Raw genomic sequence first — 68,766 nt, forward strand, 5'->3', positions numbered from 1 at the left:
TAGTTAAACATTCATGGCACAGCAATGGAGCCATCTGGAAGAAGCCAATTAGAAATCCACCCTTGTAACTTCCCTGGCACCCACTGATGTGGTTTTAGATTACCTAACACTTGCTAGAATTTGCCTAGTTTCCTATTTAAAAAAAAAAAAAAAAAAAAAAAAAAAAAAAAAAAAAAAGCCTGCACACCTTTGTCTAGGGCCACCATTTTGTAAAATGGTTTGACCCCTGCATACAGGTTTTTGTGAAATAAAATACTCTTGGAAATTGCATAGGTGAGTGGTGGTCTCCGTGCAGTGATTTAGGACTCAACAGTCTCTCATTGTCTTGGTACTCATCACCTAGGCTAGGCTGGCTGGCCTGCTAGCCATTAATATGCCTATTTCCACCTCTCCAGAGCTAGACTTACAAGTGCCTGGCTGCTTTTTATGTGGGCTCTGAGGATCAGACTCAGCTCTTCATGCTTTTCAGGCAAGCACCTTACCAAATGAGCTAGCTCTCCAGCTTTTGTATTTATCTTTATTATGGAGTATTAAAAAACAACCACTTCTTGGCCTGTTCTCTTTCTCTTCCTAAATTCTTCTCCTATCTTCTGCTTATCTTCCTTTTCTTCAACTTAGATTCTTCATTCTTTTTCCCCTTTCCATTCTGTCTTCTTTTACTTTATTCAGCTGTAATTTCTACTTCTACTAATACATTTTGACTATAGTTATCCATTTTATTTTGTATGTTTTGCTTGCATGTATGTATGTGTGAACTACATGTGTGCTTGGTGCCTATGGAGGTCAGAGGAGGGTGTCAGATCCCCTGGAACTTGAGTTACGCATGGTTATGAACCACCATGTGGGTGCTGGAAAGTGAATCTGGGTCGTCAGCTAGAGCAACAGTGCTCTTAATTGCTGAACCATCTTTCCAGTCCCCTTAATACAGCTTTAACCTGTTAGCGTACTTTACATGTTATTATTTTTACCACCTTTTCCCTATTGTCATTCATGATATACTAATTGGCTTTATCTAAAGTCTGTTTCTATAACTGCTTTAGTTTGTCATCATTGTTCTATTGTTGTCATCATTGTTCTATCAATGTTGTCATCATTGTTCTATGTCTCGCCTCTCCAAATGGAGTGAGGACTGAGCCTTCAAGTGGGAAGTTTTTACTCACTAAAAACTTTTCCAAATAAAACCACGACAGGCATTCATGCGAACAGTGCACATTCTTCTCAGCAGCCCATAGAACCATCTCTAAAATGGAGCACATTTAGCAGCCAGGCTCTTGTGTCTCCTTCTCCCCCCCAAAAAAATATCTCTGGACCATTCCTACCAGTTATATGTGACAACACCTCTGCGCCAACAATTGACAGCCTTGATCTTCTCAAATTCAAAAGGTCTTGATGTTTCCAGGTGGCCAGAGAGCCAAAACATATTTTCTGGACCTATTCCTGGACGTTTATATGTTCCGTTCAATGATTGCTTCTCAGGATCCTTTCCCTCTATTTTCCTATGGGGTTAGTGTTGTGTAACTGTTTCCTCCTATATTGAAACATTCTATCCTTCAGGGAAGCTCCTTAAACAAAAAGGTAAACAACTCAGGATAGCTTCAGAAAGTCACTGCAGCTGACCAGATTCACTGGGTTCCTTCCTGACACAGTAAGCAATAAAAGCTCAGCGTCCACCTCAGATGGAAGCTAGCCGAGCTGTGAAGAAGACTCTCAGAGAAGCCAAGCAGCAGAGACTTTTGACACCAGAGCAGCTGCCTAGAAGCAGCAGAAAACAACTAGGCTTCCTCGGAGAGGTTTAGTTCAACAGAGGCACCTGGGAAGGACGGTCTCCAACCTGCTGAGCTGCCTGAAGGCTGCGCTCCAAGTTCACAGCTTTGGGAGCTCTTAACCATGCTGGGGCGGACCTGGGTGATGCAGATGTCTTTGCGTCATTTCTGCTCCTATAACTAACCCCTCACCCATATTTCTGAAAGTAACCCCAATAAAACTCATTGGTTCATCAACTTGGACTTTGGTGGTATCTGTACTTTGGTCTGTTGTGGGTTCACCATCTTGGGTGAGTAGATGTGTTTGTTGTGTCTCCGCAGGAAAAGTTTCGTCAAGCAACAGTTAGTTACTGCAAAGTACTAGTGAAGAATCTGAGGCCTGGGGATATTGACTGGCGTGCTACCCCACAACCATTACAGGAATGAGCAGGGACATTTGCTTTGCCCTGTGCATCTTCAAAGTGTGCACTCATTGGTTCTGCCGGTTCTGCCTTCTTAGGTCTGGTCAGCATTGCCTAGTGGACAGGAATCTAAAGGCTGTGGAATGAGTGAAACCAGGCTCACTGCCCTGACAGAGGGACAACCATTATTGCTGTGGCTGGACTATCTAGCTCCCTGGAATAATTCAGGTGCAGCTGGCCAGGCCCTGACAGTCTAGGGTTGGCTAGAGAAAAGCCAGCCCATCAGGTCACATGACCAATCTGGTCCCTATTCCCCATTCTACCCCCTTTACCAATTACATTGGCTCTAAATATACAATCAGCCAGAGCTATGTCCTAGGCGTGACCATTACCCACAGAGACAACCACAGCCTTTTGCTGTTCATTTTCCCTAATTTAAACACAAAACTCCAGACTGCTGCCTGTATTTGGCAGCACCCAAAAGGAGACGGAACACTCAGGCATCTGCTGCTCTCGGCTCATCTGACACTATGCCAAAGCCACCTCCGTTGTTTGTGACAGACAGTGCCCTTGTTTGCCAGAGACTGCAATCGCACCCGTTGGCATCTGCCAGGAACTCAGCTGAGTGAGCTCTCCTCAGGGAAGAACTGTATGAGCCCGAGGATGCCTTCCCCATAAATAGAAGTTGCTGGCAGGTTCACCCTCTGAAAAGCAACACTACCTAACTATACATTTCTCACAAGGCTAGCTTTGGGTCTATGGTAAAAGACAGTCCCAGAGGGGGCTGGTACGGCAGCAAGGTGGATGCTTATGTCCAGGGGCTTGTAGCCACTATAGACCAGTACCCTGTGGCTATGCTCACTGGCAGGTCAAAGGTTTTGTTGACTGACAAGAAAATGAATTGATTTTCTTTATCACTCTAGGTCAAGTGCCATGTTGGACGCTAGTTCCAGGTGTGTCTTTACAGCACATTACCCTGAATCAAGGCTCCCTGTGGTCGACTCCGAAGGCAGGATGATGTCTACAAATAGAACTAGGCCATGGTTAGCAGCTGCTCCTGCACAGAGTGGGGAAGGTGTTCCGTGCTCTGCGCCAGTCTTCTCAACTCCAAATTCCTATTCTCATCTCGGAAACAGCCTGGGAAGACCATTGTGTCCTTTGTGGTGTCTGTGCGGTCAAATGTACAGCTGGAGGTGACTGTTCCGAGGAAGCTCAGCCTCCTGAGCACTCAGTCACCGGGAGAGAACAGGCCTGTTACTTAGCAATGAGAAGGTGCATCTGGGTGGCGCTGCTAAGGGAAGGAGGAAACTAGATGGTGGAAAGGAGTTAGAATTAAGAAAGCACAGAGAAGGCAGACAGCCATGAGAAACATATGGTTCTGGGGAGAGAAGTTTCCAAAGCCAGCGGTGGGGATGGCCCTGGGAGCTCTTGAGGAATCCGGAATAACCCTTGACGATCATGAAGTTGTGGGGCCAGATGGAAGGTGGTGATGCTCCTTCAAGAACTCTGCGAAAGAAGGAGAATTTGGAAAGAGGGCTGGGGTCTCATAGTTTTTGTGAATCAGGAGGCAGGTGACTGCAAGGCTGGATATGATCACAAAAACATAGGCAACTTCATTTAAGTGGTGGGTGGCACCTCCTGCCTTGTCCTACTGCCTGGAAGGCACAAGGAGCATTTTCCAGACCCCCAGCCACAATGGAAGCTTCTGAATCTTCACTGAGCGTATATGCACATGCATTGGCAGCTTTTCAACTGTTACAAGCAGCTCCAGCCAGCAGGTGTTTTCGTTCCTGCTTGGCCTCTCCTCTGAGGGGCCAAGGAGGAGCCCCACAGCCGGTGCTCTTGCCTGCTGGCCAGGATGAGTGGAAGGCTCCTCAGCTTCTGGATGCTCCTGTCTGCTGACATCCTGTCCTGGATGATCACACAGTGGTCTGGGGGGCGGGGCACTCCAGTCTGCACCACTGGCTCCTGTTCCCTGACGTTCTTGAGAATCTGCGAGGCCGAACTACTCTCCTGGAGACACAGAGCGGAAGGGTAGAGGTGTGGGAGTTGGTGGCTGGGGTGACTGAATGAATATGAGCAGGGCAAGTTCCACATATCCCCAGGGAGACAGAAAGCATGGAGATTCCATTCATTCGTTCATTCATTCATTCCACAAAAGTTTCTTAAAAGCTAGTACTGTGCTAAGCCCTGGTGATAACTAGAATAGAATAGGATAAAATAGAATGGAATGGAATAGAATGAAATACTTGCTTCATGCAGCACATTCTCCAGTGGGGCAGATGTACGACACACAGACGAAAATCTGAATGCCCTGGGACTCACTTGGGTGATGCCCTCTGCTTCTAGTTGTATAGTCATCTCACCGACAGTGTGTGAAGCTTTGGGAGTCCTCTGTCACTTTAAAAAAAAAATCACCTTACATCCCAATCATAGCCCCCTTCCTCCTCTCCTCCCAGTCCCACCTCCCTTTCTTTCCCCCCATTCTCCCTCCCCTACTCCTCAGAAAAGGGAGCTCCCCAACCATCTCACAGCACATCAAGTCGCATCAGTACTGAGTGTATCCTCTTTCAAATGATGGGAGCCTAGCATACTGTCCTCTGAGAGACTCCACCCAGCAGTGGATTGAAACAGATGCTGAGACCCAGAGCCAGACATTAGGCAGAGGTCAGGAGCCTTGTGGAAGAGTGGGGGGAATGATGGAAGGACCCAGAGGGGACAAAGAACTCCCTTACAATACTTTAAAAAAATGTTTCCCATTGCCAAAGAAATGTGGTCTTATGTAGTGCTCGTTTTTAAACTATTTTATTTGTGGTGTTTAGGCCTCTACCTTTTTTCCAAACTCTCAACCCTACATAGGAGGGAGAAGGGTAGTGAGGAGAGGTGGCACAGACCCCTTTACTTCTCCCAGCTGTTTAAGGCTATACCAATCTCTGTCAACAGCAACGCAGGCAGCAGTCTCCTCCAAGCCGCTGCTCCCCAAAACATTTCTCTCCATCTGTCTGCTCTGCTCCCTTCAAACTGCCACTCGCCACACACCACCACCACATGCCACACTTTTTCTGGGCTCTCATATTTCTATCCTCAGAGCCCTAGACCGTGGCCCTCTCCATGCCACACAAGGCAGGCTGTTACCAGCTGTCAAAGGCCATGCCCTGCACAAGACAATTATCTGCTGTGGACAAACTAAAGGCCAACCTAAAATCTCACACGTGGGATTAAAACAAAAACATATTTACACACTATAGCTGAATTTTTAAAGAAACCAAAACTTCCATTACAGTCATATTGTTCCCTACATCTTACAAAAGCGGCATCCTGGGACCAGAGCCAGGCCCTGGAGTCAGGCAGACCTGGCTTCCCTCAGTTCCACCACTGTGTAGAAAAGCTTAGAGGGGTGCCTGTTACCCCAAGCCTGCAGATGTCATTGAAGTCAATTGTATCCTTTTAAAGACTTTCTTTCCCTTTGTGAAATAAGAAATGTTCGAGTGGGGAGGGTGTTTTGCCCAGACCTGCACCCAGTGTCCTCTTGTTGAACTTGGCTCCTTGCTAGTGTAATGCATGGCACAGTATCTCTGGAGACTGGCCTAGTTTCTCAAAATATGCTCTATGGACCGCTAGTATGGTGACCACTTAGGGTATGTGGAAATGTGCAGGACCATGAATGATTTCCCCAAACCTAGATAACTTCTATATTTTCCAAGTGGGTCTAAAGAGCCTTAATGCTTGTGAGTTGCTGGTGGTCCATAGTACTGCATAGTGGCCTTTGTCCTGGCTAAGGTTTCAACTCAGCACCTTGAGGTCTATGCTCGTTGGGTTTTGTCAACTTGACACTAATGTAGACATATCTGGGAGGAGAGAATCTTTACTGATAAAATGCCTCCATAAGACTGGTCTGTGGGCAAGTCTATGGGATATCACTTTGATTAATGACAGATGTAGGAGGGCCTACCTCCCTGTGGAAGGTGGTCCTACAGGCCATAAAAATGCAGGCTGAGCAAGCCAGTGAGCAACACTCCTCTGAGACCTCTGCATTATCTCCCGCCTCCAGGATCCTGCCTTGAGTTTCTGCCCTGACATCCTTGGATGATGAACTATAAGCTATAAGATAAAATAAACCCTTTCCACCCTGTGTCACTTTTGGTCATGCTGTTTTATAGCATCAATTGAAAATCTAACTCAGCCAGGGTCCAAACGCATAGTCAACCATGCTTCAGGAAGACTGAAGCCTCCATTTATCCCATTTCTGAGCAGGGAGCATGGTACATTTTATTTTTGTAGTGCTTGGAATTAAACCTATGGCCTTTTTTCATTCCAGCAAGGTAGGTCAGACTGGCCAAGGGCTTTTCCACAGAAGAGGCTGGCCAGGGGCCGGGCAGGCACACTGGGCTTGCCTACTAGATGAATGGTCCCAGTGACGTGGCTGGAAAGGAAGGTGATTCTGGCCAGGTGCGGTGGCACGGTCCTGTAATCTCCGTACTCAGAGCGACAGAGCCAAGTGAATCTCTGTGAGTTCGAGGCCAGCTTTGTCTGCCGGGAGCCAAAGCTATCTACGGAAGCCAAAGCCAAAGCTATCTAGTGAAGACAAAGGTATCTATGGAAGCCAAAGTCAATTAGTGAGCCAACGCTATCTATGGAAACCAAAGTCAAAGCTATTTAGTGGAGACAAAGGTAGTTACTGAAGCCAAAGCCAAGTAGAGAGCAAAGGTCATTTAGTGGAGACCTAAAGCTGTGTAGTGAAAGAGTTATCTAGACCCTAAATCAGGGTGATAGATTGTGAGGACATCCTTTGTTAGAGCAACCGTAAGATATCTTAAGAGAACATCCTTATAGTATCTTACAGGTACAATAGTTAACCCATGAAAGCACTCTTCCTATTTCCTGCAGCAGTAGATTAACCTTCCCCTTTTCCTGCCTTCTCCCTATATAAGTTGGGTAAAAATTTCTAATAAACGGAATCCTTGATCAGACAAACAGACTTGGCTTTCATTCCTGCATCTTTTGTCCCTCCCCTCCCCATTCCTTCCTATCTCTCCATCTCAGGAACCCCGTTGAAGGCCCGCGGGATGGGGCATTTGTCTACAAGGCAAGTCCAGGACAGCCATAGCTACACAGAGAAACCCTGTCTCAAAAAACAAAACAAAACGAAAAACAAAAACAAAACATTAAAAAACCAATCAATTAATTAATTAACTAATTAAAAGACGGTGAGTCCGCCTATCCCATAGCAATACCTGGCTCACTCATGTCCCTTTAAGAGAGCTTAACTGAAAGAGCTATCACCAGGATTTCACCTTCCCTGACATTGACTCTCTGGTCACTGCCAAGAGCATCCTGGATCTTACATCAAGGTCCACTGCCCCACACTGCCTTGCCTCAAGCAAACACACTGTCTTTGCTTGTGCTTTTCTGTAGATGCTGTTGACCTCGATGTCATCGGGGGTCCTGCACCACTAGTAGAGATGTAGGGGGCCAGGTGGCCCGAAATAAGAGCCTGTGAAACATGTCCAAATTGGTGCCCGAGGATCAACCCCCAGAATATCTGAGAAGCACTTGAAACAGAAATCTCCAAGCCAAGAGTCAAAGAGGTGTGATTCTGTGCCTGGCTCTGGCCCACTCTTCCCACTAGGCTGGGCCTAGGATTGGGTGGGGAAAGGGGTGGCATCCGTCAGTGCGCAGGTCTGGAAGACAGAATGAGCCACTGCCTCAGAGAATGCTTTCCTAGTCCCTACCTTTTTCTGATGTCACTACTCTAAGTTATGATGTTCAGTAAGAAGCTCTATTTTCAGAAGATCCACAGAAGTGCTGTTACTGAGATAACAGATCCTAGATTAGGGCTGTGGTATGCCCAGTAGCCACTCAGTACAACTCATTAGTCACAGTCTTTCCCAGCAGTGCCTGAGAAGGCGGGCTGCATTCCTAACTGACCATTTATTTGCTCTTGTCAAAAATTTGTTCTTAGCCTGGCAGTGGTGTGCACACCTTTAATCCCAGTCCTCAGGAAGCAGAGGCAGATGCATCTCTGAATTCAGGGCCAGCTAGTTCCAGGGCCACCAGGCTTACAGGAAGAAACCATCTCAGGAAAAAAAAAATCTTTGTTTTACTATTTGTTTGCTTTATTTTATATGGCTGTGTTTTGCCCACATGTGTGTCTATATACCCTATGCTTGCATTGTCATTCTCTGTGTGTGGGGGGGGCTAGATCTCACCTGGGGTCCTAGGGGGGTTCTGTTCCTCTCAGGGACAGCTAGAGTGCCTTAGGGTGAGGCCTGAGTGCTCTAAGCTAGGGTGTGGGAAAGGTTTTCCACAGAGTGTTACTTTTAGCATGAGATGGCTCTTTTAGCATGAGATTGACAGTAGTAGTGGAAGCTCTGGTGTTCCAAAGCCTATGGTGATACGAGTGTTAGAACTCTTAGTCAGGCTGCTGTGCTGAGCACGGCAAAAGTGGGGGCCAAGGCCCATGCCTGGTTGGCTTGAAGCCTAGACACAGGCCTAGTGGGGCCCGGGCCCAGTGGGCCAGAGGGCAAGCCTGGTGAGACCTGGGATGATAAGTGAGGAAATCAGTTGGTCTTAACCTGTGTACCTTTAATCATGTGAAATCAAGGGCAATATAAACCTGGGCAGAGGGAGGGATTTCAAGGGTGAACGTGTTTGATTCACTGGAGTCAGAGAGTCAGGGATAGTTAATGGTCCTATCACAAGAAGAAAATTTCAGTACTTAATTATCCTGGTGTGTGTGTGTGTCCGGATCTCCAAGCATAGTTGAAGGTCACTGCTGGACTACGATCCTTAACAGGGTGGGGTATTTCTAGGCATTCCTTAGATTCTTGCCAGAGCAATTATCAGGGGAAGGGTCTGGCCTGTAATCTGCCCTAAGGGCCATGTGACCTCCTTACAAGACCTGGAATTACCCACCTCAGGGGAGAAGTCAGAACCCTGCTGAGAAAAAGGAGCCTCTCGCTATAGACCAGGCACAAAGGATCGGCTATCCAGAGATGACGGACTTCAACCTTATCTAGCAGAGTCCCCACAGTTCATGGTGCTCACAGAGGAGAGAAGAGGGTGTTGGGTCCCCCGGAACTGGAGTTATGGATTATTGCGAGCCACCAAGTTGATGCTGGGACCTGAAACTGGGTCCTCTGCATGAGCAACAAGTGCTCTAAACCACTGAGCTGTCTCCAGTCCCAAAGCCTTTCTTTTTCTAATTAAAAAATTTTATTATGGTGTGTTTAGGGGGGAATGTGCATATGTATATGTGGTGCGTGTGTTTGTGTGTATGTGTGTGTGCGCTCTTATCTGACGGCCCACATGAGGGAGTGTTCCTTGGGCCTGGCAGCCATTACTTTTATCCTCTGAGCATCTCCCCAGCCTGCTTTTCTCAAAATTTTATCTGCAGTTGCCAACACCAGCTTCCAACTACAAGTTTTCAAGAGCACGTGGCCAATTTGTTTTGCTCTTCCAAAGTTTCAGAGCATAGGGTTAGGGCAAGATTTCAAATGAGAAATATTCTTTTCCTGTGCTAAGCGAGGGGTTGCCGGAGTTCTGAATAGCCACAACTTTGCAGATAGCTGGGTTAGATGTGCTCTTTGGCAGCTAGTGAGGTGGTGTTTGGGCTTGCTTCTAGATAACAGCCTTTAAAAAAAAAAGGCTGTGGGATGCATGCAGAAAGGCTCCATACCTATCAGAGAAAAGGGTGTCACTTTGGTTTCCAGAGTTGACTCACTTATTTTCTCTTCTAGCCCCTTTTAATAATCAATTGCAGAAACTATTTAAGAGGTCAGCAATGGCATCTTTGAAGAAGGGGGAATTAATAAATCAGTTCTGCCACCAAGAGACCCACCCCTCAGCACAGAACAGGTTTAAACTAGGGTTGAAGGAGAGCAGGAAGTAGGAGTGTGGGTAGGTGGAAAGAGGTAGCAGTGTAGGAGAAAGCAAAACTGATTGCAGTTGTCAGGAGGGCTATTGGGGAATCCTGTTTACAAATGCCCAGAAGTCAGAGCTGCAAAGGATACTTGGGAGCCTTCCTCTATCCATCCAGAACACCTGGTCCCAGGTGCTCCACAACCTTCCCCCCAATTAGATTGCTTGGCGCACAGCTCTGGTGCTAAAACGCCACACAACAACAAAGACACAGTGTCCTTGATATGTGACTTCACCCATCCTTGCTCTCTCACACATTTCCATTGCAGAGCACAGGAAAAGACTGATAATGTGGCTGTCCTGGGAGCCTCCGAACTCTGCTAGACACTGCTATGTACAAGCCAGCTGACAGACAGCATGGGTCTAGAATCTTTTTTGTTTTTCTCCCTCCCCACCTACTCCTGCTTCTTTTCCCTAACCCCTCTATCTTCTGTATCTCACCACACAGTCCAGGCTGGTTTTATGTTCTTTAAATAATCTAGGCTGGCCTCACAGCCTTTCTGATTCAACAACCTGCATGCAGGAATTTCAAGCATGTGTGGGTGAAAGAAAGAGAAAGAAAAAGAAAGAGAGAGAGAGAGAGAGAATAAAAGAAAGAGAAAGTAAAAGAGAAAGAAAAAGAAAGAGAGAAAGAAAGTAAAAGAAAGGAAGTAAAAGAGAGAAAGAGAAAGTAAAAAGAAAGAAAGAGAAAGAAAAAGAGAGAAAGAGAGAAAGTTGACACTAGACAATAGGTTCATTTTAGCATCTCACAAATAGATGTTACCATACTTTGTTCTTATTTGTCCTTTGTCCCTTCTTGTTGGTCCTCTTCATCCCTCCAAATAGTCTTCCCGTCTGTTTTCATGTCACATGTATTATCTCCTACCCCCATCTTCTTTCTCATAAGATCTCTTCTTTCCCATAAGCCCCTTTCAATTTTTACACACACACACACACACACACACACACACACACACATACACACACACCCTAGATCCTGCATACACAGGTGTTTTTTTTTGTTTTGTTTTTTGTTTTTCTGAGTCTGGCTTATTTTGTTTAATGATTTCCACATGTTTTGTTGATGAATATCTAGGCTGGTTCATTTTTTAGCTATTGTTGATGAACGTGAATGCGCATGTACCTTTATTATCTGCTTACTTAGAGTCCTGAGAATGATACAACTGGAGCATACAGGTGCCCTTCTATTTTTTAGTACTTTAGGAACCTCTACAGTGACAGCATCATTTTATTTTCCTACCACTAGTGAATACAGGCTCTCCTTTCCCATATTCCACTAGCATTTGCTGTTCTTGGTTGCTGTGACTGGGCTAAGATTTTCATTTTCCTGCTGGCTAAAGATGGTGAATGCTTTCTTCATATATTTACTGGCCATTTGGGTTTCTGCTTTTGAGAACTGTCTTATTGATTGAGATTTTGGCATTCAAAATTTTAAATATTATTTATTTTAATTTTGAGGGATTATAATTACATTATTTCCTTTCCTTTTCTCCCTCCAAACCTTCTCACATACCATTCTTTTCTCTTACAAATTCATTCTTGCTGGAGAGATGGCTCAGTGGTTAAGAGCATTGGCTACTCTTCCAAAGGACTCTGGTTCAATTCCCAGCACCCACATGGCAGCTCACAACTGTCTGTAATGCCAATTCTAAGGAATTTGAAACCTCCACACTACTGCACATAAAATAAAATTAAATAAATTTAAAAAAAAAGAAACCAAAACAAATTCATTCTTTTCCCTAGTTGTTGCTACATACATATATGTATTTGTGCATATGTATACACATACATTTATGTGTTGTTACATACATATATGTATACATACATGCACATATATATTCCTAGGTATATAAACATCCTCTGCTCAGTCTGTACCGTGTTACTTGTATGTATTTTCCAGGACTGACCATTTGATATTGGATGACCAGTTAGCATGCTCTTTCCTGGGGAAGACTGTTTCTCCTACTCCTGGCATTCCTTTGTTGCTTGCAGCTCTTTGTGGAGAGTTGAGGGATATTTAATTTTTTATAGTTCTTTATATATTCTAAATATGATTCCTGTGTCTGATGTATCATTAGCAAAGGTTTTTTTTTTTCTCCCATTTCATCATCTGTCTCTTCATTTTGCTGAATATTTCTCGAGAGTTTACTGTACAAGAACTTTTTAACTTCATGTAATCCTATCTGTCAATTTTGGGGATTATTTCCTGTGCTACTTGGGGTCCCTTTCAGAAAATCTTTGCCCATGCCACTATCTTGAAGTATTTTCTCCATTTTCCTCTACCAGACTTAAACATTTCAGGTCTTACATCAATGTCTGTGATCACTCTGAACTGATCATGTTCTGGATCGGAGCGAGGCATCCAGTTTCATTCTTCTTGCTCTGACCTTCAGTTTGCTTAGCACAATGTGTTGCAGTGAGGCTGTCTTTCCCCCAGTGTGTGCTTTGGAAATCTTGATAGAAAATTAGGTATTTGATTTATTGTATGTATTGTAATTTATCTCTGAGTCACCTATTCAATCCACCAGTGTGTGTTCTCATGACAAGTTTAGGTCTATTCTTTGTATTGTGGTTAATTTCTGAGTCCTCTATTTTGTTCTATTCTACTTCTGTGTCAGGAGTGCTACTCTTGTTCCTATGGCTCTGTAGTGTAGTTTGGGATCAAGTATTGTATGTTTCCAGCATTGCTTAGGATGCTTTCAGCTATTTGGGGTCCTGTCACCTGCATATGGGGACACACTGGTTTTCTTGTTTCTATCTCTTTTATTTCTTCCTCTTGTGTTCTTGCTCCAGTTAAGGCTTTGAGAACTACATTGAATATGAGCAGTGAGAGTGGCACACCTGTCTAATTTTAAAAGAAATCTTTCCAGCTTTTCCCATTTGGTGTAATGTCAACTAAAGGTTTGTCAGAGAACTTTTTATTAAGATCCCTTTCTTATATTCCTGATCATGACTATGCTCAACTTTGTCAAAGGTCTTTTCTGCATTTATTAAGTTGATCATGTGACTACGGCTTCAAGTCCGTTTATTGATTTGTTGATGTTGAGCCTTCACATTCTTTAGATAAAACCAACCTGCTCATGACATATGATCCTTTTAATGTCTTCATGTACACAGAAACAATAAAACAGAAAGGTCTGTTTGACTGATTGATTTTTCCAACTATTGTGGGGCTCTGCTGGTGTAGGTAGAAGTCTGACATTTCAGGATATCCTCTAAGCTCAGTCCATAACGGCGGACCCCCTTTCTCTTTCACTCTTTGCCTGATCTTGGGAACCCAAGATCTTAAAAGGAGCACTACATAATTCTCAGGCAAGATTACAGGCCCTACCTTTTCCTGATAAGAAACCTGCTCAGCAAGCACTTGGAGATTCCCCAAAATGCCCCACCCTATGCTAAGTAGATCTTAGCTTTCAGCAAATGACCTTCAGTTGTACCTGGAGATTTCCCCCACCCCACTGTGTTCTCCTTCTTTGTGATAGGACCATGCTACCGCATGTAAATGAGGTTCTGAACCACTATATGTAAATCAAGTATCTCTAGTACCTCTAGTCTCAGTGAATCAAACACATTCACCCTTGAAACCTCTCCCATGGCCCAGTGTTTATACAGCTCTGATTTCACACGAAATAAACTTGCTTATGATGCTATCAGCATCATGGCCACCAGAGATTCGTCATTTATTCTGGGGAAGGAAGGGCTCCCCTCTTCCCTGAAATTCTCTACTGAACTCCTGGGGCTTGGCTGCTGGCCAGGCCTGCTGCAGCCTGACTGACCACCATGAGCTCACTGGCGACCTGGAAAAGCACCTTCCTGGACCTACCTTCAGGCCCTCCTGGCCTGCACCTCACCAGACCTGCCTCTGGCCTGCTGGGTCTGGGCCTCACCAGGCCTGTGTTTGGGCTGCAAGCTGACCAGGCAAGGGCTTTCACCCATATCCATGCCATCAATGCAGAAGCTTAGCCAAAACACTAACACTTCTATATCATCACAGGTTTCTGGAACTTCTGAGTTTCCACACTCTCTGAAACCAACAATCTATTTTAAAAGACCTTACTGTAACACCCAGTGCAAAACCCATTTCCATCCCACCCTCCACCTTCTGAGACCAGGAGCCTTGCCTAGCACACTCCATTAAAGCCTTCTAGCCATTCCTGAAGCCAACAGCCATGTCCCAGACTATAACCAGATGAAGAACGACAAACTATCTTACTTAAAAAAAAAAAAGAAAAATTTACATCTGTGTTCACCAGGGAAATCTTCATGTAATGTATCCTTATCCTGTATTGGGAAAAGGGTAGTTTTTACTTCACAGAATTATTTTGGCAGTGTTCTTTCACCTTTTACTTCATGGAGCATTGGTGTTAAGTATTCCTTAAAGGTTTGGTAGAATTCAGAAGTAGCTATCTAGTCCTGGCTTTTCTTTGTGGGTGCTTTTCATTTCTGCTACAGTCTCGTTGCTTATACGGAGCTGTTTAAGTTTTATTTATTTTTCATAAGTTATATAGTCCAGGACTTAATCCATTTCTTAAATATTTTATAACTTGCATGCGGGTTGATGCCCCAGGTCCGGCCTCTGAGAAAAAGGTATTGGTCGGGTCTGATGCTCTTTGGGTGGATGACACCTAAATGAACATCGGTACAAAGTCCCAATTTATTTCTAATATCAGAGATCAGACCTCTACTCTTGCCTGATGCGTCTAAAACAAAAAGGGGGAACTGTAGAGAGCTGCGGAATGCTATGCCTTAAAGATGGAGCTGGTTTCCGCCTTCCACCTTCCCGATGGTGAGTGCTCTCTGTCACGAACAATTCCACATTTGGCTAAGGCTGAGGATCTGGCTTGCTTCCATGTATGTGGACCTATCTGCATTGCCCACTTGGCACGCCTGGGGTGGCTACCCAGAGGCTATTTAAGCTGTAGGCTGGCTTTCCCCAGGGTCCGAGGATTGTTCAACGTTCCTGAATAAACTGCATTGAAAAAAAAATATTAAAAAAAAATATTCCATAATTATTCAATACATTTCACTGGATTTGGTTGTAACATCCCCTTTCCATCCCCAATTTTATTAATTTGGGTCAGCCATTTCTTTTGGCTGGTTTACCTATGAACTTTCTATCTTATTTACCTTTCCAAAGAACCATCATTTTGTTTGATTGTTTCTGTTTAGTCTTCTTATAGTATCAATTTCATTTATTTTTGCTCTGCTTATCACTATTTCCTGAAGCCTGTTGCTTTTGGGTTTTACATGTTCTCTCTCTTTTTTTCTCTCTCTCTAAGAACCTGAAGCTACTTATTTGAGATGTGTGGTATTTTTTAATGTCAGCTCTTATAGCCATGAATTTTCCTCTTGGAATGTAACAACTATACCTCAAAGATTCTAGCAAGCTGTGCTTTCATTTTCAGTAGGTTATGTAGGTATTTTAAAATCTCTCCCCTGATTTCTTCACTGATCTGTTTATTTAAAAGTGTATTGTTTGGTCTCCAAATATTTGTGAAGTTTCTATAGTTTCTCCTGTTATTGCTTTGTAGTTTGTCCTATTATAATCTTGTAGGATATAAGAAATTATTTTGATGGTTTTGTCTTGTTAAGTCTAGTTTTGTGACACATAATGTGATCCATTTTAGAGAATCTTCTCTAGGCTGCTGAGAAGAATGTGTGTTCTGTATCTGTCAGACAGAATATTTGATATCTGTTCAGTGAATTTGATCCATAATTTAGTTTAACTCTGAGGTGGATTCCAGTTTAGATGACCTATATAAAGATAGGAGTAGGGCATGGAAGTTATTGTTGTACCAAGACCTATCTGTCTCTTTTGCCTATTAGTGTTTGTGCATTTTGTTTGTTTGTATTTGTAAAACTGGCAGCTCCAACATTCAGGTGCATATATTTATAATATGTAGCACCCTTATTTATCTCTTGTGAGCAGTTTTTATTTGAAGTCAAATCTGTAAGACACTAGAATAGCTACTACAGCTCATTTCAGCTTCCATTTTCTTGCTAGATGGACTGCCACACTTTGTGGGCATTTTGAGGTGTGTTTCTTGGTGAAAACACAGTTGAATCTAGTTTTTTTTTTTTTTTTTTTAACCAAGGCAGCCATCATAAGTTGTGGTAATTACAAGACTATTATTGAGAGATACCATCTTGTTTTTCTAGTTGATTGGATTGTTGTTTTTCAACTTCTTTCTTCCCTACTAGTAACAGGGGTTTGCTGGTTTCTTCCTGTCTTAGTTAGGGTTACTATTGCTGTGATGAAACACCATGACAAATGCAATCAGAGAGGAAAGGGTTTATCACTCCCAGTTCCGTGTAACATTTCATATTAAAAGCTGTGAGGGCAAGAACTCAAGCAGGGCAGGAACCTGAAGGCAGGAGCTATATAGAAGCCATGGAGGGGTGCTGCTTACTGGCTTGCTTCTCATGGCTTGCTCAGCCTGCTTTCCTATAGCACCCAGGACCACCAGACCAGGGACGGCACTACCCACAATGGGCTGGGCCTTCCTTCATCAATCACTACTTAAGAAATGCCATACAGGCTTTCCTACAAACCAGTCCTAAGGAGGCATTTTCTTAATTGAAGTTCCCTCTTCTTCAGTGAGTTTAGCTTGTTTCAAGATGATATAATACTAACCAACACACTTCTGATGCCTCCTTTCTTCATCTTTCCTCTCATGGCTTTCATGGCTCATATTTCCTTTCCTCTTACTCTATGTATAGTATTATTTATTTATCACCCGAATTACCTCAGCTTATACTTGTCTTCAAATGCCTTTATTTCTCCATTGATTTTAAAAGATAACTTTGCTGGGTAATAAATCTTGGTTAGGAGTTACTTTTTCTCATGGTTAGAAATAGACCATGATTTCCTCTCTTCTAGGGTTGTTGATAAGAAACCTGGAGCTTTCTTGGAAAGTTTCCCTTTGTAGGCATGTCAGCATTTCCCTTTTATCCTTTAATAGTGTTTCTTTGCTTTACATTTTTTTTCAATTACCTGACAATAATGTATTGTGGAGAGGTTCTAGTCTTACCATGTCTAGTTGCCTCTACGTTTGCCTCTTCTGTCTAGATGTCCACCATTTCTTTCCCTAGATTTGGGTTTCTAGCTTCATCTCTTGATTGTTTTCTAGAGTTCTTGGAACTATTGTGGTTATGCTTGTTCAGTTTTAGTTTTTTGATGTTTGAGTATAGTTTTTCATTGAGTGTAGCCATCATCCTTGGCATCTCCCCCCCCCCCCCGCCCATTGCCTGAGTCTATTGTGGAAGCTCTCTGCTGTATTTTTTTATTTGGTTCATTAAATTTCTTATTTCCAATATTTGCATTTGCTTTGCTTTGTTTTTAAATCTCCATTTACTTGCTCAGATTTTCTTTCATGTTGCTTTTTCATCCATTTTACCGATTTTCTCATTTTGCCAACTTTTCCCTTAATTTTGCTGCCTTTCTTCTGTGTGTCCTGAATTTAATTATTGCTTGTTTATAATCTCCATGGAGTCAGTGATCATTTTTTTCTAGTAAACTTTCAAAATCATCACCTTCTACTTTACCTATTTCAGTATCTTTGAAACACAGAGTCAATACATTTAGAGAGCTGTGGTACCTTGCTTTTCATGTTCCTTGTATTTCTGTGTTGTGTATCTGTTGGAGTGTATAGTCTTCCAATTTTATTTGTGGAAATTTTTTGCTCTTGGGGACTCAAACCCCATTGCTGCTCAGAGAAAAGAAAACTTATCTCTATGACAGCAAAAACATCAAACCATGCAGTATATGGAAATATTCTTGTAGTGAGGTGGGTCAGCTGGTAAAAGTGCTTTCCGAGCAGCCTTGAAGACCTGAGATATGATCACAAACCCCACAAAAACCTGAATGCAGTGCTTGCATCTGTAATCCCAGGACCCCTGCATAGAAATGGGAGGTAGAGACAGACTCTGGTGGTTTGAATAAAAATGGCCCCCATACATCCATGAGGAGTGGCACTATTAGGAGGTGTGGCCTTGTTGGAGTAGGTATGGCTTTGTGAGAGGAGGTGCATCACTAGGGGGTGGGCTTTGAGCTCTCAGAAGCTCATACCCAGACTCAGTGACTCACTGTCACTTCCTGCTGCCCGTGGATTCAGATGGTGAACCCTCAGCTCTCCAGCACCATGTCTGACTGCATGATGCCATGCTTCCCGCCATGAGGACAGTGGACTAAACCTTTGAACTGTAAGCCAACCTCAATTCAATGTTTTCCTTTTTAAAAGCTGCCTTGGTCATGGTGTCTCTTCACAGCAACAGAAACACAGCAGACATAGGAGAATCATCTAGAAGTGTGGGCAGGGGGCAGCTAGCCTGGAGCATGCAGCAGAGCAGAAACAAGAAGGACTTTGTCTTAGCAAGGTGGAAGGAGAACAGACTCCTGAAAGTTGTCCTCTTATCTCCACGCATATGTGCTTGCACCTACCCACACACTAACAGTAAATAAAGCTGAATTAAAAATTAGATCATATATGAAAGGGAGAGAACATCAACATCTTTAAAAATATTAGGTAAAAATACTGCTAGACACGTAGTTAGAAGAGAAAGGGGAAGTTAAGAAACAAGGAGGAAGGCTACTGGCAGGGGATGGGAAGGAGAAGGAAGTGCTAAAAGCAAGCTTCTCTCTAAGTTCTCAAAACTTGGAGCCTACCACAGAGGGACTCTGAAAAACTCTACCCTGCAGGGTATCGAAGCAGAGGCTGAGACTCATAGCCAGATTTTCGGCAGAGTGCACCACTGGAGCTATCTTTACTTGAATAGCTTCCCTTCTTTGTGTACCAGGGCTCACTGCTAGCTACACTCAACTTTGCAGTCTGTGGACTGGGCAAATTTTCTCACTCTTAAGACTTCCCGGATCATGCCTGCTGGGGTGTCTGATGCCGAGCTTGGAGTGTCTCCTAAATGTGTTTGGAGTTCAGTAAGAAAGCACAATGCTGAGATCTGTACGGGCAGAGGACCTGAATTCATGCTTTCATGATCTCTTAAGTAATAGTCATCCTGCTGGGGGTTGCACTTACATTTCTGGCTTTGGAGCTGTGAAAGGCAGACAGTCCCAGCTACCGACCACCTACTGATAGAAGCTCAGCACTATCAGACCTTAGGCCGCCATTGGAACCAGGGCTGTGCACACCACTGTCTGAGGAAGGCCTCCTGCTGCCTGCACATTTCAGCTTGTCAGCTTCCTGCCATTCTCCACAACTGTTGCCAGAGCTGTCTTACTCTGGGGCTGAGGCAGAATAAATTCAGGCATGCTGGTTTGTGGCTGTTTCCCATTTTAAACAACAGGTTCCCTCTCAAGTTGGTACCCAGGCACCATCCTCCACTTCATAGGGTGTGGCAGAACAGGATTCCTCCCCGCTCCTGACTCTCTGTGGAGGAATCAGTCTCAACTACACCTGCAACTGGATTTGAGACTTCAAGGGTGTGGATTTGTCCTGAGGATGAGACTGCTTGGGTTATCTTCTGGTGAGCAGCTCCTGTCACCTGCCCCATCCCGTGTGACAGATAGTAGTTGGCTGGAGCTGTGTTCTGTTTGTCCACTACCTTTTTCTCAGCTATTAAGAGCCATTTTCACCATGCTTGATGGCAGACGCTTTTAATCCCAGTCCTCAGGAGGCAGATGCAGTCGGATCTCTGAGTTTGAGGCCAACCTGGTCTACACAGAGAAACGTTGTCTCAAAAAAATATATAATTAATAAGTAAACAAATAAAGAAAGGTTTTCCTGTAGGAATTTTTCTTTGTCCAAGTACAATGTAAAAACTAAGGGCACTTAGAGATAAGAAATGCATTTATGGTAGGTATTGGCCTGCACTAAAAACAATGGACTTGAATTACAGTTGTCCCTTGGGGCTTGGGGTACATTGTTCAGAATACCTGGCAAATAACAAGTCACCAGATGCCCATTTGCTCACAGTCTGTGAGCTTGCTCCATACATCCATACATCTTAAAACATCTTTACCTACAACCGTCTGCAGAGCAAATATTATATTTGACATATTGTTCCCTTTAGGGAATCATGACAAGAAACAGTCTTGTTACATATTCAGCCAAGATGCCAGCATATTTCTCCCTGATTATTTGACTGATAGGACAGATGTATGTAATGGAACTTTTGGTTTCTTTAAAAACTCAGTTATGTTATGTAAATATGTTTTTGTTTTAATCCCAAGTGTGGGGTTTTAGATTGGGCTTTAGTTTGTCCACAGCTGATAGTTGCTTCCTGCAGGGTGTGATCTTTGCCAGCTGATAACGGCCTGCCTCATACAGCACGGAGAGGACTCTGAAAGATATAAATACAAGAGCCCAGAAAGAGAAGGTATGGCAGCCTGGGGAGAGCAGAGACAGGCGGTATGGTGGCTTGGAGAGACATGGAAGAGATGCTTCGTGGCACAGCAGCTTGGAGGAGATAGACAGAGGAGACTGCTTGCTGTGTTTGCGGTTGACAGGGATTTGTATAGCCCAAACCCATCGACCCTAAACAGCTGGGAGAAGTAAACAGGCCTGTGGCCCTTTTCTCCACTCACCTTCTCTCTCTTACCTAGGGTTAAAGGGTTGGTGGAAAGAAGGCAGAGGCATAAACACCCTAAATAAAACTGTTTAAAAACAAGCAGAAAAGATGTAGGCCTCCCAGGCATGGGACCCACTGTCTGGAGTCTCTGTCTGGAAAGGTTGGCGAGAAGGGAATGGAGAGAGGGTGACTCTGGTGTGAAAGTCAGACCCAGGCTGATGTTGCCAGGGATGTACCTGATCAGGATATCGCTGTCTCCCAGTGTTGCTGCAGAGCCAGAGCTGAGGGTCATATGAATGTCATGTCATTTCCAGTTAGAGTTCCACTGCTGATCCCAGCAAGTACTCTATTCACCCATCTTAAAATTTGGATGACTCATGCTTAAGTTGATTCTTAATGATTTTTTTTTTTTTAACAAAAACTATTCATTCCTAGGTACTGAACTTGGGGCCTATGTGCTAGGTAACTGTTCTACCAACGAGTTACATACACACCAGCCTTTAACATGTATGTATATACATGTGTGTGTATCTTTGAGTTAGGGTTTCACTAAGCTGTCCATGTTGGTTCTGAATTCATTTTGGAGCCCAGGGTGGCCTTGAACTTGTGATCCTCCTGCCACAGCCTACTAAACAGCCAAGCTTTATAGGCATGTCCACCATGCCTCATACATGTTTCTGTTTTAGGGTCTTGTTATAGTCCCGGTCAAACGGCCCTGAAACCTTTTTGAGCAGAAGAAACCAAAGATCTAAGACCAAATTTCTGCGAGAATTAAGAGTCAGACCCAGAGAACAAACCCTTTTTTGTAACTTCATGACACAGTCCCCTCTCGGAAGCTGGGCCGCTTTGTGGCACTCAGAATATTCCTGTCTCCATGGGTTCCTCATTAGGTACACCTTCTTGATTCCACTCCGTTTCAGAAGCCAGAGAAACACTGCTGGGGGCTTAGCACATTCTCCACAACCATCACCAGGAAGCCCAAGGCCTGTGTCCTTAGAGAGAAAAGCAGATCTGAGCCCTAGCAGTCTTTGGGCGGCATCAGAGGCAGTGAAGCTCCCCCACCCCTGGCTCAAAGGTGAAAAGAATGTGGCTTGAAAAGGTGTCCTTCCTACTGCCTCTGTAGGAGGCTGAAAACAAGTGTCTCTCCTGTCATGGCAGGTCAGGGGAAGCAGGGGGTTAGGAGGACTGCTGGACAGCAGCTGGGTGAGGCTGCACACAGGCGGCTGTGTGCTAAACTCCACTGAACCTGACCAGGGAGAGACGCCAGAGGAGTTTTCTTCATGCTCCTGTACGTGACTGGGGGATGCATTTCTGCCGCTCGGATTTTCTGGGGATTTGGGGTAAAGGCCCTTCATCAGAGGAAAGGTGCATAGAAGCACCTGTAATATCCGCGTGAAGGACCACACTGAGCACAGGGAGGAAGGCAAGCGGGCTGCTGCGTCAGACTCACCAGGTCTGGGCACCCTCTTCAAAGCTGTTTCTTCCATCCACTTGCCTGTCTGTGCCAGGGCCAGACTACTGGACACTGTATTCATTTTCATGGTGTCCAGCAGCAGGCTAATTTGGTCAAGGGTGGGGCAAGAAGTTTGAAACATTGTCAACATTCCATTCTGTGCTCAGGCCACAAGACTGCAGATTACAGCACACCAAAAAACAAGCAAGAAAGTATCCCTGGAGCTGTGTGGAGCTGATGGAGGCTTAGAATCAAGGTAGGCCCCACCACACTGGGCAGAGTGAATGGAGCTTAGGGCCAGGTTACCTGGATTTGAATGTCAGTCCCTGCACTACCTAGCTGTGAGATATTGTGAACATTAGTTAGCTGCTTCCTGCCTCAGTTTCCTCATCCTAAAAAGGACAGCACACACACACACACACACACACACACACACACACACATCTACCTATCTCTTATAGAAGTAGTGAGAAAAGAAAAAAGTTAAAAGGAACTTAAGGTGTAACAATTCCAGCAACTGGCAGGCTGACAGGATCTAGAGTTCAAGGTCCTTGGCTACAAGACTAGCTGAAGGTCAGGCTGGGCTACGCGAGACTGTTTAAAAAAAACAAAACAAAACAGGTTTAGTATGCAATAGGCACATACAGCTTGAGCATATTCCCTCGGCACTGTTTAATTCATGAGAAAAAGGACTGGAAAGTCAGCAGGCTGTTCCGGAACTATAAATAACACGTAGTCTACACTCGTTGGGATCAAAAAGCCAACATTTTGAAATTCAATGGTTCTAGCCAAACAGCTAAGTTATGAAGTGCTAACATAGGTATTCTTCTTTTAGGGAGCGGGGGAGAAGTCTGGGCGGTATTTCGACATTTCCGTCGACATCTTTTCTCCGTGCTGGTGTCTCAGGTGCATTCCAGTCCCTGCCAAAAGGGCCATATACAGTAACATGTCACTGTGGTGTGTGGGTTAGGCTTCCCTGGGAGGCAGGAGCAAGAAAAGCCCTGAGCAGAACAGGCAACAGAAAAAGGGAGGAAACCTTATCATTTCACCTTCCAGTGGAAGCTTCTGGAGGTCTCCAGACTCTGCCCACCCCTCTTTGGGACTGGAGCTGTATCCTGTGAAACCTGGGGCGCCCCTGTCCAGAGCTCTGCACCCCGTGCTTGGAGTCCTGGTGTCTAGCAGTTTGTAGTCACCCGTTCCCCATCCGATCCTTCCGCATCTGTGATGTCTGCAGGCTCTATAGGACCTGACTTGGGTTCTCCCCTCAAGCCCGTTGACAGCGGCAGTGTAGGGACATTAGCAGTCCTGCGTGCCAGCCGGCAGCAGAAGGGCCTGAGCTGAGTCTGCTCGGCACAAGATATAGCCCAGCGGTTACTTCTGCTGTCCATCTGTCAATCAGCGGACAGTTTGATACTTAGGTGTGGGAGCTGTAGAGACAGAACGACAGGGCAGAAAATACCTGGAGTTTTCACAGATTAGCAGATGTGAAGAACCACATCTTCCCCTCTTGTGCCCTGGTGCTGACTCCCTTCCTGCCTCACCCTGCACCGGCATCAGGATTAGGAAGTGCTTCCTTCATTTATGCTGTGCTGACCTCTAAAGGCTTCCAATTAAAAGGCATCCCCGAGGACCCACTTCACTTGGGGCCTGGCCTTGCCTTACACTTTGGGGGCTGTCTCCCTAGAAAACAAAATGCTCTTTCAACACTTGTTCCTTGGCGGCCTAATTACAGCTTCCCCAGGTTTTTAAAAGCATCATTGTTTTCCATTGGTGGTGGGTGGGGAAGATGGGTCGGAGATTCAGAAGGGGTTTGTGTCTATTATGGGTATAAAAAGGGAAGTGTCAGCTGACTGGGGAGGCATTTCAAACTGCCACACGGCTAAGCCTGACAAACAGAGGAATATTTTGGTCGCCTGATTCGGCAGGACACTGGGCCAGACACCCAGCTCTGGTGCTTCCAAATGCTGGGGTGTGGGGTTTGTCTCTTCTCCTGTGTTGTGAATCCACCCATGTGCTCTCTGGAAGCCCCAGGGTGGGGGGAGACTGTAGTACCCACCCCACCTGCCCGGCTTCACCATGGAAACAAGACTGTTTATCACATCCCCGAGCAGGGAACCCTGCCCTCAGCCTTTGTTGTCTGTTAGAACCCTGCGATCTACTACAGAGAGGAAGGATGCATGGTGAGGCAAGGGAAACCTCTGAGCCATGGCACTGGGGCTACCCAGGTGTGGGCCTTCACTTGGTACAGGAATCCTTGGCTAGGTGGGGGTAAATCAGAGAAGAGCATGGCCTTGGCAGTTCAGCATCGTGGCTTCATGGGACCTGTGGCACTCCCTCCTCCTGAGTGCGGACAGGTGCCAGGTGTTCTACTGATGCTCCTCTCCCAAGGAAAATCAGAAATGAAGTCACCCGTGCTTGCTCCTATCCATGAGACATAACAGGATTGGGGTAGGTGCTATGAGTGGAGCCGCACAGACTGTCAGGGACCTGCCTAGGCCAGACCTTCCTCCTGCCAAATGATTTCCGAGATTAATACGGCAAGAGGAGATGTGAGTAATGCTCTATCTGTCCCTGCATGCACAGGGGCCGAGCCTGTACGATCAAGTCATGGAAACAGGAATTTTCCCATGATAAAAATCTGTCTACACGGCCCTTCTGGAGCCAGTCTTTGACCAGGGAGGTTTAGAATGTTCACACACAACTTTCCTCTGGATTTGGACCCTTTGGCCAACGCCAAGGACACTCAGTAACATTACAGAACACACAGAGCCACAAGCTGGGCCTGCTCAGCCATTCTCAAGGTTAGACAGCGTCATCCAGAGTGAGAAACCTGATCCTTAACCAGAGAATGAAACTTTCAGAGCCCCTATCGAAAGGCCTTTGTCTAGTGAGTAACAGGCACTAGGGGCAAGGCGTTGAGAAAATGTCATCATGCTGTTACTGGATTGTCACAGGATAGAGATTTCTAATTGTACCACAGAGGATTCTTAACTAGGTTTACAAAAAAGGAATTCTCACCCACAAAACTAGTACTAGTTTAAAGGGAGATGGCAAATTGCTGAACACCATCCAGGGCATCAGTTCGATGCACACTCCCAAGAACATGATTAACTTTACCAACCTCCACATAAATTTACCTTTGATGCAACTGCTCCCCACCCGCCCCATGCCTACGGTCCAGTGTTCGGCAATGAAAATCTGTGGAAAGAGTAAAAACGCAAATACCACCAGGGCTGAAAGGCTCTTTAATAGCAAGTGCATGGTAATTACATCCTTGGATGTGGTCCTTGCTCTCATGGGAGGGAAGAGGAAGCAAATGGAACAGGGTGCAGAGAGAATTTACACAGTTCTGTCTGAAGCATCTAACAAAGCGCACAGTTTTTGGCAACCCATTTCACAGTCTGTCATCTACAAGAGAGCTCTCTGAAAGGAAATACAAACTCAAAAGAAAATACACACATCACACAGAAAAAAAAAAAAACGGCCTGAAAAAACAGAAATAAACAACAAAGTGCCTCGCTTTTGTTTCTTCCGATTTACTTCTCTGGAGATGGCGGAAATCTTGCTTGCTCACAAATGAGTACAGGATTATAGCTGGGTTCAGACTTGCCCAGCACTGACTATTTTATTTTAGTGCCTTTTGGAAAGCTGGCATTTCTATAGAGCATTGGTCTATGCCAGTTCACAAGGCTCCTGCTAAAACAGAAACTTGGGGGGGGGGGGGAAACCAAAAGGAAAGCCTAGGGAAAGGTAGTTCATGGAAAGCATACTGCCAGCTTTCTCCCTGCTCCCAAACAACCTGAACACAGTCCTAAGAAAACCGAATGTTAATTCCTGTGTAGCTTGGTGCACACTTTAAGCTTCCTGGAACTATTCAGCCTTACAGTGTGGCAAATGGGGTTTCTAACATGAAATGCTCAAGGTCATTGTCATAGACCACAGGTTGCTAGGATCCCGGCAACTTTACACCTACTCTGTATGAAATCTAAAAGGCCTCGGCTTCTCAAGTCATACTAGTTCATTAAACCAAGGCAGCGTGATGAGTGTGTATGAAAGAGGAATGTTTCTAATGCAGAAACGTTTGTTTTATGCATCTCCGGAGATGAGGCCACAAGCCAGAGCGTGGCATCTCCCTCAAGATTGTTGTAGGGACAAGGGCCTCCCCCTTAGTCTCACTGACACCTGAAGCATCAGTGGAGGAGAGGGCAGGTATGGCCCACCTCCCGCCAGCTGCCAGTGCAGGCCCTCTTGGGTCAGCACTCTTGAAGGCATACTTTTCTGGCTATCAGCTGATTCTATTTCTGAGGGAAGGAATTCTGCTAGGTATGCAGGACACCTGCTGTGCCTTTGGCTAGGCAGGGGCCACTGTGAAAGCCACAAAGCCATTACCAGCATCCTCCAAGCACCCACCTTTCTAAGAGAGAGCCTACATGCTGCCCTGTTCCCCAGGAGGTGAAGCAGAGACTATGTGCTTGCTTCCAACTAAGACGCACCGAGACCTAACTCTCTCACTGTCCCTGTTTACTTCCTTCCTCTCAACCCACAATAAGTCCAGCCACCCCTACATTCCTCTCACTGTAGAAAAACAGATTTGATTAAACTGTTTCCAAACTGGCGAGTTTTTTTTTTTTTTTAACATGCAATAACTAAAAACACCGCTCTGGAAATTGCAACACTCGGGACACACTCTTTGTGCTCTGAGAAAACCGAAACAATACTCAGAGCCATGCATTGTGCTAGGGAACAGTTTCTGTCTGTACTGAGCACTAGCCTCACTCCCAGAGGCAGCCAGCCTGACTTAAGCACACTGCACACTTAGTTCTGGTGCCATCGTGCAAGGACAGTCTCCTCGCGTAGCTCTGGTGCTCTGGTCAGGGAGGCACAGAACGTACCATGTGCGGCGGTGGGCCTGGGAGTCTCCAGTGGACACTGCAGTGCGGCTGAGCCCTCATGAGGCCAGGCATTGTATGTACTCCACCACCCTCCCTGGCTCTGTACTTCAATCCCTGAAGCCTGCTCGGCTCAGTGCCACCACCGAAAGCAACCAGGCAGATGTGAGAAAAATGTCTCCACAGGTCACCTGACGCCGGGGCCAGGCTTTGTAATGTTGTCACTGGCGTCATCGACCAGCGAGTAATCAGTCCACCCCTGAATATGTTTATTCTCACTCTGTCTCTGCCCACTGCCTAGAGTCTGTCACTTTCTCTTTCCTGAGTGACAGGGCCAGCAGAGGGCCGTTGCTCCTTCTCTCCCAGCTAGTCTCCATGCCAATCTCCCCTCTTGGGTTTCCTGCTTACCACCTCCAAAGCCATCCGTGTAGTGGGCAGAGAGTGGCTCTGCCTGCCACCAGCAGCACTGGTTCAGCAGAGACAAATGGTCCTCTGAGGCCTCGGCTTACTTACTTCTCAGAGCAACAGAATTTCATCAGTTGCCTGGGATCGAGCCCACCCCAGGCTCCAGGGATGTGGACACTCATTGGCCACCGGAGTCTAAGGTATGCACAGCCATCTGCAAGGCCAGCATCTTAAGGACACCATCTTTGGCAAAGTTACAAGGTATTTCCTTCCTGTGTCCCCCAGCATCCTCGGCTGTTGCTCTTCTGCGCACTTCCTTCTTATAGCAGCCACATTAGGACGGTGTTTAAAGCTAGAAGAGCAAATACCCCTGTTTCATAGAGAAGTCACGTGACTTATCAATGTCCCGTAGTCCAGGGCCGAGTCAAAACTAGAAGCAAGTGTCTCTCCTAATTTCACAAGACCTTTCTCCCACGCTACGGCTGCCACTGGAATGCCACTGTAGGCTTGGGGGAGGGGTCACACTTATCTCACTATGGAGCCGCGGGCTGTTTGACTGCAGCCCCAGCTGGGATGCGAGCAGCCATGGAATGGATAGGGGTGGGTGTGTGCATACTTGTGCGCACAGGTGCACACTGGGAGGGATGAGAAGGAGGGTTTCGAGGACAGTGGATTTGCTGATGCCCCTGGGTTTTGCTGTGGATACCAGCCACACCCAGGGATGTTCCCTCCTCCTGACCCCTGGGCAGAAGAAAGACGAGAGTTTCCCGGCAGCCCACTGTGCTGCTAAGGGGTCTGAGCTCAACTTGTACAAATAGAGAACACTAATATGATGCCACCAAGTGTCTCTGGTCCAGGTTTAAATGCGCTTTTGATAGAAATTCATCTTATATTAATGTTCAAACACATGTAAATTTAGATTTGAAGCCTCTGTGTATAAAATTCCAGGTTACCTCAGAATGGAGCAAACTGCTCAGGTGCCTTTGTTTTACCCACAAAAGACATTTATTTGTGCGGCCTGCCTTACTTGAAAGGAAGTTACCTACCCTGGACCATGTATCTACAAGACAGAGAGCTCCGTCTCCCTGCTGTGAGCGGGTATGATGGGACCAGGGACAGGACTGCGAAGGCTGGACCTCGCGCCCAGAAGGACCATTCTGTCTGACTCTGCTGATGGACCACTTCTAGGGAAGCCACTTGGCCTGAAATTAACCATTAATACCTTTCTCTCAGGAAATAAGACACATAGGTATAAATGCACAGGTGGAAACAGGAATTTGGCTTCACCCAGCCACTGCACTCTCCTCACACTGCCACTGGGTTAAACAGAAAATGCCCAGACATGCCAGCCGAACAAGCTTCTGCCGCTGCAGATTTTTCTTTTCTTCTTCTAATTTTTTCTTTTTTTAATTTAAAATACTGGTAACATATCCAGCGTGCGTGTGTACATGTGTGCATGTGTGTGTGTGAAACATCCCCAAATTGGGTGCGCAGAGGAATCGAGTGCTGCAAAGGGGCGCGTGATATCCTCAGTTCTGAGAACCCGAGACGCGGAAGGGTCCCACGATGGCATGAGAGAACATCCTAAAGATGATGGCAGTTACTTCTGGGAAGTGTCTGTGCGCCCTGATCATTAAGAGCATCCTCTTTCAACCAACCAATCCTGTAATTAAGATTCCTACTTTCATGTCACTTTAAAATTTCTCTGCAAGTAGGTTTCCTGGAGTATTTAATTACAATTTTAAATAAATTAATTCAGTGGGAGCCTTTCTTGACATCTTAGAGGATAAAAGATTAGGAAAGTAAAAGATTTCATTATATTAATTTATTTTTAATCCTGATTTATTTTCACGTTAGGTTTATCTATGGCTTCAAAGCTTAAGGGGCACTTGCTTGGATCCTGGTTGTTTTCATGATTACTAAGTTGCCATCTCCTCGTAAAGATAAAAGGTAAAGGTTTCGTTTCATATGCAGGCTTATAAACGGCTTAAAGAAATCAATAATTTATATCTTTCACCCCCATCTGTAGTTTCCACTATTAGAATTTAAAAGTGGCTTTGGAATCAGCAAGTTTTTAAAATGATCGAACAACCACAAAACATTTAAACCAAGCAGCATCTGGCTGCTACATGCCCAGGGAACCAGTTCAGCGGAGGTGAGACTCGCCAAGGAGCCTAGGCCACCCTTACCCTCTGCATTCGCACTTGGGCAGTTCACGACTAGATAGTAAAACTCATGCTTTCTAAGCAAAACCTTTCACTTACGGACACTTAGAAGGTACACAAAGAGTGCAGGCTGCATTTCTCCTCTGTCATGCTTTTCCTCAGCAAGGTCGCCCGTGAGGACTCAAAACACATCCTTAATACATTCAGAGTTCTCGACATTCCAGTCAGGAAACATTAATTCTCCAACATAAACTCAAGAGGGAGCAGGCAGCCACAACATGGACTCTAACTTCAAAGTGGCAAAGGCTACCAAGACATCTCCATAGAGATCCCGCCGAAGTGAGGCCGGAATTCTGGTCACTTCTAAGCGAAGCCCATCACAGATACTGTGTGGTCATTTAAAAGGTATTTCATTTTCACTTGGATGCCAGGGGCCAGACGTCCTGTTTTGAAGAGCTAATGAAAAGGCTACCCCAGGGGCACAGGAGGAGTTTACTGCTGACTGACCCCCATCTGGGGGTGGTCCGCCTCTGGCTCCTCCTCCTCCACGTCGGCGCTGTATTCTTCAAAGGCGTCGTCATCCGCATCCGGAAGGCCCAGCAGCTACGGGGAAGAAATTGGACAAGAGAAGCAACAGCTGTAAGTATCACAGGTCAACCAAAGGCGTCACGCATCAAGATTCATCTGCAGCTCAAGGATCGAGGGGCGTGACCCAGCCAGTGCATCCCTGGACCCGACTGCCTGCCATGCCCCACAGCTTTTTACAAAGGTAACAGACGACATTGATTTCACTGGCTACCTTGGAGAGGCGCAGCCCACAAACTACTTAGGTGGTGGATGTGCATGCCATGCCCGCGGTGTCGGTGAATCACACCATGAACAGTGCCGATGTCCCTTCAAGATGTCTGAAAATTAATCCTCTGCCTTATTTATTAACACACGTGGTTATCTAGTAAGGGTAGCACATAGCTAAAAAATGTCAAGACGGCTAGGATGTGCAGTAGCAGAGGGTTAAACTGCATGGCATCCTAGTAAGACAGAATCTTACATACGCTTAAAATTGGAACTTTAAGTTATCTAATGATATAAAATGAATATACATGTAAGAACATGATAAAGTTATATTTTAATTACCATATAGATTTTCTTAAAATTCATATGGATACACAGAAAAATGATGGCAATTAAATGTATTCAAATATTGAGTTTTACTTTTAAAACTTTACATTTATTTACCTTGTGTATTTATTTACTTTGTGTATGTACAGCATGTGTTTGGGCACAGAACAACGTACAGGAGATGGCTGTCTTCTTCAACCATGTGAAGCCCAGGGATTGATGACTCACGTTATCAAACTTGGCAGTAACTGCTGTAACTTACTGAGCCATCTCAATGGTCCTTTTTATTTTTGTGAAACATTTTGTGTTTCTATAAGACTGGGATTATGGACAACTTTTTTCCATGTCATCTTTAATTTTTTACATTATTTTATGTATATGAATTTTTTGTCAGTACGTGTGACAGAGGTCAGAAGAGGGCACTGGATCCCCTGAAACTGGAGTTAAGGATGTTTGTGAGCCATCTGTGATCTCTGGGAGTCAAACCTGGGTCCCCTGAAGGAGCACCAAGTGCTCTAAACCATGTCCCAGCTTCATTTTCATCTGTGTTCCACAAACATTCTATGATTAGTATCAGGGAAACATAACAAATTCAAGATAAATGTATTTCAATTATGCATAGGTGTGCACATCTGTGTTTTTGGTATGTGCAGGTGAGTACTGGTACCTTTGGCAATTAGAGGTGTTGAACCCATGGAGCTAGCATTACAGTTGTAAGCTGCCCAGAGTGAGTGCTAGGGATCGAACTCAGGTCCTCTAGAAGAACAAGCACTCTTAACTGCTGAGCCATCTCTCCAGCCCCATGATAACAGTTTTTAATGACAATGGTCTTTCATTAGATACTCAACAGTACTAATGACTCATAATCAATAAGAACAAAAACTTGTGTGCTGGCAGGAAGCCATGGCCTTTGGTATTCCTGGGCTTCTGCATGTGATGACTGAGCGAAGAATGACCAAGACTTTTCACACAGAGCTCCAGACATGTCACCTTCAGGCCACTTAACATGGCGCTACCTAAACTTTAACTTAAGGCATGCAAGGTTGCCCTGCTCATTCCTAATATGGCTTCTCTATCGCCCCGCCACCCTTCCTCCACTCTCCCCGTGGCTCCATCGGGGGAACAGTAAGCCAGAAATTCCAACTAAGACAATGCCTACACTCTTAGGTTCTAGAACTGTCTGTCTCAGAGAGCCAGGAAAGCATGCAGGGCAAAACCATCTATGAGGCATTACAGGTCACAAGCCGGGATGCCCACAGCCATCCACAGATGTGCGCTGTCTCTATAAAGCTCACGGTGGCCAACGTCTCAGATAGTGACTGCTCACATGAGGAGAAGGGCATTGAGAGCACATCTGGGCTTGTCCAGCCCTGGCACACCAAGCTCATGTGTCCTTGTGAAAAGGAACATGCTGGCATTCTCAGACCTTGCCCCGGTGACCACAAAGCATGGCCCACAGTCACATAGACCGCTAGGCCCACCTGACCGCATGGGCCTCTACTGCAAAGGAAGAGCTGCCAACACTTGAGAATTAATGTTCTCTAGGCCCTGGTCACCTGTGGGACTAATTTCAGATCGTGTGGACAAAGGTGTGAATTACGTGAGGCTGCCTGGCATATGGCACCCTGAACGGGCACACACCAGGCACCTTGGGCTGGTGTCTTTCTGCTGGGAGAAGAGGTAAACGTGGCCTCTCGGGTCTAGAGCATTCCAGATCCACTAGAACGCTGTTGTATACAGCGTATCCTTGCAGCGTCAGGCATCCCTGCACACTTCTAAGGGAGAAGAAGCAGCATCGCTCACACTTGCCTGTGTCTCTGAGTCGGTGAGAACACTACCTACAAAGCAGATCCTGGCTCTGTGGGCCTGAGGGAGGACCTGTCTCTGCATTTCTAACCTGCTCTGAAAGGGACCATAAGCCCCATTCCTGGCAGCAAGACTAGTTAGAGCATTTGGAGGATTTGAAGCTGTCTGTCCTAAAACTTGTGATGAGTTCAGTCCAGCTCCTCTATATTAGCAGGGAGAGGTAGATGAAAGACGGCAGCAGGAGTCAAGGGGGCAAGGGTGGCAGATGCAGGGCACTATCCTTCCTAAAAATGTTTTTTTTTTTTTTTTTTTTTTTGAAACAGGGTTTCTCTGTGTAGCCCTGGCTGCCCTAAAATTTGTTTTGTAAACCAGGCTGGCCTCAAACCCAGAGATCTGCCTGCCTCTGCCTCCCAAGGGATAGGATTAAAGGTGTGTACTACCACCACCGGGCTAAAAAAGACAAGGTTTGAATGTTCCTAACATAAACAGAAAACAGGAGATATTGGAAAAGTTAAATTTCTAACATTTAATGCCATTCATACAAGTCTACACGGTCAAGAAAAAAAAAATATTCCACCCTCTCCCCCTTGGGCTTCCTGTCCCACTTAGGCAGCTTGGCACCCATGGATCTTTTTTCATATGGTCAAGGCTTCTGACCAGATGGTAGGAACAGAAGCTAGAATTTCACTGTTCTGGGCTGTGAAGATTTTCTTGTATGGAGTCCTCCCTGCTTCCCCAGCCATTACATGCAACCTGAAAACACTCTGCCTGAAAACCTCAGTGTCTAGAATCGGGGGGTAGGGAGGGAGGAGGTTCTGGTAGAACTACTTCTTGGGAAAGGAAACAGTGCCACACAGCATCCTCAGAGGTTAAGACAGGGCCACTCAGAGGATGAATCCACGGGAGCCACCAGAACTAATGGCAAGCTGGGCCGTCACAGTAACACTAGCAAAAACAGCATCCAGCACTGCCACAGGCACAGGAGTAGGAGCCAACCTCCGTGAGGAGGGAGTGAGGCACCTCTCTGAGAGCCGAAACCCCTCCATGCTCGTGTAACTTATGGGAGAACCTGGCACCAGACAACCTCTTCTCTCCTGCTTTGCTTGCTTGCCAGCAGTCAAGTCTGCCATTCATCATCAAGTAAGAGATGAAAACGAGAAAAATGACCGGCGTGGTCGCCATTAGTAAGAGCTGGTATTGCTGGTCCATTATATCAATCATTCGATGGTCAGCAAGTCACCGAGAGTTACTTAAGTGAGGAAAATGACTGTTTCTCCTGTCCACACCTCCCAGTGATCCCTGAAGTGGTTACCAGAGCACTGGGTGGCAACAGTGAGTGACAACGTCATTTGCATTCATGAACCAATGAGCTCTGACATCCTTCTGAGGGAAGGAGGCAAGAACCAGGGCTCTCGGAGAGCCTCCTTCATGAGGTGGGAGGCTCCTCTAGAGGAGAGAAATGGGAGCCACTCTAGGTGGAAAGATGGACAGTTGCATGCAGTGACCACATCCTGACACCAGGGCAGCTGTACTTTGGCAGCCATTCCCTGTGAATTCACAGGACAGTGAACAGGAGCTGGTCCCATTTTAAAGATGGAGTTCTAGAGGCTAAGAAAACTTCAAGAAGCCACACAGCAAGAGCCAGGGCCATCTATCCTACCTGGGGTATTTCTACGGACTCTGAGGCAGGCAGCCGAGATGGGCTCTGCGTGGGTCAGCTCTCCTCCTGCCCACTGTGTCTAGTCAAATCTCTGCAGAACGCTGGGGCCTGGTACTTGCATCCTCACGGAGCTCCTCCCTAACTTCCAGCACTTCTAACATGCGTAAACAAGATAGCTTTTTTTCTTAAGTGTGTTTTCTGATTATGTGAGTATGATAGAAAACTTAGAGAACAGAAAAAGAGAAAAATAAAAACACCCACGATGTGGAAGCTCTTCAGTAAATGCCTCTGAGCGGACACCTGTTTATCTTCCTTATAGCCTGTCACCAAACACCATATGCAGATTTGGTCTTCGGTGAGTTTAGTGCTTTGCAAAAACCAGTGTTGATAACCTTTTCTTGACCCCTCTGATACCTTTGAAAAGTCCATCATTCAGTCAGATATTTCAGTTAAAAATGTGTTGATCTCACTTAGCAAATTTTCTTTTACTATCAAAACCCTACGATTGGCCATGTACTGCTTCTCTGGGCCCTACGGACACCTGGCACCAGTGTTTTGTCTGGTGTCTTCATCCTGTACACAACGCTAGGGGCATCTTTGGGATGTACTATGCACAAAGGTCACCTGCAGCCAAACTGTGCTGCTTAATCTCCACAGCACAAGGTTAACTACCCTCATTAGTTTCCTCAACCTACAAATGGAGAACCTGAGAAACAGGTGAAACTGTTAAGGCACTCAGCCAGCAGGTGCCAGAACTGGGGCTGGAACCTGAGACGCCTGTATGAACAGGCCTTGTGGTCTGTGCTCACAAACATCCTCTCAGAGAGATTTTCCCCAAGAACCCAGAATGGAATGAGCCGACCAATGGGTGGCACGTCCAGCTGCACAGCGTCATGCTGGATGCCAGGTTCAATACGGGCTCGGCCCTGACCCTGGCCTCACCCTGTTCTGTGGCCAGCACTCCTCCTAATCAGCCAAGTATGCTACTCTACCCTCTGGAACAGGGCTCTGGCGATAGATGATTAGAACAGTTTATGGGAAGTCTGATAAAGTAGGAGAAAAAAAAAAAGGGGTAGGATGTCTGGAAGAAAAAAAAAAACAGAAGAGAATAACTTGTTCTTCAAAGATCCAATCAGATTTCAGTGTGTGGACTGAGGCCTTGTGATATTGATCATTTTGGTGTAGGAAGTACAGGGGGCAGGGCGTTGAGGTAATACCACTTTTCAGGAACTACTGCCATGTGCCCAGTTTTTAGCAAGGTCAAGCAAACAGAGCAGCTGGACGCTACCTAGAGATAAGTCCTAATCTCTATGGCGAGAATGCACAGTGGCCAGTGACCGGCTGGCGACCTTGTGAAAACAATCAGGACTGCAACGGGCACACTGGCATTTTGAAGTTCCACACCGGCAAAGCCAGCGTGCAGCTGTCTCAAGGCACAGGTGAACGCATTTTTGGGGATGCCGCCATGCAGCTACTGCCATGCAGAAGAAAACAGCACTGGTTTCCTGGCTCGTGATCTTCCTGACTGGGGAAGGTTTTCTCCAACAGACACTCTCAACTAGGACTGCAGCAGCCAATCGTGCCTGGGTTTTCTGTCTAAGCCCAAAGCTCCACATTGCGGCGAATGCAACAAGGGAGCTGAGAGGCACAGCTTTTTCAGACTCCTCAGTCCCACCAGATGAATTTCTGACGACACCAGGCCCAAGCTTTCCCTCCAGCAGGCCCTCCAAAGCCTCAGTCTACCACTGAGAAGTTCCTTCACCACGCTGCCAAGAAAGCCAGGTTCCATCTTTTTCTCGGTTTCTTACACTCTACTTCAACCCAGCAGTGAGGCCAGCTGGGTCTACTTTCCAGGTATCTCAGCAGCCAAGTCACTCTTTCCACTTCCGCTATTTTTGAGCTGGCCTCACATCTGCCTGGAAGATGGCACTGGTTTCTGCTGTGGTCCTCCTCTTCCTGCTGAAGCCAACCTGCACACTTTTAGTCTGCAAGAAGGCACCTCTCAAAATAGGTCAACATCATGGCCCTCCTATTCCGTTTCTTCAGGCTTTCCATGGCTGGCAAAACTAAGCACCTCCACAGCCATGAGACCCTATATCCTTCCAGACTCCCCTCTCACTGTGCCTAGATCCCCAACTCTAAACCCTGCAGCTAGAGGACCATAGCCTGTCCCTAGGCTTTCAGAACTGCTAGTCTGTGTCTGGCTCTCCTGGCTGCCCCTGGCTCTCCTCACGGTCATTACTGACTCCAAAATATCTTTCTCAAGACTCCCAGACAAAACCCACTGAAGTTCCATTTCTCATGATGGTGGACTGAATGATTAGGTCAACACTTTCACAGAGAACGGCTAAGATATTTTCAAGCATTTGACACAGGAGTAGTGCAGCGTTTGGAAGCCAGAAAGGTTGGCCTGACCTGGCAGGGAAAGTGAGAAAGTATATGGTTCTTTCAGACTGGCCTAAGAATAAGGTCAAAGCCCAAGGTTCTCTAAGGAAACAGACTACAGAGGGCTCCCCACTTTCACAGGGAGGCCCCCCAAAGGCCCACATTCCTGGAACACAGATGAGCTAAAAGAGATAGGATCTGAAGCCTGTTCTTATCATCATCTTGAGTGCCTGGGAAATGCAAATCAAATACTGGAAGCCACCTCAGGCTGACAGGACTCTCAAGTCCTGGTAGGGCCAACAAAAGTCCTCTCTGGAATGTGCTGTCACCTTGGGCCTCCATTTATTCCTGTCCCCGAACGGGCAAGCACACTAACCTGCATTTAGACAGCGCCGCACACAAACTCGGCATACCAGAAGTGCAAGCCAGGAGACACAGGGATGCCAAACAGACTTCCTAACCTTGAAACGTTAGAATGTCAGACAAACTGTTATGCAACCAACCTCCCTGCACTCAGAGGACTATAAAACAAGCTTGAAATCCTTAGTAGAGAAGTATAAAACATTGCTGAAAATCATTTGAGAAATAAACAGAGATTCCACAGCATACCACTGAATGCATGAAACATAAGCACAGTGGGCAGAGAAGCAAACTGGAGCGGGGACCTGGCAGATTCTAGACCCTGGAAGACAGAGTGAAGTAAGGAATCATCAAAGCAGGACTGAGTACTCTCTTGACGTGTTCATCAGCTAGTGTGAAAGCAGATCAACTTGCCAGGCAAATATACAGTCAGAAATTCCAAGAGGGGAGGCAAGCTTTATGTAAGTGTTTTTGGGAATTGAGAGAAGAGAACAGGAGTCCAAAGCCACCCTTCCGCACAGGCACAAAAATGGACAACCTTTATCCAGCCATGTCCCCCAATGTAAACACCAGTATGATAAAAACAAGCAAACAAAAACACCCCCAAACAAAACATGCTTCCAGGTGGATTTGGAGTCTCCTGGGTGAGAACTTGTCTCCGTACTCCATTGTCTCACAAAGGCTCTGTTTGCTTCCACCTGTCAGTCCTTCTCAACTCAAAGGAGGCTAGAAACGGCCATCCACCCCGCACCAAAGAATCATGCTGCATTCAGCACCCGCCCACCCCACCCCACAGGGCTGACAAGCAGACAGGATCTGGGTCTGCCCACTTTCCCCAGCAGCCCTGCCATGGAGGTGCAGTTACGGAGGGGTACAGGGTGGCTTTGGAAGCCGTGCAGCACCTACAGGTCTGAAGGACTTGAAGACTTTTTCCAAGACTTCATGGAGCGTCTTCTTGCCGCAAGAAGAGATGTAATCCTGTGCCAGCTGCAGGAAGGGCAGGCAGTCCTCGCTCTCGCTCCACACGTGCTGCGGCCCGTGAGGGCAAGGAGAAAACAGAGAGCACAAGTCATTGATCTGAGAGTCTTAAAGAATCCCGCATTCAAAGTCAGCCTCCACTACAGAGTGAAATCATCCACTCATTCTTCATCAGAAAATGTCAAATCCACAGAATTTGACATCTGAGTTCTATGTTAGATCCACAGAGCATCCCCAAGCTCTGTGCTCCCAGTCTCACCTGTGAGGCCCATAGGTCTCACACCTGCCCACCTTCCGCAGCAGGTGTGTGGGGTGTCTTTAAAAGAGAAGGGAGGAGAAGCCAGAGCCTTTGCCTTTCCGATTCCATAACTTCGCCTGCAGCTACAGCTGAAGAATTAATTAACTAGTTTGTAATCATAAACTTGGAACAAGGTGTTCCCTCTGCAGACTGGCCCATGAATGGGGGTGTTGCTAAATGTCTTCAGAATGAAATGAACTTAGGAGAGTATGCAAAGCCCTAAGGAAGGCTGGTCTTGCTCAGGGTTCTTGCGCCCTCGGCACATTAGGTGGGCGTCCTGCCCAAGCATCACTAATCAGCTTGGCACATGTGCAGAGCAGCGTGGGGTCTAGGTCTGTTGTTGCCACTGAGTCTGGGAACGTTTATGTGAGGAAATCCACATTATCCTGTCTTTAAAATTAAAGCAAGCTTTTCCCATAATGATCAGAGATCTAGAATAAGCCAGAGTCACAGATTTCTGAGGTCTGGATGAGGAAGCTCTAATTCTGCAGAACCAACCCAATCAGCCAGGAACATGAAGTACCCCATTGAGTATCAAGGGTCTGTCTCTAGAGTTTCAACTGATGAGAGAGTGCTGAGGCCTGGAAAAGGGGAAGGAGTTTAATGGATGGGAGGAGTCAGGGGCTAGGTAGGAGACAAGACCTAGTCAGAGATGGGCCAAAGGGGCCTAAGAGGTCCATCCCCTGCCTGCTGCTATTCATGTACGTGAGCAGGATATCATTCTAGAAAGTCAGTTTGCCACGCAATGAGCACATCTCATCACTTTCCTTCTCACTGCAGGATGTCTAAGAAGAGCTGTGCAGACTTCCGACACAGCTGGGGTCTAAGTGAGGATAAGTAGGTGCTGACGCGTCATCTCCATACTCCAGTTGTCTGTGTCACAGATGTGCTAGCGCCTTTCCGATCCACCCAGATGCTCTAATTCCAGCAGGCTCCTCCCCCCACCTCACTAAGCCATAGGAGAGCTTCTCAGACCCTTCCCCACCACTGACCCAGCACAGTGGAGCCGCTGAGATCCCACTCCTGTAACCACTCCTTCGTAGTGCAGAAGGCTAGCAATACAGAGCACTCCTCCATTCACTGTCTTCCCTATTCTCAGCCAATAGAGACGCAGCAAGAACATCAAGACACTTGCTTAAGAAACTGCACAGTGCTTGCCTTCACACTCATGTTTGCAAAGTTCCAGACTGTTTCAAATTTGAATCCAAGGTAGAAATGAGGTGAACACCTAGGCCCCCACTTAACTGTCTCTCTGCCTTCGCTGGACAGTGTGGGTAGAGAGTGAAAAGCTAAAGGCCTATCTGTTTGTGGGCAGTGCTGGCTGGCAGCCCATGCCTTGTCTGTAAGCAATGGGCACAGGGCATCTTTTCTCCCCTTCTGCACCTGCAGAAAGAGTGTGACAAGCTGGGCTTTCTGCCTGCCACAGACAGTAGTCACAAGATGAACAAATCAGACTTTGCTCTGATTGCTCTCCTAGGCCATTTGGGTTGAAATCAATTCCTAAGCAAGCAGATCCAAAATTAAATAAATAAAACCATATAGACTTCTTTTTAAAACCATATAGAGTTCTTCATTTAAAGGGTACTTGGACTTTAAATTACAAAGTAAATTGAAGTGTGTCATTTAGGCAATAGCAGGATGGCAGTGTGCCCAACCCCTGGTGGTAGAGTGCGCTCAATTAAGTGTTTTGTGGCTTCTTTAGCCTCAGGAATACACTCTTCTCCCACCATCTCCCAACTCCACTTCTAGAGCTAGTTATTGCTATATGTTGGAAAAGGAAGACTCGAACCCCATGAAGGAGCCTTTTGCCTAACCAGCCTTCATCTAATGTTCTACCTGTACCTGGTGGCTCACTCTTATTGGTTTTGTGCACTTAAGAAAAAAAAAAGTAAGAAACCTGCGAAGGTGGCTAAGGGATTAAGAGCACTTGCTTCTCTTAAGGAAGAACTGGTGTGATCCCTGGCATCAACATGATAGCTCACGACTGTCTGTACCTCCAGTTCCAGGGGAGCCAGCACCAGGCACCATGGCACCAGGCACCATGAAGAGCACATACATACAGACAAAAGAGTCATACACATAAAGTAATAAATCTTAGAGAAATTGGAAAAACTTAACTTGAATCACTGTCTTCGAGGAGACATAAAGGGACACAGGGCTTGAGTCAGACAGACCCAAGGGGACATGAGAACCGAAAAGACACCACTTACCAACTGCTAACCACATTATAGCTACTGTCTTTAAAAATAAAAAAAAGTATTTTATTTTATTTAAATTACTTCTTTCCAAAACTGAAAGTATCTTGCAGTGATGGCTTGAGAAGTAAGCCTGCAATGTTTGGGGCGGGGGCTGAGGGCAGGGGGAGTAGATGAAAGAAAAATAATAAAAGGAACATAAAGCCAGCGGTGAGAAAAGAGCAAGCAGCCAGGCGAGAGGGCAGAGCCTTCAGTCAGGGTCTGAAGTTAATCTCATACAAGAACAAACGGGTGGCTGAAGCCTGAAAGCCCTCGGCCATGAGGTACAGCCACTCTAACCGCAGCTGGGAAACTACTTCAAGCACACATAACCAAACACCCACATACGCCAGATCAAAAAAGAAAAATAAAAAAATAAAACAAACTACACCAGGAACTGGAGACACTTGCTGCAGCCACAGAACTAGCTTAGCTGGGAGTGTCAGACTGAAGAACACTAGCTGCCCCTGGGTACAGAGGGTACGTTCCGTGGAGCCCGGGGGAGCTATAGGCCTCCTGTGATGGCAGGAGATGCCGCAGAGGTCAGAAGTGATGCAGAGCAGAGGTTCTTAGCCACCGACAATCACCTGGAGGCTTGTTACAGTGCAGATTCCCAGGCCCATGTCCCAGAGTTTTTGACTGGAGGTGGGCTACGTTTCTGATTTTTTTCATGGAGGCCTCAAGCAGTCCAAACACCGACCGCATCCATGAACCACAGTGGCCTTCCCTGCACGCCCCGAGAGGCTTGCCTCCCCTACAGCAAACGCCCGATGTGAACGAACACTGTGATTATAGACCATCTGTGGCTCCTTCTGTTACATCAGGTATGAGCTCATCCAGTGATGGCAACACAGGCTTGTCACCCATAAGGGAGGGAGCGTGCTCCGCTTTCTACACGGCAATGACAAGATCTGGTCATCAAAACGTGACATCAGATCACCAAGATGACTCAGTCCCACTGAGCTCTTCTTGTCCTCCAAGGCCTGTGGCTAGACACGCTGCTGTGGGCTGTGAGAGCACACAGTACTCCTTGAACAATACAGAACAAGATCTACTCCCTTCCCATTTCCACTGTACTGAACACCCTAAGTCATCTAAGGCAGTTAAGGCATACAAGGTAATGTGGGTAGGGCATGTGTACGTGTGCAATTTCACATAACAGCTCCGAGTAGCCTGGGATTTTAGCATCTGAAGAAGGTCTTGAAACCACTTTCCTCAAGGACCATCCATCTTTTTTTTTTTTTTTAAGATTTATTTATTTCTTATTTATATAGTGTTCTGCCTGCCTGTGTGCCTGTGCACCAGAAGAGGGCACCAGATCTCGTTATAAATGGTTGTGAGCCACCATGTGGTTGCTGGGAATTGAACTCAGGACCTTTGGAAGAATAGCCAGTGTTCTTAACCTCTGAGCCATCTCTCCGGCCCTAATTGTTACACCTTAATCTAAAACTGATGTCTGTCCACAGAGCAGGCAGAACACAAGAACCACGAGTTACCTTGTGGTACCCAAGGTCCTTGCACACCCAGTGGGAAGAGCAGGCCTTACCTGAGGCAGCCTGCTCACTGTGCTGAGCATTCTGACAGGGAGGAAATGGAGGCCCAAAAGGCTAAGTGACTTGCCCGTGGCTACTTGGGCAGCAGGAGGCAGAGAGTGCCCCCTGTGCATGCATGGCTTCAACAGCCCCTGTGCAAACTGCTTAAGGGAGCCTTGCCTCAGCTGTGTGAAAGTCACAGACAGCAGTTAGAAGGGGTCTGAAGATCACAGGCGTCCGCCTGCACACCGCCTATCCTTCAGCTGATCAGTAACTGTTTGTTCCCAATGATTTGGACTCATACCAGCCAACTTCACCCTCCTCAGATTGGCTGAATTTACAAGTGGCTTTGTTCTCACTGCAACAGCCTCTAGGAACAAGGAAATGCCACTGTGCACCTGACTCCTCGTACAGCGATTATAATATGGATTATAGAAGGATTATCGCACTCTGTGGATGGGGCAACCAAAACAGGCAAAGAGATGCTTTTTCTCCTTCACGCCATCACGAAACCACAACGCAGTTCCGCTTAAATACATCACAGAGACATGCTCACAAACGAGAAGTATGCAGAGATAGAAGAGCTGATCAAAGACAATACTCCCTCATGAGTATTGTTTCCTTAATACTATGACATTATTTGCTTGGATTTGGGGGAATAAAACTGCACAAAAATGTGGATCCAAACATGTTTCTGATGGAGTGTCAAAAAGGTAGAACTATAAGGTAAATAGGGCCCTCCCTGGGGGAATTAACTTCTATTCTACCGTGATGAGTGGGGCACTCTTTAATCACTGGACAAGTGAGAAGGGCAGCCAGAGCTCCCGCTGGACACAAACCTGCGTATTTCTGAGTGCCGGGTGCACATGCATACGAAACCCTGCCCCCTCCCCCCCGTTCTGTTTCTCAAGTCCTGAATGGCTCCGCACAATCCCCTTCTCAGACCTGACAGCCTTCAAAATCTTCTGAGTTGGTAGAAAAGAACTTCCAGTCAGTTGCTGAGTTCCTGCCCCTCTGCCTGGGTGGCATAGCCTTCCTGTCACTTGCCAAGCCACAACCCACAGCATGGTGGGCAGTTTGGAAAGCAGCTACATTGGCAGGTGGCCTGAGTGTGAACAGACAAGGGACCCAGGAGCTGCCCAGTGGAGTGTCCATCCAAAGGATCTTTGTTCTTGAGCCTCTGGAACTACCATGAGCCACTTTTCAGTGAGGCGACAGATACCCAGTCTATCAGAGTCTCTTACATACTAAGCTCAGTTTCCTCATCTATAGAATGGGTACAACACCTACCTCATAGAAGCCCAATAAATAAGAAGTCATCTTTCAAGGCTGAGTAGACAGCTCAGTGGGTAAAATGCTTGCTGTGCAAGCACAAAGGCATGAGTTCTGATCCCCAGCGCCCATGTAAAAACTGATAACCCCCAGCAGTTGGGGGCAGACAGTAGAATTCAGGATCCTGGAGTCTCACCGGCCAGCAAGGGTGTGCTAGGCAGAGAACAGCAAGTGCTAAGATCCCTCGGCAGGAAGTGCCTGTGTAGTCAGAACTTAGAAGCGGCAGGAGACAGGTAAAGGCTTGAGATCCCGCTGCTCCTGCCTTCTGAGTGCTGGGATTACAACCACACACAGCTGCAGATCATGTTTTAGCTACTTTAGAGAGATGCTGGTGGAGGCGGCTGTGTGCGGTAAGAGATGAAACACGTGAAGGTTCACCCCTGCGTGCCCTCACAGGCACGGAGGAAATCAAGAGGGCACGGCTTTACCCACAAGGCTGGCAGAACTGGGATGATTTAGACAAAGGGAGCAGGGAAGAGTGGAAGTTAGGGTTTTGGCATTAGGTCTGGAATCTATCTGAATGGAGGGAAGGTGTTGGCCTCATCTGGAGCTACTATGTATTCAAACGTTAATTGTGTGCCTCCCACCCCCAAGATTCTTACTGTTCTACAAGCAAATCGGTAAGTATCCAAAATGATGTTGTGTAAACTTTGTCTCCCAAATTATCCATGATTGGCTAAATAAAGTTGCCTACAGCCTGGACTGCACCTAAGAGAGGTAGGCAGAGCCAAGGTTTGCCAGCTTGTGGGTAGCAGAAGGACCACTAGGAGAGAGAAAGAAGAGGTAGAGAAAGGACATGGTGATGAAGAACTGCCCTGGTGGAGAGGAGCAGCCAGAATGGAACACGTGAAAGTATTTATGTTTTTTTTTTTTTGGGGGGGGGGAGCTGAGAAACAGACAATATAGCTAAGAGAGTTACTGTCTGCCCAGCTCCAGTGCATTAAGGCTTATCAAAAATCTAACAGGTTTCTGTGTCTTTTTTTTTTTTTTATGTAATAGTGGGTTAAGGAATAACTTTTGCTGTATTAGTAACCAACATTAATTAAGATTAGTAGAACCTTTAATTCATTTTACAGGATGGTTTGGCTAAGAAAAACCTATGGATGGTAATTTGCCTCCAGAAACTTTGAGAAAGTTCTAGTGTGCCCAAAGAATTATTTTCTACTTTCCTTATCTCCTCCATTCACTGGTCAGCCGACACTGTGCTCATGTTAAGAGCTGATCTGTGCTTACATGACTCAATACCCTACCTGTCCCCATCGTGAAAACTGTTCTGTGCTGAGGCAGTATTTTTGAAATAAGAGTCTCAGGGTCTTAGGCTGACTTGGAACTCACCAGGAAGGTGTAGGGATTACAGACTTGTGTCCCTCACCTCTACAGTGCTGGGGGTCCAATCCAAGATTTGGCACACACTACACAAGCACCCTACCCACTGGGCTCCATCCTTAGGTCCAGGTAAGCTTTTTTTCCACAAAGACAGCGGGGTACACCAGGTGTCTGGACTTTAACTCTGCAGGACACTTGCTGTGCCTTTGACTACTAGGTGTACCTCAAGGACTGCCAGAGATCTGGTCTTAGTAAACTAATTTTGTGGAGCAGCAACTCAAGGGAAGACAAGCGGGCAGAACCTAAGAGCCATGGAAAGCCAGGAGCATATTTCATTGGCCAGATGTGCACCGGCTACACCTGTCCAGTCTCAGGGATCCGAAGCTGAACTTCCCATAGATTTGGATGGGGTGTGGTGACGGGATGGAGGGCTGTCCGCTTTGTCACCCCCCTAATGAGCCAGGGCCATGGATGCACGGCCCCACCTCCCTCCGCAGCAGCAGCAGCACCGCCTGCTCCAGCCTCAGGCCAACGACCACAGGATAACCCTCCTCCCCAGCTGCCTCCATCTTACGTTTGGGGACTATTATTTATAGTGCTTACAAACAGTCCCTGGCGCGCCATCCCCGTCCTGCCTCCACGCCTCCCATCACAACCTTTTGCTCTCCATATCCCCTTCCTAAAACTGTCGGCGCCAGAATCTCCAGTGGGAGGGATCCGGGCCAAAGGTTTGACCACCATAGTTTCTGGTTCTGGTCCCTCTGGGTCGGGGTGTGTGGGTTCTTCCTCTGGAAAAGCGGAAAGGCCTCGGTGTAGCCACAGTAGCCTCATGGCAGGCCAGAATCTGCACGGGCTACACAACACTTGCTCACTGAGTAGCAAAGGAAGCAGGGCACTCGGGATAGGCGTGCCTCCGTGAACGAGCGCGCGCGTGAATGCGCGTGCATTTTTCAAGCTCCAGGGCGTCATTCCGCAAAGAGGGTCCAAAAGATCTAGCATTGCGGGTGTGGACAGAGGCTTTGTGTCCTTCCGAGGGAGTCGCAGGCTGGGGCGGGGACCCCGCCGGAAGGGGCGGCTGCAGAGTTGTATCTGAGACCCCGAGGAGGACGGACACAGCCTCTGGACCGGACCTCGGACCCTGCCGCAGGGGTTACGGGCCCCGCCCTGCGGGTGCCACACAGGGACTCCCCTGGGATGCTCTGAGCTGCGCGCCGGGCACGGGATGATCCGGGAGGTCGCCACACCTCTGGGGCCCCCAGGCGCCCTGCCACCGCCACCCGCCCCACCCGACCACCCTGGAGGAGCTAGGGCGAAGCGGAGCGCGCCCTCCCTAGGTACTCACAAAACTGTCGCCACAGCCGTTGTCCGGACACAGCACGTAGAAGGAGACGCCCGGGTCGGCGTAGAAGTCCATCCTGCGCTCGGTCTCCTCGGCGGCGATGAGCTCGAAGGGTGTGCTGGAACACCACTTCTCCGCGACATCTGCCAGCTGCTGGAAGTCCATGGCGGCGCCGCCCGCGCCTCCTCCGGGGCTCGCGGCTCCCGGGTCTGTTTACACCGCCCGCTCCGCCTTCGCCCCGCCCCCACCCCCACCGCCCGCCTTGAAAAGAAGCCCGAGCACCCGGGGGCCCCGCCAGCCCGGGGCCGCCCCGGTTCGTGACGTCACGAGCACTGACCAATCCCCGGAGCCCGACCCGGCGCGGCCCGAAGCCCAGTGACGTTCGGATGTGGGCGGGGCGCCCATCTCGGCAGGTGGCGACCGGGTGGGGCGGGGCAGGCTCCGGACCCCTGGCGTAGAGCCAGTTTGGAAGGCTTTCTCCGAAATCCGCTATAAATGCGGGGGCGTGCCCAGACCTACAGACTGCTTGGCTCTTGCCAGGGCTCGTGGTTAGGGGTGCTGCGGGAGCCCGGGGAAACAGCCTTGCTTTCTACAGAAAGCAAAATTCGGTCCTCCAAGGAACTCTGACTGTGGTTTCTAGATTGCTTTGGTAGGAGGTGTACTCTAACACGCACACCAAGCTCAGTGCTTTTTACAAATACCTTCACTGTGATTTGGCTCGAATTTATCCTGTATGACCTAAATGGACAGCTGTTGTTTTGTTTGTTGGGTTTGTTGGTTTGTTTTGGTGCTTGAACCCAGGGTTGTGCTTTTCCTGTACGAGCTACCACAAAGCCACGTTCCCCAGCGGGAAAGCAAGGGACCTGCCCATTGGCCACCTGTTGAATGTTCTAGCTGTTGCGGGCACAAACGACACACTGGATTACAGGGAGTGGCCTCGTCTGAACACTTGGCTTCCTGAAGGGAAACACTGAATAGCATTCACGTTAAAAGCATCCATCGGCGGTTACTTTTAAAGTGTGCCTTCTGAACCAGGAGCCTTGCTAGCTGAGGTGGTCGGGCTCCATCTAAGTGAGCGAGCAGTCTAGCCAAGGGGTACCCAGCTAACGCACCTCTTATTCCAGGCAAGAGATGTCATTCCACAGTTGTTCTCTTTGGTCCTTTCTGGGGCAGGAATTCTCTTTCTCTTGGCTCCCTTTAGTCAACTGAAGCTGTATCGCTACAGTGTCTCTCAGACTCTGAGCAAAGCAAGGGGGTAGGGCAGTGAGCAGCCCAAAGGCATCCTGGACAACACGTCTGTTCGGATCTTTTCTCTTTCTTAGCTGTCATTATCTGGAACTTCATTCCTGGTTTCACCTGTCTTCCGTTAAGCCAGTTTTGTTCGGTGACCATTTGTATCCTTTGGGTACTGGAGGAGCATAGAACTCTACACAGAATCCTAAGCAGCCTCTAAGACTTCTGCCCCGCCCCCAGGGGTTACACATATGCCCACCAGTTATCCAGTGAGATACGCATCTAGGTGCTGCTCTGTGCGATTTTGCAGATGCACTGAAGATAGGGAGACGGTCCTCTGTGAGCATGGTGAAGTGAGCTCTTAAGGTGTGCTGGGTACTTCCTGGGAATATCCAGTGTGCCATAGATTATCACCAGGGATGGGGGTGGGGTGGCACCTGGCTGGGAACAGGTGCCAGAACAATCCTAGCCAACAACCAGCAAAAAGGCAGATGTCAAGGATGAGCTTCAGTAGACTTTCTCTCAAAGCTTCCAGACAAGAATTGTGCCCTGCAAATGCCACCAGCTGAGGCTTGAGGTGCCCTGAACCAAGAAACCAGTTACGCATGACTGAACTGCACTCTCTGCTTCCAGAACTGAGGGCTGACAGATGGGTGTTCTAAGCTGTTTGGGTTTCTCTTTTAGTAGTAGAAACAGATAGAGGGGACAATGAAAGAGGCAGGCAAAACAATTACAAAAAATCAGTATAAAGTTATGCTGAATGTACTGTTAGAAAGTTGCAAAGTGGGAACCACAGCTGTCTCCAGCTTTTTAAGCCTTCTAATTTAACTGCTTTTGCCACTTAAATATGTGTATATCTTGGAATTCCAATAAATGAATATTTCTTTACATTTGACATGTATAAAGGACATTTTGGGGGTTTTGTCTCTGTTTTTGTTTTTTAGAGAGTTAAGCCCGTGTGCTTTAAAATACACCTACCAAATTGAGTTTAAATGCTGAGTGACCATAATGACACAGTTCTATTTATTTAAAAAAGAGCTGTGTCAGAAAGATTGAGACATACTTGTGGGGAAAACAAGAATCCTAGGCATGACACAATGGCTCAATGAATCGCACAGCTGGTTTCTTCAAGGAGACATCTAGACTAGAGAGTCTGTATTGAGTGCTGTTTCTGTGCTTTAAGGTTTTCTGTGTATTCGTAACTTCCTTAATTGTCCCAAGTCTTGATTTTCTTTTTGGAAAGCAGGGACAATAATGAGATAAAGTCTCCTTTATCTACTCATCCGGCAATGCTACTGCGACTCAGAATAATCTGTTTCTCCTGGGTGATTTATAGGAAAACCAGCTATGACGGCCAGTGTTGATTGTCAGCATGACAGAGCCTAGAATGGCTTGGGAGGTGGGTCCCTGGGTGCCCTGTTGAGGAGAATCTTGAATACGTTAAATGTTGTGGGCAGAGCCATCTTGACTGTGGGTGAGCCATTCCCGGAGCCCACAATCATGGCTTGTGTAAGAGGGAGCCAGCAAGCTAAAGCACTATCTTCTCAGCATTTCTCTCTCCGCTTCTTGACTGCAGATGCAAAGCAGCCGGCTGCTTCAAGGTCCCTCTGCCTTGACTCCCTGGATGTGACAGGCTGTACCTTGGACTGAAGCTCGAAGAAACCCTACCTCCTTTAAGTTGCTTTTGACAGGATATTTTATCATAGCAGCAGAAAAAGTAACCAAAACATCAGCTGATTCTTTTTCAAAAACTTTAAATTGAGGAGTGACACAAGGACAACACCATGGTGGGTGCTAGTCACAGAGGAAGTAAAATCCCATCTTATCCCCTAGTATTTAGAGCAGGTTTTAACTCAATACTAGCACCAGCGGTATTTGAAGAAGGCATGTGACTGTGGGTCTTGCCATGGGCACTGTAGGATGCTTAGCTCTGCCACGGCTCCTACCCACTACATGTCAGTCCCATTATTGTCTCCTCTCCTTTCTGTCCACGTGACAACCAAAACTGCCTTCAAACACTGCCAAGTATCTCCTGGAGGGCAAAACTGCCCTTCCTGGAGGGGCACTGATGGAGAAAGGAAAGCCTGGGGCAGTTCTGCTTTGGTCTCTTACTGAGTAGTCAACAGCCTGTCCACATTAGCACAGTCCAAATCTGTTGTAGAAAGTCTTTCACTTGAACCTCAGTTTCCCAGATGCCTGGGAAAATGACCTCTGCTTGCATAAGACTATCAGCCTTCACCAAGCCGCCACCTATCTGGGCTGGTCCTGAGGCCACCTTTGGATTTAAGGTCAGGACAAAGCTTCCGCCAGGTCCTTTGTGTTGCAGTGGATGAAGGAACACACTGGCCAACAGAACCCCCTTTCATTGTTCCTGTGAGCTTATTACCATGGTCTGAAAATAGAAGGAAATGAAAGTTTGGTACCACCAGTGAGCAGTCTTCATCGTACTTAGAAAAAGATTTCTTTTCAGAAGCCTGGCTGTCTTTAAACATTGTCACTTGGGCCAGGCAATGGTGGTGCACTCCCTTAATTTTAGCACTCAGGAGGCAGAGGCAGAAGCAGGCAGATCTCTGTGAGTTCTGGTCTACACAGAATAAGTTCCAGGACAGCCAGGACGACATAGAGCACCTCTGTCTCAAACAAAAGAAAACTTGACTTTTGAAAGCTGTACACTGGGCAAAGAGAAAAGGTAGAAGCCATCAGGCTGAAGGGTCTTAGGAGCTCAGCTTGGAGCAGCAGGCACCACTCTACACTCAGGCTAAAGCCAGCTTTCCACCCACCTGGCTCTTCAGTCCAATGTTTTTTTTTGTTGTTGTTGTTTGTTTTTTTTTTTAATCTCCTTTGAGTAAGGCTGACTTTAACACACAATTGGCCCTCCAATTCACTCCCACATGGTAAGTCCATTTATTCAGTCTACTCTTTGGAAAAAAAAAAAATCTGTTTTACCCATACAGCCTCATGATTCCCCAGCAGGAGGAGTTAGGAGGGGAGAATGCTGGCTCCAGGTTCACCTTTGGTTTGAGCCCAAGGCAGCCGCAACCTGTTAGGAGACAGTTGGGAGAGGCATGTGTGGTTGGTCACAGTGACCCAATATCTGAGCCATGACATATAAGAGAGAAACCCAGGGAAGACAGGGCACCCTGAAACACAGTCTGGAGGGTACACATGATGGGGAAGGATGAGCAAAGGGGAGAGAGAGAGTAGGACTGCCCTGAAGTTTATGTCTCCTTGAAAATAAAGTTTGAAGAAAAGTAAAATTGAAAGATGAACAAAAAATTAAAATTTACATAAAAGAATCATTTGAAATTTACCCTGTTTACAGAGTTCAAGGGACTGAATTCTGTCAACAATCCTATCGTTCAAGCTAGGAAAGCTCCTTCAGAATGTTGTTTCTGAGTATGTTATTGTTACTTTTTACTTTTTTGTTGTTGCTAATATTCATCTAAATGGCTTTAATATAGATCCATACCCAAAACTAGAGATTAAATCCAGTTCTCTAAGCATGCCAAGCATATATCTATTATATTTTATATTATACAGTATATATTATATTTATCATATATCTTATATCACATATCATATATGTGTCTATATGTTAATGGTTATACAATTTGATTACATTTGCCTTAAAACATGTCTTAGAGACCAAATTCACTTGGAAAATATTTACTTTTTGCGTATGTCAAACAAACAGAAACGTTTACTTACATAGGTTTATTTTTGTTACTGATTCAAACGCTTTCAGCCTTCTATATTACTTAGTAATTCTCTCCTTTGCCCCAGGTTTCAATGGCTGTATTTTCTCATTTCCTCATTCTATACATTGCCTTCCTTCCGCAGAGCACAGCAAACAGCGCTGTATCATCTGTGAAGCTGAGACCGAAAGAGTGTCAAAACTATGAGTTTTTACCATTTATTTGTTTGCTTGTTTTTCCATTTGTCTTTAGATTGCGGGGCTGACTCTTCCTGTACTTCCTGCCTTCTGAGGCTAACAGAACCCAGTGACAGAAACTCGCCTTTCAGAGGCGTGTCCCAAAAGCCTTGCTCCAGAGCACCTGTGAGCATAAGGGGTTTCCTCCAGGAAAAGGCAAAGGACCCAGATGAACTGCCGACCAGAAGCTGTTGCTGTGTTAGCAACTTTCGTATGCTGCAGTCTGGGTTCTGTGACACTGCCACCACAGCGACAGCACAGCCCTCTGTACCAACCAGTGTGCTCAGCATCAGTGGGAATGATGGGAAAGGGGCTGGAAGGCTACAGCTCGGACTGGTGATGCCAGGCTGAGCCTCAGGTGGAGCAAGGCCTCAGATGGTAACCTATGCACTGCCTGACAGTGTTGCAGGTTTATGTTACCTAAGCCCTGGGAAGCCTAGTTCCCATATCTGTGAAAGTGGGTATATATTCATGACCCTGTAGTAAGGATTAAGGAAACTGTGTGTGTGTGTGTGTGTGTGTGTGTGTGTGTGAGAGAGAGAGAGAGAGAGAGAGAGAGAGAGAGGACTAGGAATCCAGTGGTTTTGTTTTTCTACATTTTATTTATTATTTTTATGTGTATGAGTGTTTTTGACTGAATATATAGCTGTGTGGCATATACATTCCTAATGCCCACAGAGAACAGAAGAGAGTATTGGATACCCTATGACTGGAGTTACAGACCTTTATAAGCCACCATGTGTGTGCTGGGAAGCAAACCTAGGTCCTTTGGAAGAATATCCAGATATCTTAACCACTGAGCCATCCCTCTCTAGCTCTGGGTTTTTAAAATGTAGGAATTTTTGATTATATGCCTAAGCGTAAAGCCATACTCTTTGGTGCCCAATGTGTGTAGTGGTATTGATTAACTTGACTTTTGTTAAGTCAAGCATGAATGTTAAATTTTTGATGCATGCTGATTTGACACTGCATTTATGTAATATGTGTAGAAGAATGAATGAGTTTGAGATTGTCTTACATTCGGAATGTATGCTAAAATTTAAAGATGCATTAATTAGGTGTCACATTCATCTCTTATGATATAAATTTTGACTGAGATGATGAAACAAGAGAGAAGTTTATCTTTGTTATACAGGAACAGTCTGGGGGGAGGCCTGTCAGAACATATCTGGGGAATCGCTGATCGCGAGTGAGTGAGAGATTTCGTATAGCTTGACAGATAACATGAGGCACACTCATCTCTGCTGCTTCGCAAGAGACAAGAGACACACATTAGAATAGAGGCAGCAGAGCAAAGGACTCAGAAACTTGTTGGGGGTTGAAGCTTGGGTCTTATGCATGCAAGGCAAGTACTCAGCCACTGAGCTACAAAGAAAGCTGAGTCTGGATCTGTAAAATCCAGGTTCATACAATATAAAATTAACTACTCTCTAGAAGTTTTCATTAGGAATCTGATAGAAGATTATAAAAAAAATTGTTATGGCTGGAGAGATGGCTCAGAGGTTAAGAGAACTGTCTGCTCTTCCAGAGGTCCTAAGTTCAATTCCCAGCAACCACATGGTGGCTCGCAACCATCCATAATCAGATCTGGTACCCACTTCTGGTGTGTAGGTGGGCATGCAGGCAGAACACTGTATACATAATAAATAAATACATCTTTGGGGCTGGAAAGATGGCCCAGTGGTTAAGAACACTGGCTGTTCTAAAGGATTCAGGTTCAATTCCCAGCACCCACATGGCAGCTCACAACTGTCTATAACTCTACTTCCAAGATATCTGACACCTTCACACTAATGTACATAAAATTAAATAAAATTATTTTAAAAAGATTTGTTATCCTGTGGCTAAGAAATCTTAACTATCACATTCACCCACATATCTGATGAAAGAAGTATCGTCTTATGGTGTGAATGAAATATGAATTGTCTCTCGCAGGCTCATGTTTGGAGTGCTTGATTCCCAGATGGCGGTGTTTTTAAGGGGATTATGGAAACTTTTGGAAGTAGCTGTTAGGTGAAGGAAACATGGCACTGGAAGCTGGTCCTTGAGAATATATTATTGTCAGTTTCCTGGTTGGCCATGAAGTCAACAGCTTTTTCTCTCTCATGTGTTTGCTTCCATTTTGTTCTGCAGAGTCACATGGGAGCCAAGCAATGGTGGACTATGCCTTCCAAAGAACAAGACAAAAAAAATCTTCCCTCCCACTAGCTGCCATGCCTTCCTTCCTGCCTTAGTTACCTTTTTATTTCTGTGATAAGACTCATGACTTATAGAAGAAAGCTCTTAATTTGAGATCGCATGGTTCTAGAGGTTTGGAGCCCATGACCACAGCAGGGAACATGGCAACAGACAGGCAGGCACGGCATTGAAACAGTAACTGAGTGCTCACATCAGATCCAGACACAGGAGGCAGAGAAAGAGAGAGCTAACTGGGAATGGCCATGGACTTTTGAAACCTTGAAACTCACCTGTAGTGACCTTCTTCAACAGGCCATACCTCCTAATCCTCCTCAAACAGTTCCACCAACAAGGGGGCCAAGCCTTTAAATATACAGCCTATAGGCGCCATTCCCATCCAAACTGCCACACCTTCCATGATGAAGTACTTCTCAAACCATCTTCTTTAAGTTGGCTTCTAGGCAGGTATTTGTCACAGCAATGAGAAAAAAAAAGTTAAAAACAAAATGGCCTATAGTAGAACCTTCAGGCCAACATTGAGGAAAACAAAAATTATCTGGCAGTGCTTACTGAAAATCGTTCTGATTAGTTTGTAATTAGTAACCCTTAAATGAGAAGGTCAAGAGAGGATGCCAAAGTATAATGAACCAACAAGAAAATTTGCTTATTCCAAACAATGTTCCAAACAGAGATTATAGAGCCATGAAAAAAAAAAAAAGCCAGAAATAGAAATATGAGCACTAAAAGCACAGTGGTCAAGATTATGTTCAAAGAACCCTGGTTACAAGGAGGAGGAACATAAAGCTTATAGAGGGAAAATGTTTTAAAAGACAACAGTTGTGGAACATACTTTATTATGCTCATGAAGTGGAGCCGCTAAGGAGCAGGGCCTTGCATACTTATGAAGCTCCATGGGTAATTAGGACACACGTGCCCACTTTCAGGTCACTGATCTAGGAGGAGCCACTCAACTGAAAGACAAGGCTGGAGCCAGAACAAAAGAGCCCATGAGACAGGTAGATCAGGTAGAGCATTGCCAATATTCAGCACTCTAGAAAACCATGTCAGCTGGATGGTGATGGCTCACACCTTTAATCCCAGCACTAGGAAGGCAGAGGCAGGCAGATCTCTGAGTTAGAGGCCATTTTGGTCTATAGAACAAATTCTAAGACAGACAGGGCTATATAGTGAAACAAAGAACCCTCCCAAGAAGAAAGAAAGAAAGAAAGAAAGAAAGAAAGAAAGAAAGAAAGAAAGAAAGAAAGAAAAAAAGAAAGAAAAGAAGAAGAAGAAGAAGAAGAAGAAGAAGAAGAAGAAGAAGAAGAAGAAGAAGAGGAAGGAAGGAAGGAAGGAAGGAAGGAAGGAAGGAAGGAAGGAAGGAAGGAAGGAAGGAAGGAAGGAAGGAAGGAAACCATATTAGAAAAGTCTTGATTGGCATTTTCCTAGAGTCTTAGAACAAACTATGGACAGTCAAGGCACTGACAAATCTCCAGGCCTTTCTTCTGAAGCTTACCTTAGTACTTTATCCATTCACTTAAGCCTGCAGGTTAGGCATCCCTGGATGTGGTGATCTTCCTTACAGAACTCTTACACTAGCATCTAACAAACCCTGCACTTTTTCGTGATTGGGGGAACAGTTACTGTGACTTTCTTAACACTTCAATTAATAACATAATAGATTTTGGGAGGCATGTATTCTACTAAAAAGAGGAAGTTTTTTGTTCGTTTGTTTTTGGGTTTTTTGTTTTGTTTTTTTTGGAGACAGGGCTTCTCTGTGTAGCCTTGGCTGTTCTAGATTTACTTTATAGACCAGGCTGGCCTCAAACTCAGAGATCTACCTGCCTCTGCCCCCCAGAGTGCTGGGAATATAGGTGTAGGCCACCTGGTGAGGAAATTAAAAAAAATAGGATTAAAGAGTAGTCCAAGGCAATATTCTGGATACTACCCAGTCCACTGCTCTTACTCAGTAAAATCTTCTTTAAAAAACAAGAGAGATGGCTCAGCAGTTAAGAGCTCTGGCTACTCTTCCAGCTCCCAGACATTTGTCACTCCAGTTCCACAGGTTTTGTTTCTGACACAAACTGGCATGCACGTTACACAAACATACCTGTGGGCAAAAATGACCCATACAACAGCAATTAAAAAAACTTAAATGTTCAATTTCTATTTTTAATATAATACTAATAACTATAACATATAGCAAACAATCTTTGGAATCCTCAGAAAGTTGTAAGAGAGTTAAGAAAAATAACTCCTGCTTCAGTACATGGTTATTGAATGAAAACAGGCACAGTAAAGAAACCAGTTTCATGAGTTCCCACTTATTGATTGTTGATGTTAGAGCCTTAGCTGTTGGTGTTCTGTTCAGGAAGTTATCACCTGTACCAATGAGTTCTAGGCTCTTCCCCACTTTTTCTTCTAACCGATTTAGTGTGTCTGGTTTTATGTTCAAGTACATAACAAGGACATTTGTTCAACCATGTTTGTAGCAGCTTTATTCATAATAGCCAGAACCTGGAAACAACCCAGATGTCCCTTAATGGAAGAATGGATACAGAAATTGTACATTTACACAATGGAATACTACTCAGCAATTAAAAACAAGGAAATAATGAAATTTGCAGGCAAATGGTGGGAACTAGAAAAGATCATCCTTAGTGAGGTATCCCAGAAACAGACAGACACACATGGTATATACTCACTTTTAAGTGGATATTAGACATATAATATAGGATAATCATACTAAAATCTGTACACCTAAAAAGGGGGAGCTAGAAGAGGGCCATGGGTAAGATGATCAATCCTCACTCAGAAAGGCAAATAGGACAGACATTGGAAGAAGGAGAAAACAGGAAACAGGACAGGAGCCTACCACAGAGAACCTCTGAAAGACTCTACCCAGATACTGATACTCATAAACAAACTTTGGGCAGAGTGCAGGGAATCTTAGGAAAGAAGGGGGAGACAGTAAAACCTGGAGAGGACAGGAGCTCCACAAGCATAGCAACAAAACCAAAATATCTGGGCACAGGGGTCTTTTCTGAGACTTATATTCCAACCAAGGACCATTCATGGATATAACCTAGAACCCCTGCTCAGATGTAGTCCATGGCATCTCAGTATCCAAGTAGGTACCCTAGTAAGGGGAACAGGGATTGTCTCTGACATGAACTCAGTGGCTGGCTCTTTGACTGCCTCCTCCAGTTGGGGGAGTAGCCTTGCCAGGCCACAGAGGGGGACAATGCAGCCAGTTCTGATGAGACCTGATAAGCTAGGGTCAGATGGAAGGGGAGGAGGACCTCCCTATCCGTGGACTTGGAGAGGGGCATAGGAGGAGATGAGGATGGGAGGGCGGGATTGGGAGGGTAGGAGGGAGGAGGCTACTGGGATACAAAATGAATAAACTAATTAATATAAAAAATAAAAAATAATTTAAAAAAGAATAATTATGAGAATTATCATCTAAAAATTACATTTACAATGTCCAGTCTATTTGTATTTAGCAAGATTCCACTATCTATCTATCCTATGCTGGTGAGTCCTAAGTTCAGTACCTAAATGACTTTCTTATTATAGTTTGTATCTACCAACATAAAAACATCTACTAGACCTTAAAACATCTTTTTAGACATAAATTATTGTCTTAAGCTTAATTGTAGTAAGATCATGACTATCTAATCTTCAACCCCATCAGGCACATGAAAAGGAAATATTACCTAAGTATGTAGGAAACATAGAGCAAACAGCTTCCAGAACTACAGCTGACTGCGTGGACAATCACCAGAGGTTTCTCTGTGTCGTTAGGGCATCAAATCTTCAGTCTACTGGCCCAGAATAGCTGAGACTTTTCTGTGAAGCAGACATTTTGAAGGACTGGCTTACGTAGACTCTGCAAAGGACTCTCTTGGGGGACCAGACGGTTATATTCTCTTGAGAAAATAAAAGTGCCTACAGAATTGTTGTATTCTTTGTTACTGTCCTAGATCAGCTGGTTTGAATGAGAATGTAGGCTCATATGTTTGAACATTTGGTCCAAGTTGATGGCATCAATTTGGGGATGTTTTGGAACCTGGGGAAGTGTAGCCCTGATGGAGGAAGTACATCAGTCACTTCCTGCTCACTTCCTCTGCTTCTTGTGTGTGGGTGAAAATGTGGTAAGCCAGCTTCCTGCTCCTTCTGTTGATTGTCATGCGTTTTCCTTCGCTGTGGACTCTATCCTTCTGGAATCATGTGCTGAAATAAACCCTTTCTTCCTTTAGTTGTTTTTGGTCAAGATATTTTTTTCATAGAAACAAAAGTAACTAATACAGTTAGCTCTAATGACTCCTGTTTTGTAAACTTTTAAATAATTATCAACATCCGTTTATAATGACTCAGAGATATAACTTTTCTATAACATATAAAAACAAGAAGCAGAATCATATAACATCAAGTTATGGTTGGTAAAAGTGATGTTCTGGTATTCTAGCTTACTTACTTCCCATATCTGTAGGTTGGACATCAAGGGATTCAGACAACTTTGATTCAAAAATATGTGTTTTGAATATGTTTCACTGAACTGTACTGAGCATGTATATTTTCCTTGTCATAATTTCCTGAACAATAGAGTATGACAAGTATTCATGGAACATTTACACTGAGTACTGGTTGTTTTTTTTGCCAACTTGCCACAAATATAGACGTATCTGGGAAGAGTAAACTCTAAGTGAGAAAATGCCTCTATCAGAGTGGCCTGTAGGCACGTCTGTGGGGCATTTTCTTGATCAGTAATTAATTTGGGAGGTCTCATCCCACTGTTGTTGGTGTCCACTGGGCAGGTGGAAGCAGGCTGTCTTGTGCTCAAAGAGATGAGAAGTTTAAGGAAAGGCCTGATAGGGAGTGGAATAAAGGGAGTGGTGCCCTGTGGTGGGTGGGGCTTGTCCAGCTAATGCATCAAAGCAAAGATTATGCAAATGTATTCAAGGAGGGGGCCAGATTCCATGCCAAGTGGGCAGCTTAACCTGGCAGCATTGGCCACATGGTTCCGGCAATAGAGTCACGAAGGATACAGGGGTGAAGGGGCTGTGGAATCTTCCTCTGGGATTAAGAAAAGCCACTGAGGCCAGGCACGTGGCAGGGGAGTCCCTGCAAGGAGGCCTAGGGAGGCTGTTTCATGAAGCTGTAAAAGTAACAGCTGGGTTGAGCTGGAGATCTCAAGATGTTAGAGATGCCAGGGCTGTGGGACCCCTGCCAAGGAGAGCGGCACAGAAGAAATGGAACCAGCACAAAGGAGAGAAGTGTCTTGGAGTTAGTGAAGCTGAAAGAGAAGAGTCGTGTAAGCCCTTGACATCTGACTTAGCGCTATATCAGACATGGAGCTAAGCTACAAGGTTTGGAGTTTGCCCTGCTGGGTTTTGGTCTTGCTTTGGTCCAGTATTCCTTCAAGATTCCCTCTTTCTTCCCTTTTGGAATGGTATTGTATGTTCTGTGCTGTTGCATGTTAGACGTATGCAGTTTGAATTTTGCTTTTACCAGGGGGTGGGAGGTTACTACTAAAAGATTGCCTTGAGTCTTAGAAGAGGCTTTAGATTTTGAAACAGTGTTGAGACTGTCAAAGACTCCAAGGACTTTTGACATTGGACTAAGTGTGTTCTGCATTTTGATATGGCTACAAGGCCATAGGGACCATGTAGTGGAATGTAATCATTTGAATGAGATTGGCCTGACAAGCTCTTACATTTGAGTGCTTAGTCCCTAGTTGGTGGAAGTGTTTGGAAAGGTTTAGGAGGTATGGCCTTGTTGGAGATGGTGTGTCACTGTGGGAAGGCTTTGAGGCTTCAAAAGCCCACACTATTCCCAGTGAATGCTGCATTCCCCCATGCCTGCCTCCTGCTCATGAATAAGATATGACCTCTCAACTACTGCTCCAGTACAATGCCTGACTGATAATCATGGACTCAACCAACTTATGCTCTGAAACTGTAAGTCCTCAATAAATTATGTCTTCTATTAAAAGGAAGAAAGGAAGGAAGGAAGGAAGAAGATAGACAGACAGTTAGATAGATAGCAGGATGAGGAAGTCATGGGGAACAAGCCAGTAAGCATCATTCCTCCATGGCCTCTGCCTCCTGGACTTCTTTGAGAATTATGAGATGAAATAAGTACTTTCCTCCCTAAGTTGCTTGCGGTCATGACGTTTTATCTAAGCAATGGAAACCCTAAGACACATCATATTCAGTATGGTAGGCAGTCTAAAAGCAATTTAAAGTATGCAGGAGACTGGTCATAAATCAAACACAAATACTGTGCCATCCTGTTTAAAGGAGTTGAGCAACCATAGACATTTGTATTGACAGAGACATCCAAAAGCAATTCTCACAGACATCCAGGGGTGATTACATTAGAAAGGCAGTTCAAAGTAGCTTAAGGAAAGAATACTGTGCCACCAAGATGGCTTAGTGGGTAAAGGCACCAGATGCTAAGCCTGAGGACCTGAGTTCAGTCCTCACAACCCACATCGTAGAAGGAGAAGACCTAATCCTGAAAGTTGTCCTCTGACTTCCACATGGTTGCTGTGGCATGCCACCCCCGAACACACACACACACACACACACACACACACACACACACACACACTAGAATAAAATAAATAAATAATGATGATGATAGCGATGATGATAAATAGAAGATTAAATATGGTGGCTGCAAATTCAGGAGTTAACCAGCCACAGGCACGGCTGGATCTAGGTGCCTAAGTAAAGTTTTTGTTGTTGTTGTTTTGTTTTCTTGAGACAGGGTTTCTCTGTGTTGACTTGGCTATCCTGGATTCACTTTGTATTGACAGAGACATCCAAAAGCAATTCTGAATTCGAGACCAGGCTGGCCTCGAATTCAGAGATCTACCTGCCTCATCCTCACAGAGTGCTAGGATTACAGGTGTGCACCATGCCCGGCTTCTAAGTAAAGTTCTTGAGTACCTGTTTCCTTCTATCTCTGTTTTCTTCCTCTGTGCTGGCCTGCTGTCCAGCACCTTACCAAGCAACTATCCGCTTACATGCTTTGGATATCAGAAGTGAGAGATTCATATTCCCTCTTTGTCTCCAAGCTTCTGATGTTTCTCTTGCAAGGCCTTGCATAGTTCCTTAGTTATACCCCATCTCTGGGAATATAAGCCAGACTGTGGCAGTACTCTATGTGCTCAGCCTGGTCTGATGCCCACTCCACATTTGATCTGGTGGTACTGGATCTCCCACACTGCTGGGCTTGGATAAAAAAGTTCAGCGCTGCAAGGATGGCACTGACTGCTTTTCTGTTGAGGGAGTCTTGTTATTCAGGATGACATCTAACCAGCATTTGGAAGCCCTGCGGTTTCATTCTAGCTCTGCTACTGCCTAACAATGACCTTGGACAAGCCATCGCTTCCTTGGGTACCACCACTTCAAGAATAAAACAAACGTATTATAGGATTCCATGTCTAAATTTCCATCAGTATGTTTAATTAATTCAGAAAGAAATGGGGCTTTTTCTCTCTTCCAGGGGATCAGAAACAATTGGGCTCTGGGCTCTGGTTGTCTTAGTCAAAGGTCTCTGGTTACTATAGAAGAACCTGGAGAGGATAGGAGCTCCACAAGGAGACCAACAGAACCAACAAATCTGGGCCCACGGGGCCTGCAAAAACTGATGCACCAACCAAGGACCATACATGGAGAGGACCTAAACCCCCTGCTCAGATATAGCCAGAGGCAGCTCAATTTCCAAGTGGGTTGCCTAAAATGCGGAGCAGGAGCTGTCTCTAACATGGACTCTGTTGCCTGCTCCTAGCTCACTTCCTCCTGGTGGGGTACCTTGCCTTGCCAGAGGAAGAGGATGCAGGCAGTCTTGATCAGATTTGATAGGCTGGGATCAGTTGGTAGGGGAGGAGGGCTACCCCTTTCTGAGGACTAGGGAAAGGAGATAGGGGGAAGGGGGAGAGAGGGTGGGATTGGGAGACAAGGGAGGGAGCTATGATCAGGATGTAAAGGGAATAAATTAAAAAAAGAAGACTAGAAACATTCAAAATAATGTGGAGAGGGTGTTTGTGTGAAAGAGGGGGAGGCTGCTTTGCATAAAAACCCTTAGTATGTCACAGATTCCAAGACCAGGCAAGGCCTCATGAGAGTCCAGACTTAGCAACTGGAAAACCACTAGGAGCTCTCTTCTCTCCTCCCTTTCTCCCTCCCCTCCCCTCCCCTCCCCTCCCCTCCCCTCCCCTCCCCTCCCCTCCCCTCCCCTCCCCTCCCCTCCCTTTCTCCCTCCCCTCCCCTCCCCTCCCCTCCCCTCCCCTCCCCTCCCCTCCCCTCCCCTCCTTCTCCTCTTCTCTCCTCTCCTCTCCTCTCCTCTCCTCTCCTCTCCTCTCCTCTCCTCTCCTCTCTTCCTATTCTCTCATACCCTGAGATCTGCCTCATTTCCCTCTCTCACCAGGATTATCTTTACATTTGACTCCTTCACATTAGCTCTTCCTTCTCTCTGTTTCTCCTTCTCCAGACATATGGGTGAGAATGGATTTCCATGTGGCAACTTCCACTCAACAAAGCCTCTAACTTTCACCCCAGCCCCCAGGCCTACCACCATGTCTGTATCCCAATATGAATGTGATTGGCTCTCTGGGGCCAGGAATGCATTTACAGCTAAGTGGGTATTGCTATTATCGCAAACCTGGTTGCCTTATGAAGATGGGGCATCCGGATGGAATGAAAGGGAGTACGGCTGGGCACACAATCTACACAGCACCTATTCCAACAGCTCAGAAGTTCACTGGGGATGGTGATGTGGCCCTGTGGTGAAGAGCACTCCCAACTCCTCCAGAGGGCTTGGGTTTGATTCCCATTCCTCATATCAGACAGCTCCCAACCTCCTGTGACTCTAGTCCAGCGAATCTGGCACCATCTTCTGGCCTCTGCAGGCACATGACATGGCACATACAAGCACAGACACCCAGATAAATAAAAAGAAATCTTTAAAGAAAATTACACATGAGTTCATGGCAGCCCCATAAAGAAAGAAGAGCTTTAAAATGTGAGTCTCCAGGATTTTTGATGTTTTTGTTTTTGTTTTTCAAAACATGGTTTTTCTGTGTAGCCCTGGCTGACTGGGAACTCACCCTGTAAATCAGGCTGGCCTTGAACTCACTGAGATTTTCCTTCCCCTAACTTCTAAGTGCTGGATTAAAGGTGTGCACCACCACTGCCTGACTAGACTCAGGAATTTTTAGCAGCAACAAAAAAAAAAAAAACCCTTGGAAGAGAGTGTATTCAGAGGATACAGAAAGTGGAACATGAGTCATAGTAAGCCTTTTAAAGAAATAAAGTAGGGAAATAACACAGTGGGAAGTATAGCCCAAAATGTGACACAGACACGGTGTTTCAGGGTCTTGCATGATCTGCGCATACTTGGCAGTGGGGACACTGAGCGATCCATATATAGGTATGACAGCATTGCTTTTCCAAAGCCACTTAGAATAGACAGATGGAGCAGTTCCTGCGGCAGTTCACAAGCTACTGTGTTGTGGTCCTGTGTCCTAGAAGGAAGGGCATCAGATGGAAGCCCAGGCAGAGTCAGGAGGGTCAGCCAATCAGCTTGTGTTCGGGGGTCATTGATCTTCTATGTCTCTGTACAGACACATTTCTGATTGACTTGCCTCCCAGCGAATCATCGTCAGTGGAGAATGTGTAGCTCAGAGATACATCTAATCCACTAGCATGCTAGATTAGCCACACAGCTTCTGGATGTCAGTGGCTTTCAGGTGGTCAGGGCTAGCTGGGAAGTGCAGTCTGCAGCGCTACTCAGTATAGATGGAGAGACTGTACCACAGGTCAGTAGCTTTGGAATCATCATGCTCTCTGCTGAATACATGCTGCTTCCCCACCTTCCTTAGGAAGAAGCATCCAAGCTAGGGCCCTTCTGCATGTACAGAGATTGAGCTAGGTATATGCTTTCTCCTAAGGCCCGCCTGGCTCAGCCATTCTCCAAAGTTCACAGTGACTGTCTTAGCTAGGTAGACGGAAGGAATTCTAAATTGCTTGAAACAGGTCTAGACCTGACCAGGGAAAGTACAAGCATCATTCCCTGCAGCGTAGACCCACACTGATGAGGCCAGCACTTCTTCCAGAAAGCAGGGGTCGGCTAGTTTGGGATCTTTGACACGGCTTCTTTATTGATCTAGAAACTGTAACAGCATCTTCTCTGAGATGTGCCTCTGGACGAAGAGCCAAAGATTAAGCCACAAATGAAGGCAGCCAATTCATTGTCCAGGCAAGGGGCAAAGACAAACCATAAAGTCTTCATCCTATTCATACGGCAATCCCTCTCTGTTTCTGATCAGTGTCTTCCTGATATCCACTGTGAGTGGCCACTTTGGGGCCAGCTACCAGGGAAGGAAAGAAGAACACATCCTGGTCTACAAAGGGTAGACTGATGGGGAGAGGAGATGGGGGGAGGGGGAGAAGCTATATGTTTTTCTGGGCAACCTTGCTGATCTAAGTTTCTGAGTCTAATCACAGTATGTAACTTTGGCTCTGCCTCTGGGTCTCTGCTTCATTTTCTCATGGCTAAAACAGATACCCCCATTTCTCTCTCTCTCTCTCTCTCTCTCTCTCTCTCTCTCTCACACACACACACACACACACACACACCAAGGCTGGTAAAGAATGAGCCAGAAATCATATACTCAAGGGGTTTAGATTGAGTGAGAAAAAAAAAAAATCTCTGAGGTACATTTCCAAGAATGAGAGGCTAAAGATGTTCAGGGGTAGAAATCTGGGCATAAAGGCTTTATCCTAAGAATTTTTATGTGTTCAGTAAAACCTTAAAACATACTTTAATTTTTAAAAAAAATTTTTTCAAAAATTAGCCAGGCGTAGTAGTGCATGCCTTTAATCCCAGCACTTGGGGAGAGAGAGGCGGATGGATCACAGTGAGTTCAAGGCCAGCCTGTTCTACAAAGTGAATTCAGGACAGCCAAGGCTACACAGAGAAACCATGTCTCGAAAAACCAAACCAAACCAAACCAAAACAAAACAAAACAAAAAGCAATTTTTTTAAAATAGATTCATATCATTTACCCCTCTCCCTTTTCTCCCTCCAATCCCTCCCATGCTCAACCTCCCAGACTCCCTCTCCAACTCATGGCTGTGGTCTCTTTTTCTTTTTCTTTAGTTGTGAGATGTGTGTGTGTGTGTGTATGTGTGTGTGTGTATACGTATCTATATAAGAATGTATACATATATGTATATCTTTATATATATCCACACACATAAACACACGTGCGTATGTGTATATTATCTATTATTAGTTGTGTAACATACATGCATCACTATATAAATATAAGCTGCTAGGTTCGTTTATTGTTGCTTGTATGTATAGAATTTCAGAGCTGACAGTATGGTATTGGATAAACAATTAAGGGGCTTATCCCTGGGAAAGACTAATTCTCAGCACTCTTTAGTATCCTGTAGTTCTTGGTCCTGGGGTGGCTCCCCCCTGGTTAGGTCTAGCTTAGGCAGCCAGACTGTTAAGGCATCATGGGTGAACTTCCCTGGTGTTTCTATGGTACACAATCTCACAGCAAACGTCCCGGTCCTCTGGCTTCTTACAATCTAACTTCTACCCCTCTTATCCCAGGATCCCCGAGCCCTAGGCGCACGAGTTCTAGTTGTAGATTTACTAACTGGGGCTAGGCACTCCGTGATCAGTTGTTCTCGGCGTTTCGACCAGTTGTGGCTTTCTGTAATGGTTTCCATTGGCTGCAGAAAGAAGCTTCCTTGATGGGAGATGAGAACTACATTCATCTGTGGGTGTAGAGATGCACACTTAGAACGCAGTTAGGAATTATGCTGGTTTAGTAAAGTAGCAGTAGAACGTTCTCTAATATCCACGGCTTCATGAGCCTCCAGTAGTTGGCTAGGTTTCCAGTACCAGGCATGATTTCCCTCCTACTGAGCAGGCCTTAAGGCCGATTAGGTAGCTGTTGGTGACTGCCAAGGAATGCCACTACTACACCCTTAGGGATCTCCTGCCATTATGGTCATTGTGATTTGTAGGTATCACAGCTGGGTAGGACTTTTAGTCTCACTCATTCACTTCTATACTAGAGAAAGAAAACTGTTGGCGACCTTTATAAAGAGGTCCTTAGGCATTTCTTAGTAATGATGGTGAAACACATAGAGCAGAGTTTGCCTAACGTTGTGTGACAATCATCACTCTATCCTAAACATTTTCATTACCTTAGATGCCCCATATCTATTTCATTTGTTGTAGCCCATTTTCCTCTCCTTCAGCTCCCCGAAGCCACTAATCTCCTTTCAGTGTCTACGGATTTACCTATAAATACCTCGTGCAAATGGAATCATACACCATGTGGCCTCTTACATCTGGCTTCTTCCACTTACAGCGTTTTAAACTTTCGTGTTGTAGCTTCTTACGGCGGAATAACACCCCGCTGCACAGATACACCACATTTTGTTTATCCATTTATCACTTGATGGACACCTGAGATATTTCAATGTTTGACAGTCGTCAATTGTGTCTGATCTTTTCTGTGAATATGAGTTTTCAGTTTTTTGGGGGGGTCTATATCCAGGAGTGGAATTCCTGGGCTGTATAGTAATTCTGTGTGTAGCACACTGAGGAGTTCCCCAGCTGCTTTACTCTAACAGCCATGCCATTTGCACTCTTCCTAACCATGTGCAAAGATTCCAGTCTCTCCACATCCTTGCCTTGTTATTATCTGGCCTTCCCCTTCTGATTATAGCCATCAAAATGGTTATGGAGAGTATCTTACTGTGGTTTCTAACTCTCATCTCCCTACTGACTAAGTTCCTTGGCTTTCTGAGGCCATAGAAGACTAGTCTTATGACATGGGCTTTATTTTAGAGATCTAATATTCTCAGGGCTGAAAATATAGTAGATCAGTGTTTCTCAACCTTCCTAATGCTGAGACCTTTTAATACAGTTTCTCATGTCATGGTGACTTCCAATCATAAAATTATTTTCCTTGCTACTTCACAACTGTAATCTTGCTACCATTATGAATCATATTGTAAATATCTGTGTTTTCCAATGGTCTTAGGCAACCCCTCTGAAAGGTCATTCAACCCCCTGAAAGAGTTGTGACCCACAGATTGAGAATTGCTGCAGCAGCTGATTGATCATTACCCATGGGCAGTTTTCTACAAAGACAGCATGAGCTCTGTATACCAGCTGAGTGCCCAAACCAGTTATATTTGACCTGGGAAGTCAGGAGATCAATGCACATGAACACAACCTAAAGGCTAAGACAGCACTCTGGCAAGCTAGTAAATTTACGGTTCAACACAAGGCTCTCTAATCCATTATACTAAATGGTGGCTGAAGGTCAGTTATTGCGAAAGCACACATCAGCTGCTGTTTTCATCTCCATTTTCATTTCCAATAAAATGTGTCTTGGCAAAAAGCCTCTCAAGGAAGATGGGTACCCACTTCTTAAGAGGTTTTTGTTAGATTAGTGTGAGTGAAGCACTCTGTGATAAGACTGTTGCTATAATGGAAGGGCGAGATGCTCTTATTAATAAGTCTTCCAGGCTGAGCATTTACTGTGTGGGATCCTGCCCCAAGCAAGTTATTAGTAGCTGAGAATGCACAGCTCACAGACATTATATCATTCTTAATAACACCTCTTTCCTCGTCAGCAAGTTGATTCTGTCTAGGTTCAGGCCCAAGCTCTGCCACTTGCTGGCTATCCTCTATAAGCACCAACTTCTCTCTTTATAAATATGCAAATTAAAGTGCCCATGGCTTAGGGTTGTTTTCAGGTTGTGTAAAGATAACTCGCTTAACTCCCTACAGTGCCTGATGCATGGACAGAAGACAACCCATATCTGTTACCTTTGCCTTCCCTCAAAACAGGGATTGACAGATTTTATTCACTTTTTGATGGGGAACCAGTCCCATAGAAGTCATCATTTGGAGGGTTGCCTTCCCAGCTCAGAGCCATTTCCAGTTCCCTGATAACAATGTGATGACCATGCAATGGTCAGGTCGGTACCCCCCAGGCCACTTTTGATTGAACATAGCCAGTCCCATTCCCGTCTGAGGATTTGAGAATGAGGTCATAAGACAGATGATTCAAACTGTATGTAGCTAGTACCATGGAACGTGACTCACAGTTGCTGTTGATAGGGTCTAGCTTGTGGTGCAACAAGTGGAAAGGACATTCTCAGCAAGAGCAGAGGGAAACAGACAAGCAGCAGGGAGTATCCAGGATTGCTGATGGAAGCCCCAAGATCTTCCCTGTTTCTGGTGCTGGCAGTTGAACTTGAATGCCACATTTGAGACCTCCTTCTACCTGATGGTAGAAAAGCAACCACATCAACTCCAAATAAGCTCAGGATTTCTAGCTTCTCGGATATTTTAGAGTTCACCCAAATTCAGGATATTCTCAGAGGTGAACTTCTCTCCAGAATGTCACCACAGGGCTTCTTGAGTGTACCAGAATGAGAGGTATTTAGTCCAGGATCATCTATTATTTATAGTATAAATCTTGAGGCTCTCATGTGGACTGGACATGGTGAAAACCCACAATCCCAGAACATGAGATGAGTTTAAGGAGTTTAAGACATGGTTTAAGACCATCCTCAACCACATCAAGATCAAGGCCAGCCTTGAGAAGGCGAATCTGTCTATACTACTACAACCGCTTCTGGTAATAATAATAATAATTAGTAGTAGTATAGATAATAATAATAATTAGTAGTATGGATAATGATAATAACAACAACAACAACAATAACAACAATAATAATAATAATAATTAGTAGTAGTGGTGGTGATGGTAGTATAAAGACTCTCGCTTGGAATTAACTTTGAATGTCAGGAACCCAATTCGCATCATCATGATCATCATCATCAATCATCATCATCATCATCATCATCAAAAACTTGGATCCAGAGTTCAAGTATCTGGCTGAGCCATTTCATCGCGCTGACAGCTGAGGAGTGCCATCAGGATTCTAGGATATGCACACACACCATTCACAAGGCTGTATGAGTGTGAGGTGAACTCTGATTGCTTGGTCCTGAGAACCTGCCTTCCAAGATTGCTTTCCATCTTGCAAACCAACCACTCCACATGATTCCAGGATAATATCCTCTCCCAGACATTCAGTCTGCATTCCTCAGTCATTCTATATCCTGGAGGATATGAAAGGCTGGGCCAATGCTAGACTGTCATCTGCAAGAACAACTGAAACACTGTACCCATTCTCTTGAAGCCATTTTCTCTTGCTTCTAGGAGGGAAGAGAGGTGCCATTCCATCTAATATGCTTGTCACTTGTCATTGGGTTTCAGGTCATCTTTGTCTTTTGGCCTTTTGGGAAACTTGTTGATCCATTCTGTTCTCTCCTAGTATGTAACACAGCTAGTTACAGGCCCAATTTAGACATCCCAGCCTTGCTGAGCAATCTCTACCAAGAAAGATAGTATGAAAGATTATTTTTTTTAGCACACTGGAGAGTAGAAATAATAGTTGGGTCACTGACAATA

General features: G+C 45.7%; 1 protein-coding gene across 1 annotated transcript; it reads right to left on the bottom strand.

The window, feature by feature from the left end:
* Nucleotides 1-25,287: 25,287 nt before the first annotated feature.
* On the bottom strand, nt 25,288-46,148 carry Mturn (maturin, neural progenitor differentiation regulator homolog). The gene is made up of 3 exons (XM_021648015.2): nt 45,893-46,148; nt 37,757-37,879; nt 25,288-30,123 (listed from the first exon to the last, which is right to left on the bottom strand). Exons 1-3 carry the CDS (start codon nt 46,052-46,054, stop codon nt 30,013-30,015), a joined length of 396 nt encoding a protein of 131 aa, XP_021503690.1. The 5' UTR covers nt 46,055-46,148; the 3' UTR covers nt 25,288-30,012.
* Nucleotides 46,149-68,766: the final 22,618 nt, after the last annotated feature.

The sequence above is a fragment of the Meriones unguiculatus genome, chromosome 3 (genome assembly GCF_030254825.1).
Source record: "Meriones unguiculatus strain TT.TT164.6M chromosome 3, Bangor_MerUng_6.1, whole genome shotgun sequence".
In the NCBI taxonomy this organism is placed as follows: Eukaryota; Metazoa; Chordata; class Mammalia; order Rodentia; family Muridae; genus Meriones; species Meriones unguiculatus.

Bases quoted from the DNA above. Each gene is read 5' to 3' on its own strand.
- Mturn (XM_021648015.2), bottom strand. From the start codon at position 46,054: ATGGACTTCCAGCAGCTGGCAGATGTCGCGGAGAAGTGGTGTTCCAGC. The intron at 37,880-45,892 runs GTGAGTACCTAG...CACGGGCCGCAG, and splicing joins ACGGCTGTGGCGACAGTTTT to CACGTGTGGAGCGAGAGCGA. The intron at 30,124-37,756 runs GTAGGTGCTGCA...TCTTCCCCGTAG, and splicing joins TCTTCAAGTCCTTCAGACCT to CTGCTGGGCCTTCCGGATGC.